The sequence below is a fragment of the Aulonocara stuartgranti genome (genome assembly GCF_965226115.1).
Source record: "Aulonocara stuartgranti genome assembly, chromosome: 17".
Taxonomy (NCBI): domain Eukaryota; kingdom Metazoa; phylum Chordata; class Actinopteri; order Cichliformes; family Cichlidae; genus Aulonocara; species Aulonocara stuartgranti.
Genome location: NC_138953.1, coordinates 5,341,357 through 5,395,768, shown reverse-complemented (window position 1 = coordinate 5,395,768; position 54,412 = coordinate 5,341,357). Strand labels below are relative to the sequence as shown.

The following is a 54,412-nucleotide window of genomic DNA, read 5'->3' as shown; positions in this document are numbered from 1 at the left end:
ACTTGTGCTTTCACTTACCTGCTTCTCTCCTCCTACTCTTGGAATAGCATACACATCTACATACCTGCCTGACCCACTATCATCCCAGACTAGGAGTCAACCATGTATCATCGATAGAGGACAGAAAGGAAAGACACTTCTGATTCAGTGACGAGTTACTTACCTGAATAAAACATTCAGGTGACTGCAGAAACTTGTCTGATTTTCTAACAAGAAGCCTACCTGAGTGGCTTATTCACGTTTCTGAGACATCCCAGGAGTATCACCTGTTTCTTTGTCGTAAAATTCTCACCTAAGTTGAACACCCAGCTTTTAAGAAGCTCCATGGTTAACTTCTATTGCTTTTGTAAAACCATCTTGGCTTTTTTCATTAAACGTTATGAATCTGTGATCAGCGATCTGCGTGTGTGTCCTCTGTGCGAATAGTGACACTAAAAGTTATCTGCATGTGTTTTACCTGCACTTTAACAGCGTGGAGAACCCAGCAATGTTCTGTGCCTGAAAAGGAACTCGGAAAAAGTAGGTCATCTGGCTTCATGTTCATACACGTGTTGCACTGTTGGGATGTGCAGTTTATAATATCTGCCTGCAAATCCTCTGGTCTCAGATATAGCTGCTCCATGGACCAGCTATCGTGTGACAATAGTTCACATGAACTTGTTACCTGACAGAAAAAGCCAAAGTGATGTAGAAGCGGACGAAGATGCCAACTTTTGGATGGTTAACTCGTTGAGGTATTAGAGACTTCTTCAGGGGACTTACTTCCTGCTGACAGATGCTCCGTCTAATTACTGCCAGTGTGGTTCAAGTATTCATAATCGCTGTCAGCTGAAATGAGCCGACTCTCATGAGATGATTTATAGCATTTCTGTGCTGTTATTCAAAACATGAGACAACACATGACACGTAGCACCAAAAAGGGGGAAAAGCATGTCGAGCTGGCCTGTAACACCACACACAACTATTTCTGACCTCAGTGGGCACGTTGGCTAATAATAAGAAGGCATAATAAGAATAAGAATAATAAGAAGCTTATTTTTTAATGCAATCAATCACCCATGCTATTCCAAAATATTGTTCTGCCCACTGTTATCAGCTGTACTGCGCATATAATAAAGAAAACTATCACTTGTTGCCTGCTTGTTGCCACATGAATGCCTGCTGAGAGGTGAAACCTGAAGGCGGATAAAGTCGAACCAACATCAGCTTCCTCTTTCCATCCTGTAAATACGGAGCAAGGATGTAGCAGAGAACAGCAGGTCAACAAAGCACACTTGGAATGTTTTCATAAACAGACGTGTTCAGTGTGTCGTTTCGGTGATGTTTGACGATAATGAGCTTTCAAATGTAAAACCAAAACATGCACAAAGGTGCACAGCAACAAACTTGAAGTGACAGCTGATGAAAGTCAGTTAAATGAAGAAAATGGCCTATCTATATAAAAATCCCCACTCACCACTGTAAGCAGTCTTCCTTCATGCTCGGGTCCTCTACCATAAGCCCGGGAGGTTGAGGGTGCTGCACAGTATCTTTACACTTCTTAGGACTGTGCGCTTCTGGACGGAGAGCTCAAATGTCATTCCTAGTATCTGCTGGAGCCACTCGCCTAGTTTGGGTGTCGAACAAGCTATAGGTTCATGTAACCCCTTCTGCTGGGATTACTTGTGTAGTAGCATTCCAACAGCTCCCTATTCCCATCCCTTGTCTACGTTCTTGTTCCAGTAGCCCACTTCTCATCAATGTGCCCTGATTCTGTAACACCTGATGTGGTACTTGTTAATCTAGGAGATGTTCGAGCCAGCATGGCATCCTGTATGGTTTAGGTAGCATGGGGGGCCTAGCCAGATGGACATCATGGTCGAGATTGGTATCCCCACCCTGTTCTGCTATATATAGAGAGAGAGAGAGAGAGAGAGTGAGAGAGAGAGATAGAGAGAGAGATATTGTACATATATAGCTAAGTTATCTGGCAGATAATTGTTTGTAATGAAAGACAGACAGAGAGTACCGCAAACACTGGAAGAAATATTGAAAGTCTACAAAATGTAAGAAAAACTGTTGAGTCCATTTCATATTGTTTTAAAATGTTTGCATTAAGTTCGATGTATTACATACAAACACACCATATTGTGAAGACACCCAGTCTCAATAGGCTTATCCAGTAATATCTCCTTTAAATCGGTCAAACAGTGTTTGGCCCAGTGATGAGGAAAAGATAGCAAAGAAGGTTTTCAGCAACAGACCCGTCGCATCAAGAAATTCTTTGACAAGTGGTTCCTATTTTATTTTCATGGAAGAAAAGGTGCTCAAACTGAGCACCAAAATGGGGAAGAAAGGTGATTTAAGTGACTTTGAATGTGCCATGATTGTTTATGCCAGATAGGCTGATCTGAGTCTTTCAAAAACTGCTGATCTGCTGGGAGTTTTCCACACAACCATCTGTGGTTTTTCTAGAGAATGGTCTGAAAAACAGAAATGAGTGGCGGTCAGTGTTGGTCAAGTTACTTGAAAAAAGTAATCGGTAACTAATTACCGATTAGTTCCCTTAAAAAGTAATCCCGTTACTTACTGATTACTTATTTTCAAAAGTAATTAATTACTTAGTTACTTAGTTACTTTTTAAAAACACGATTTACAACCTGAATAGGTGATAAAGCAATAGATCTTTCAGCCCAATTCTACTTTTTCTACATAATCCATCATACAAAATGTAATCAAATGGAAAAGTCTCTTTTTAAAACTTGTTTTATTAGTTTTAACCTTTTAACTTTATGCATCAAACAAAAATTTAATTATATGCAACATTCTCTGACTGGAAGAAATTTGTTAAACTTATTTTCTGCACATTCCAGCACATAAAATATTTTTGTGTGTGTGTGTGTGTGTTTACACTCACTCTTTCAAATAGATGCAAGTAAAACACAGCAGAAAATAAATAAAGTCAAAGACTAGCGGTCCTGTTGCTCTATTTTCACCTGTAAAGCAGGAGTGGCGTAGGCGGAGGTTTACCCTGGTGCAGGTGTGCCAGAGTTTCTCTGTGAGTTTCCCATTACGTCATAGCGCACTCGGTGCTTGCTTGGAAGTTTAGGGGTGGGGGGGGGGTTCGCTTTAAAAAGAAGTTTTCATCCCACGCACAACGGACACTAATGTTTTTGTCACTTTTTATGGAATCTAACTCAAAGTAAGGTCAGTACTTCCACGCTTTGAATGCTGCACGCTCATACTCTCTCCCGCACCCATATAATCCATTGTTGATCTGCACACAGCTGTTGTCAGGAACGTCGCACTCGCTTACGTCACTGTTATGAGACATTCTCGCAAAAAAATCACGTTTTAGTAACGCAGTAACGCAGCGTTCCTACGGGAAAGTAACGGTAATCTAATTACCGTTTTTGCAATAGTAATCCCTTACTTTACTCGTTACCTGAAAAAAGTAATCAGATTACAGCAGATTACTGCCCATCTCTGGTGGCGGTGAGCGGCAGTGAGCGGCAGTTGGACAATAAAAGACCGGAAAAAACGCTGCCTGATGGGCTGAGTCTTAATTTCTGCTGTGACATTCAGAGTTTGCCATAAACAACATGAAAGCATGGATCTGTCTCCTGCTGCTGTAATGTGTAACGTGTGGGAGATACTTTGTTGGCACACTTTGCCAACTGAAGTTTTGTTCTAACGCAGCGGTCCCCAACCCCGGGCCTCGGACCGGTACCGGTCCGTGAGTCGTTTGGTACCGGGCCGCGAGAGTTGACGCTCAGGTGAGAAATGTATGGTTTTCAGGGTTTTTATCGGTTTTCAGCGTCATTTTGTTATCGTTTTTATCGTTAACTCGGTTTTCCTGGGTCTTTTCACGTGTGTTATGAATAAATCTTCTTTTTTTCGGTACCGGTACTAGTTTTATTTTGTTGTATTTATCAGCGACACCTTAAAGGCCGGTCCGTGAAAATATTGTCGGGCATAAACCGGTCCGTGGCGCAAAAAAGGTTGGGGACCACTGTTCTAACGTGCACTAACCAGTGTCACAGTCACCAGATCCCAATTTAATAGAGCACTTTTGGGATGTTACACGGGAGAGTCGCACCATGAACGTGTAACTGATAGATCTGCAGCAACTCTGTAATGCTGTCACACCAAAATCTGCCAGCAATATTTCCAACACCTTGCTGAATCCATCCCACAAAGGCTTAGATTTCTATGCCTGCTGTTAAAACTCACGACACTAAGATTTAATGTGTATTTGTGTAATATTTATTCCTTTTGGGGGGAAAGTAGTTAATGCAAGGCAGTAAAATAATACAATGGATAATAAATGCATGGCAAATAAAGGCGACAGTAAACTGCAGCTTCCTCAAACTTGGCCACCACCACAGGAACGCCCAAATGATAAGTCCGTTCCAGGTCCTGCTCGCTTTAAAAGCAGTGAATTGCACTGAACTGGCAGCGTGAAGCTGTTTTTCTCCAACAATGTGGTCAGCCAGAATGTAAACAACGACTCCCTGTCATTAAACCTGTATTTATCCTAAACACTGCCCAAACATAAAATTGGACACTCATTATAAATGGCTAAGACTACAACGCCTGTTTCAGGTGGAAAAACTGGTAAAAGACTGACTGAGCGACTCCACTCAGACCGTCACTTTCTGAGCTCTGGGCTGTTTAAGTGTATCCTCAAATCAAATGAGGTAATTGGGAGAAGAAGGAGCCCCCAGCAGCGGTGGGTGTAACACGACGCTTAAAGAGTTGCTATCATCACATGGCAGATGGAAATTTCCATTCAGTGTCCTTGCTTGTTAAATGGGAAGGGTCTGAAGCGCTCGTTTCCAGTAGTCCGCTTCCTCCTGCGCCGCTCTTACACAGTAGGTAAGACCCCGACATTTCCATTAACATCTGCTCTTTACTTTAAGTTTTTTTTTTTTTTCCATCCTTCTTGTGATTAGCTGCCTAATCATTACCCTCCCTTTCTGATACTCTGGAAGCGGGCAGTTTGACTCGGAGGGCTTCCCCCCGCCTGGTAAGCAGTGTGGTGAGGTTTAATGACTAAAATTAGAACATGTAAGTCAAATCATAAATAATAATAATGACAGAGAGCTCACTTGTGCGCGGGTTTATTTGGGTTTGCATGCATGCTTATTCGTTTGTTTGTTTTTTGTTTGTTTTTATCGGGTTTCTTTCTACAGTAAAGCGTGTCTTTAGATAAGGAGCGTCTGTGTGCGGAGGCTTCCTGCAGGGTGGTGCCTGAAGTCAATAAACAGCGCCAAACGTGTCTTTATTTATAAGAGAAAATTGCGCTTTTTTCTTTCTTTCTTTTTTTTTGGTGTGAGCATTTATTGTCTTAACAAAAGGGTTTCTCGAGCCACCAGTTGATCGCATGCAGCAAACGTGGATTTTGCGTGGAGCTTGTGTGTGTTTTGCATGCTTTTCCGCGTTCACTGAAACCGCAGGAAAAAAGCTACACAAAGGCGGCTAATAACGTTTCCAATTTTCATCTCGCTTTTTATTTAACATTTCCCTGCTTTTTTTCACTTTCCATAGTTTCTGTGACTCATAAAGTCTCTCTGTATATAATACAATTCCAGTAATGATTTTTGAAGCGGTGAGCAGCTGGAGAAGATGCTTAAAGAAAGAAAGGATCGTGGTTTATGTAACAGCGGAGCGAGGCACGCGGAGCGTGGCTTGAGGAAGCCCTCTGAGGACTAATAGATATGTTACGACTGCAATCACAAGCTCATACTGTCCCCATGCTTTGATGGAGATGCTTATATGGTTAATCTCAGTTTATTTTGACGAGATTTCATGTCCACGCTTTTTGTTTTTTTTTCTTTTTCTTTGTCTGTCATGGTGTGCCCCTCAGTTACCACCTGGAAGATCATTTTTTTTGACTGTGGGCATCATAATAGATTACAGATTGTAAAGAGTGAGGTTTTTATAATGGGATGCTTTTCACTTTCCACTTTACTCTCTTGAGCGTCTTTTGGTTTGAAATTGGAGAACACTGGTCTTAGTGGCAGACAGCCAGGTGACAGCACAGGACTGAAAACAAAGACTTAGATTGAGCCTGGAGAATCTGCAGGCTTGGGCGTATTCAAGTGGTGACTTAAGGTTCTGTCACTGCCATTCTGGAAGCTAAAAATACCCAGTTGCTACTCAGTGACCGTACACTTTCAAACCAAGGCCTAGATTTTTCTTTTCAACCTACTTGCATAATAGAGGTCTGAGTATGACTCCACCTACATGGATATTTAAGTTTCTAGATGTGGGCGTGTTTTCTTTGAGGAATGTGGTGGTGGCAGTGGTACACACTCGTGTCATAAAGACTGTGTGGAGACATAATGGCTATCAGTTATTGAAGAGAAGTTATTACCTTGCTGCAGCTTTAATAATTACTACAGAGTAAATGTGTAACCTAAGTTTATAAGAAATTTGAAATGACCCATTGCCTCAATGGCAGTGGGTCATTCCAGCTCTTGAGCAGAAGTGCACTTTAATGAAGTTTGACAACTTCCTAAACTGTAACTTTTTTTAAAGAGTATGGTCAGAGTCAAAGGATTGTAGAAGCATAACATAAGCGTGTTTCCAGCTTGGAAAAGGTTTTGTGGATCACGTACCAACTGAGCAGTTTCCAACTATTTCACCAGCTGCACGCTGGTTAAACTAACCTCCATGTTTAATATCCGTGCAGTGCCTTTCAGTCTTACACCAGCTGACTGTAAAGGTCTCTGTGAAAGCAGCCATTACAGTTATTTTAACTGCTTTTCCAAGATAAAGGTGGGAAGGAAATTCCTGCACATGTTAGAGCTTGGAGCTCGTGAAGCCTTACTCCTCACTGACCCCATGGATACCTGAATGACACATGTAGGTCAGATCCTGCTGCGCAGCTGGGAGCTGAAATATTGCCTGCACTGGCTGATCTAACTTGGAGTATGAGCAAATGATCCACAAGCCAGATGCCGTGTCAGTTTCAAAGGAATGGATATCATACAAAGATGCATTGAGCCAGTGCCACAAAGCACAGAAGCAACTGGCAGTTTTCCAGAATGCTGTCGGCACATTCAATGCGAATGTGAAAAGGTAAATACACTGTATAATGTGTGAACTGAATGATTGCATAATTCACAAACCTGGGCTGTTCACTGAGGTAACCACCTGCCTGTATGCAGTAATCCAGCTTTTTTCTAATGTAAAACTTAGCAGAACCTTGGAAGGAATTTACCCCTTTTCTTTTTCTCGCCAACAGGGTGGTCAGGGGTCAGCTGCAGGGGTTCAGTGTCCTCTAAGCACTGTGGGATGTTTGCCAACACAACTGCTTGAGCACTTTAAAAACTCCTGTGGAGGGAATAAGGTGTGATTCCTGATTAGGTTTTTTTGTTTTGTTTTTTTGTAGTTTTAGGGGGCATTCCTCAGTTGACTGATTGTGGTACACCTGGGGTAAATGTCAAGGAGAAAACCACAAAAGGAAAAGAAGGCAAAGAGAGGGAGTGATAGAAACTCGTAAACTATTTTTTTCAGCTAGCAAGCATATCAGGTGTCAGTCACATAGCCCTGGAGACCTGTCGACCCATGTATTTCCCGACCGTTTGACAAGTGATTGCTGGAGTTTGCTAGCTTTCACCAGGTGAAACAGGTCATAAAAAGAGTACTGCTTCAAAAACCTCCTTAATTGTTATCCATAGTTGCACACGTCTTTGCAACGCAATTTCATGGTAGTGACAGTGCAACCACTTGCTAAGCATTCGCAGAATACACAGCAGGACAGGTGACTGCCAGCTCTCAAGGCCTGTGTGAATGGGGCAAGTGATATCACATTGACTGCTCTCAACCACTCGCAACTTGTTGGGGAATGTACATTTTCCCCTCATGATCAGTGGTTTCCTTGCAGTTAACAACCTGGCTATAGGCCTGTGTGACTGGGGGCTTAGCTAGGCTATCTGTCTCCCCATGCTTACTCTGCCTTCATATTTGTCCTGCAGACTTGAGAGTTTTAGAATATTCTCATCTAAAACCTCTGAAGAAAGGACAATATACAGACTTCCCAAGATACTTCTGCCTTTCCTAAAAATGTAGCATTTATAATTTACCCAGAGTAACTCTGAGTTTACCTAATGTTAGCAAGTCCCTGCAAAGGTAAACACGAGTTTCATGTAGGCAACACTGTGCATGAGAGAGGTAATATATTTAAATATTTTCTTCTTTTATCTGTCTGCCAGGAATCAGAACTATGAGTCAGTGCCTTAGCAAGAGATTAGTGCAGAGCACTTGATATGATTGTAGCTCTAAATATCCCACATAGCACCTCTGAATAATCAGAGAACACCGGGTTGATGGTTACTAAAATATTCTCCATTTTTCTTCTACAATTCCTTCCTTAGACCCAGTTAATGTAATTAAAGTGACCTGAATTCATGCTTGTGTAGTGTAAAGACTCTTTTTCTGTTTCTCCTAATTCAATATTGTATGCTTCAATTACACTTTATAAAGCTACTAGGGACAAAGGTGTCAGCTTTACATAAGCAGCCAGAGTAGTTCTGTGTTAAAGTGAACTTAAAATGCAGACTGTTATGTGGAAAGTTCTTACTATGGCGTGATGAAGATATCCAGAGTTCAAAATGGTGCCAACTAGAGAAACATGAAAAGAAGCAGGTTATTTTGTAAATGTGTTCTCCTACTGAGAGAACAGTCTGTCTCCTCTGTGCATCAGGTAGTGACGTCTTTATACAGGTGACCTAACAAAAGTTACTGGCTCCAAGCTCTCAAATTACACCCACGGGTTATTTTTCATGGTGGAAAAGACCACAGATGGAACTGGTTTTAGTCTTTTAGCTTAATTTTAATCAAACTGAAACTGAAGACACCGAGAACTGAGCCTTTGACGTAACAGGAAACAAAAACCCTTCTCTGGCCCATTAGCCCCTTCTGAAGTCATCATCCACACCTCCAGCTAGAGTCAAGGGTGAAACCTTGAGCTTGTGAAGAATTACACATTGTTACAAAACAAAATGCTGTCGTCACTATTAGCAGACATGAGCTGGCAAATCAATATTAACTGATAAGATGGACAGAGAGAGAAAGTCTCCAGGGTTCACAAACAGGTTTGGACACACCAGGTTTATTCCAAAAGGTCAATATGGTGTTTACTTTAGGTCTAAGGTCAAAGTTTTTTGTCAATATGGGCTTTTTTTTGGGTTGTTTTTTGTGTGTTACTTGTTTGATATTCGTCATAGAAATCTCCATCTTTATGTAACAGTTTCTTTTGAATAAATGAAACGATTCATTCCTTCACTTCCGACACTGCTGTCGCCTAACAGTGGACGCAAACTGGTATCTTAAATGTCACAGGCAATAAGGGCCGTTCCATATTATGTTAGAAATAGGTCACACCATGTGCGGTTTGGCTACGTCAAAAAGTGTTTGCAGTTGTTTTCAGTGGCCACATACGTCACAGTGATCGCATGAAATGACAGAGGTGCGTTCAAACCCCGTCTTCTTCTTTACCTTCACACATCTAGCCCGTCGCTGTGAAACGATAACGGGAAATGAACAGAAAATGTTGGAAAACAGTTGAGAGGAATTATCTAACCAGCTAACCTAGCACTTTGGATGTAGTATAAAGTTGCCCTTATTCAGGAGAGTCGTTGTATGTGATTATTTGTTCCAGACTAGAGGGAATACCTCAGGACTGAGGTTGAAAAAATAGTTACCAGCCACCACACCTTTTCTGGGAACACTCAGTCCTCTGTGCTTACTTTACCCTACAGAAGCAGAACATTAAAAATCAAACTTCTCTATGGAACATCAAAATCAAGAAATGGATTCCTAACCCTTCCATATGGTAGCAGTTTCAAACTAGATATGAATAGCATGAACGCAGCCTTCCAGGATAGTCTGTTCATATGCTCTCAACATGTGAAAACGTGATATTCGATTCCAGCGCAACAGCAAGGGAAATTTACAGAAGGGAGGAGGGAGTTGTCGTCCACATGTCACACATGATGATTCGTCTCAAGTGCAAACAATGACAAACTGGATGATCTGAAGGAGCATGCGTGCCTCTGTCACACTCTCTCATATGTGGTTATAGTTCTTGCTGCAGGGACACAAGTGAATGTTAAGCCATCCACAGATGACACGCCTCACCAGTAGCTATGGTTAGGCTGTCATAATTCTTTGCAGATTCAGAACGCTTTGATTTCTGTCACTGTTCTTAGGCAGCAGAGGCAGATGGACTTCACTGGTTTAATGGACAGTTTGGTATTTTTTGCGCTCATGAAAAAGAACTTTTAGCTCCGTGAGCTTCAGCTGTCCTTATCTGTTATCAGTACATATTCAGACTGTTTACAAAACGAGTTGCAATCATAGCAAGATCTCTCGTTGGGGATTCCAGTCTTGGCTGTATGGCTCTTCACAGATAAGACTTTAGAGATAACACTTTATTGTTCATCCATCTATCATAGGATTTCATGTTTTGGCAATTGTGAAATGACTGGAAAGTGTAAGCAAACCTAAGGTTAGCAAAACTGTTTTGTGCTTTAAAAGTTTCACGAGTTTTAGAAAGCAGGGATTGTCCGAGGTAGTAACACTGTTCTTCTAGGTCTTGGTGATATTTCTGGTTGGAATGTGGCGTTTGTTCATCGGGTGTCATCGTGTTACTTAGCAACCTCCGACCAATAGGTTAAAATGGCTAGTTTCTAGCATTTATGAATAGTAACACCTTATAAAAGTGTCATATGATACTGATTTTATAACAGTAACATCTAATTTAACAAATATTGAGTATACTCATTTTTGACATCTCCAAAGTGTGCCATATTAGTCCAGTGTTAGTATTAGTATTACATCATTTCACAGGGTAACTTAGTAAGTCAAGTTAACTGTACTTAGGAACCATATCAAAAGGTTGTCAGATAACTGTATGCATGTATTTTAGGCTACGTGATCTAATCCAGCTTTCAAAGTCACCTTTGTTTCAGCATTTTATGCATTTTTGTCTGGTGCATGTTGCTGATGTGCAGGTAAACCATAATTAAACGATAACTTAATGAAAATTAAGGTATGAAAATCTCCTTTCCTACATGGATGTTTATTTGATTGAGCAAAATCTTGCATTCTAATTTTTTATTATGCACTCAATGGAGGTGGTCAGTGTCTGACTGAGTGTAGTAGTTGAGCATTGATGCATGCATGCAGGTAAATAGAGTTTGCTGCATGTAAACATACAATGAGGCCCATATTTATGTCGATTTCTATAAACTATGTCTACCACCCTGTGGCCCTGTGACAGACTGGCGATCTGTCCAGGGTGTACCCTGCCTCACGCCTCTCTATGACACCATACAGTTTGTTATTTAATCTGTTACCCAGAATATTGCTTTACCTTCACCTAGTGGCAGGGTACCCAATTGCTTCTTAACAGGAAGTTTTGTGGCCGGTTGTAGCACAATTTTTAAAGCAAAGTGCATCATAAGAAGAACAGTTTGATTCTTAGTGACTCATTCTGTTGACCTGCAAACAACTAGCGGCCATTTCTGCTGACTGATAACTTTTTGTTCATTTTAATTGTTTAAAGCCCAAGAGAGGCTGGCAGGCTACTGGTGTCAGGTATGAACCAGCTGGTTCAACTTCTCCTTAACAGCTACCGTTGTACATCCAAACTGCCTCATTAAATTGAATTTGTGGTTTCAGGTGGAGGAATGTGGTTGCAATTTGCAGCTACTGTGACGTGTGTGACTTCTTTTTGACGTAAGCACGCCAGAACAACTTTGCACTAACTTTTAGAATGTTTACAAAAAAATGTTGAAAGTAACTTTAGTCATTTGAATTAAGCTTATATTTTTAATGTATGTGTTATTGAATATTTTTGAGATTATCTTGAAGGGATCTCCACAAATATAATTGCTAAGTATCATATGATGTACATAGCACTTACTTAGAAACACGTGCTGACAGAGGACAACTAATGATTTACTTGCAAGTTGTTTGGTATTTGCACCCAGTCACATCGAGTTGAGAGGTTTGGGCTTCACTAACAATAAAGATATACAGAGAAGTTAAAGTTGATGGTGCCAACGATGTTTTGGTCAAAATGGGAGGTTAATAAACCCTCGATCCATGATGGAAACGTCCCTCGTGGCCTCTTGTCAGCCACCTGATTTCAACATACTTTGTTATTCTCCCGCTACAGACATGCAGTTAAAGCGGGAGAGTAACAACGTGTACTCTCTAATCTGGAAGAACCACATGATTACCTCAGCTCTTATTTAGGCAATCGCTTTAGCAAACTTTAAGAATAGCCAGAGTGTGGTGGCAAACACCAGCAGTAGGTGGGCTCTGCCAGTTAAATGACAAAGTGTTCCCAAAACATTGACTGGGGACATGCTAATGGCTCAAAATGTGGGTAGAGATATCAGCGTGAGCAATGATCAACCTTTACTGAACCCAGTGAGAAGAGAACTGAGAACATGAACTCTTACACCCTGTTCTGTACAAACCTATCAGTAAATAAGTGAAGTTTCAATTCCAGGATTGAAACTTATTATTATTACTCAAAAAAACACCTAAAAGAAAGAAGAATCGGAAGATTCAAAAAAGGATAAATATCTGTATTTGTAGATGCTTGTAGCAACTTTGCAATATTTTCAGCCACATATTTCTTACTAAAAACCTTCATTTTAAATGAGCAAAGTTGGTGGACTGGTCCTTTGGGTTTATGTTTTTTTAGTTGTAGGCTGGAACTGAGGCAGATACAGATCATTGAATGGATTGGCTGAAGCCAGCACGTGTCTTTGCCTCCGACGGATACTTCAAGTCTTTGTTTTGTTTGCAGTGCTAATCATGTGACCTCAAACTCTGACCTCAGACACTTTGGTTGGTAGTTGCTTTTCAGCTCGGCTCAGAAGTTTCTTTCCCAACCCCCGAATCTGTGTCTTCGGGGGTTGATGCTTAGTCACAGGTGATTAGCCGAGCATGTGTGTGAAGACCCCCCCCCACACACACACACACACACAGTTTAGCTTTCACAGAAATTGTCTCTCCTGTGCATTTTTCTGCTTCATCATTTTTCTTCTTTGTGTCAAACTTTTGGGATGAATTTGATTTTACTTGCATTTAAAGTGAAATTATTATTACTGCTTTCTTGCTCTGGTACATTTTGAAGTTTCTCACATGATCTCACACACACATTGCTCAAGATTTGTCAGGTTGTGCTCGCCTTGCTAACTACTAGACGAGTGGTAGTGAAACGTGAAAAAGTGCAACAGAGATGGTAAAAAGTTGAGACGATAAGAGATAAAGTTGTGCAGAGCTGCAGGTGACATATTTCAAAAGCAAACTGTCCCCGTTTCCCATTTTAGGTTAAACTTTTCACAGTTTCACTACAAACTGGACAGCAGCTAGTCCTTATTTGCAGCCAAGTATGCGGACTAATAATGGCTCGTGTGGGCTCAAGTAAATTTTCTGATTTTATTTAAACATTAAAACACAGTAAAGTATCGTATAAACGAAGACTTTGTAGCAGTTCAGCATTTGGAGTCTATATTTAAAACATATCTTTTCATGTTCAGCATTTACAAGCTCAGTGCCCGATGTTCTGAGGAAGAAAATAGTGTCTTTTTACCTTAAGTGATCTGTACATGTGTGTGTTTTCTTCTATTTGAACTGCATTACAAAGTAAAAAAAAACCCATCTCTGACACAAACATGACCTTGGGCACGCCGACATCCAGACAGTGAGCCATCTGATTGGTCAGCCTGTGGCACGGCCTACTACTGAAAACACTGACAGTCGCCTACAGTATGTCTGTGTCTGGGCATCTGTGTGCCTGCTGCATGTGCAAGCAATTTTGTGTGTGTGTGTGTGTGTGTGTGTGTGTGTGTGTGTGTGTGTGTGTGTGTGTGTGTGTGTGTGTGTGTGTGTGTGTGTGTCAGAGACCAGTCCAGACAGCAGTTTTCTGTGACCTAAATCATACAGACCACCTGTGTTTGATCTGTATGATTTAGGTCCATTTATAAGTGGTCATGTGTCCTGTCATGTGGTCGTGTCTTGAAGCTGCTGAGGGTATTTAAGAGTTGGTGCACGCTGGTATCTTCAGTCCGATGCCGATGATCAAACTGGCCACGTTACAGTGTAGCTCTATCCGTCCTTCAGTGAGTGTATATAGTTTATTCTCCGTGTGCTCTCCTCGATTATATTTGTTGAGTCAGATGTGTATATACATGTATGCATACCAAGTGGGTGGTGTTGGTGGAGATTGGGAGTGAGCTATCAGGGTTACGACCCCGCTTATGACTGATCAAAAAAGGAGGAGTCTGAGCAAACTGCGCATCCTGATTGGCTGACAGAGGCCCTCCTTCCTCTCTTTTAAAAGCTTCCTGTCTTACCTGAGTCACAAAAGGGCCAGAGCACCTCACCCATCCACTCGTCTCTCTTCTGTCTGTTTTTCTTCAAATCTATTCATTCAAAAAGGGAGGACAAACAAGGAACCTTCCTAGAACCGCTTTAAGAAACCTTTCAGTAAGTGAGCTTGTTTGTTTAGGGAGATTTTTTTTCTTGAAAAAGTGAGCCATGCCATGCACAGCAGGTAGGACCTCTGTTGTGCAAATGTTGAGTGGGGGGTAAAACAGAAACACGTGTAATGTTTGCTTTCAAGGAATTTTCTGTGTAACACGTAGCAGTTTAAAGCATTGACTTCACTCACTTAGCTATAAAGGGGTGTGTTTGCTCGTGCCAAGACTTGTAGACCGTGGCTGATGCAACAGCTTGTGTGTACACTGAAGGCGAATGGTTTCAGACTAAATAGGTAAAGGGCTCTCATTCTAAATTTACAAATTACTGTATTTTTTTAAGCCTGGCTTCTTTTCCTTTTTTGCCAAACACTTTAGATAAGACCAATATCTTATCTTAACATGACTGCATACAGTCTATATCACTATAGCAGACATTCTATATATGAGAAGAAACTTAAAATGACTGCTGCTGTGTGATTTGCCTTGAAACATGTTGAAAGAACCAAGTCAAAATCTTTAAATGCATATTGTATGAACTGTGTGTTGTCTCTGGAGTCTTTAAAAATGTTTTGGCCTCAGGAGTGAGATAGATGGGTCGGGTTTAGAAAAGAAATGAACAAATTCCAGCAACCTATAAAGATTAATTTTACCGATGGTGGGAAGTACTTAATGTGGGTTTCTATAAGTAATGGTTGTATCAACACATCATTTTAACCCAGCTTGACAGGTTAATCCTCTTGGCTGCAGAGAGCAAACCCCAGTCTCCATTTCCCTCTAACAGCACGGCAGACAAGGACTTTGAGAGATTAGGTGTAGCGGCGTGTGTGATGTGGCTTTTAACGATGACACAGCCACCTAATCTCTGTTGGCTCAAAACTATTATGGCTTTACTTCACAGAAAGTACAACAACCTGTCAGTAACAATAAGTTTTTGTGAAAGAAGGTCTCAACTGCATCGGCCAGGACATTGAACACCCCTGGTAGTGTATCTAAAAGAGCTCAAGTTTTGACTGCAAACGCTTGTTTACACTTTGAAGTGGCTCAACCGCTTCCCTCTTTAAAAGCTGTTGCTTAAGTTGCAGGTCTTTGTATTTCTATCAGCTTTCCTTAAGACTGACCACTTGCGGATGGATGGTAGCTCAACTATGTTTTTACTGCTCCACTTGATCATCACCAGGTGGTTGTGGGAAGGTTTTTGTTCATCGTTGATGTTACAGTTGTTGTCGTATTGTGGCATTATCAGAAATTTGCATGAAAAACCCAATGATTGGTTTAAAACATAAGACCTTTTTAAACAGAGAGAAACACTGTTTGATTCAGTGCAAAGAAGCAAAGCTATCATTATGCATAAAGGTAATCAAGGTAGAATAAAGACCTGTCCATATCTAGTTAGTCATTACAGGAAGTGTTTGTGAACTAAAAATCACGAATGTGGGATACTGTTTGTCCGTGATTTAAACAGCCCAGTGCTGCTCCCAACAAAGGGAAAACCAATTCTGCAGGGGAGACCTACCTCGGCACTTGTGCAGGTGAAGCCAAAGGGAAGATATGCTTCACCATATTTTCTAGTCTTTGGCTTAGAATGAAGTTGGTTTGGAAACACATTCAGCGATGCTTCATCTCCTGCTTTGCGTTTCTGTAGGCGCCCGTGCTAGCAGTGTCCAAGCGTTTTGTTTTTTTCCCCCCTTTTCATCCCGTGCCCCCCCTGCCATGGCTCTGCGCCCCCCCTAGGGGGCGGGCCCCATACTTTGGGAAGGTCTGCATTAGTGTATGTTAAGTTCATGGCAGAAGAAAGAGCTGTGTGAATAGGTAAATGTGGTTTGCCGAGCTGTTCCTTTAACTTTACATTAACATATTTGTTCTTCTCAATGCATTACACCACATCATTACTGCTGCGAGTGCCGTGAAACAAAAGAGGATGTCAGAAGTGTCCTTTCTCATGGGTTCATCGGTGTCACGGCTCTGGCTGGTCCTGTACACGTTGCATTAGTTTTTCATTAGTGAGTCGCCCTTAGGCTCTTTTCTTCCAACTCAGTCAAAGAGCTCTTTGTGTGAGGGGGGAAACAGCACTGTAAATCACGTTGCTGCTATTTTCGTTTATAATCACGTTGTCTTCTTTCAGTGTGTTGAGCTCCTTCTTACATAACTTAAACACTACAGAAATTGAAGGCGGTGCCCCTAAGTGGAGTGTCATTTCTTTTCTTTGATGTTAAGGGTTAAGTTGTGTAAACCAGCTCATGCATTATCAAGGGCACAGCTGATGGTGGTCCGACGACCCCACGGACATGCTATATCCATGACCTAGTTTCACGTCACTGGAGCTGACTCGACTCCGCTCAGCAGTCATTATGTACGTCAGCACTTGGTTGTGATATCTTCCTAAAGAGACAAGAGATACAAATAACTTTAGTCATTAACACAACTAATTGAGCCTGTGTGAAATGTAAAAGGCAATAAAATTAACACAAAGTCACCCTTCCTGGTACAGGTGAAGCTGCGTAACAAGTGCCAAGGCACATATAATCTCTTAGGAAGCCCCTCAGTTCCAGGAAATGGTTTCCAGAGTAGAGGGCTCCATTTTTACCTTAAAGGATTTTTTTATTCTTGTGGGAGTGGTCTTCCCCCGGGGCTTTCTACAAGAAACCCTTTCTGCCATAAAGTACTTGGATAGTTAAAGGTTAAACATCATGGTTAACCATGTTTAAGTTGAAGTTTGCCTTCAGGGCTTTCTGCCAAAAAGGCTTTCTGTGTGCCTTCCTCATCATGGCCAAAAACCTGATATGGGCAGATAATAAAACCACTGACAGCCCCTGTAATCAGTTATTCCAGTTCTTGGAACAGTTTAAGACCAGCAAAAAAAGGAAAGCAACATATAAACAGACAAAAAGCCAATTCTGTTACTGAAACTTTGTCTTGTTTTTCCTTTATTGTTTCAGGACTTTTCTCAACGGTAACAAGATATAGCTGAGGTGATTGACAAGGTTCTTGTATCCTGTGCCAGTGAAGTCTAAACCCTGAAAATCCTAGAAAGGTACATTTCTCTGCCTCTGGTCCTCCTCTCTGTACCACTATGCCGGGAATTGTGGAACGCATGGAACTGAGGAAAGTCTCCACAGTGGCTGACGACGACAGCCTTGATGAACAACTCACAGAGCCCACCGACTGTGAGAAGGCCACCATGAGCAGGTCAGTGACTGTGATGTCTTTCTTAATATCAGTAGACTAGAGAAGGCTGGATTTTTGTGGGCAAGCCTCTGGTTATGGCAATCTAATCACAAGCGGATCTTTGAACTCCTGCTTTACCATGATTGGGTATAAATTGGTGTGCATTGGTGCGTCAGAATAAATGACAGAAGTTGTAAATTGGTGTCAAATAATCAGCGTAGACAGCTTCTTCTCTGCTCGTTGCACAGAAAGGTGATTAAATCATAAATCGTAACACGGTAATGTTTTCAATGAATGACTCTCTGTGTTTGCATCACTTCAGGACACCTGCTGAGTAATAAATTGGGATGTTTGATCTGTTTCTAAGAATAAATTGCATATGTTTTAGTCTGAAGCAGCACAGTGAATCTTTTTACACATAGCTTCCATATATAGTTGAGACGTGGACACACAAATGACCTCAGACAAGTGGCATAACCAGTTCAGCTTCTTTTCTGTTGCTTGTACTGGCACTTGCATATAGACATAAAGATTACATCTGTTAGCAGTTTGCTAAAAAAAAAAAGAAAAGCTAAACATAGCACAGAAAGTTGATATACATTTGAACTGAACCACTGTGTTTGTGTCCTAATGCATATCTTTTTCAATCCTATCAGTCAGTATAATGTGGATGATAATGACGATGGAGAAAGCAATGTGTTCCTGACAAATGGGATACCAAAGAGGCAGAAGTATGATAATAAATACTCTATATTACTAACACATGTCTATGGGAAGCTGGATTTTCAATCTCTCTGACAAATCTTTCACCAACAGCACCAAAGCCTTTGGTTTGCTGCACATTGACAGTGTAAACTTAAAGCTAACACTAATGAAATAAATAAAAGTCTTTGTCTGGTGAAGGTTGGTGTGTTTGAGGACAACCGCTTGACAAAAGCTATAGACTCTACTTTATTTTCTTTTGCTTGCACTTAAGACTTGCAGTTAAACATAAACACTACAACAGCTATTGGCAGCTGGTTACAAAAAAGATGTGCCACAGTTGACGTATATTTGAACTGAACCATTAGCTACATTTGCATGTCCCAACGTATAACTTTCAATTCAATTCAATTTTATAGAAGACCCTACAATAATACATACAAACATTCTGTTGCTTTCTCTATTCTGCCAGTGAATATAACATGGATGATATGTTCCTTCCAAATGAGATACGAAGGAGGAAAAAGTATGATAATAAATAGTTTTTCCTTCTACTGGTGAATCTTTCACCACCAGCAGTACCAGGCTTTGGTTTGCTTGCACATAGCATCCACTAAGACTAGCAGACTTGGCAAACACTAATGAGTCATAGAATAAATATAAACATATTTTATTACTCATTTTAGGTTGGTTTATACAGATTATTACAGATTCTTGTCCATTCTTTTCTTTCTGGGCATAGGTTGGTGTCCAACTTCTTTTCTGTTGCTTCCACTGACACTTGCATTTTAACATAAAGACTACAGCTGATGGCAAGTGGTTAAAAGCAAATTGTGGGGCAGAAAGTTGATTCATATGTGACATTAACCATTAGCTGTGTTTGCATGTGCTAATATATATCTTTCTCAATCCTCACAGTCAATTTATGGATGATAATGAAGACGGAGAAGGACAAAGGTGATAATAAGAACTTTATAAAACTAGCACAGGACTATGTGTCTGACAAATCTTTTACAGAAGGTTCAGATTCATGACAAATAACCAACATAGATAGTCCAGTACCTTTTCTGCTCCCTGCACTTGTGCTTGCACTTGCGAAGTTACTCCTCATTTGGCATGTCTATCTTTTGGCTTTAAAGCGGCAGATTAATTGCATGTAAATAATGTGTTTATCAGGGTGAGGCACACTGGTGGTTATTGAATTGGGAAGGTGTTTCAGTCCAGCTAGCTACTTTCTGCTGCTCCCTTGCCACAGCGGGTAGCTAGTTTTTAAAAAAAAAACTGAGTTGTTAGAGTTGATGCGTTTTTAAGAACAAATGAAGAAAGGCATAGGTGTAAAGAGGTGCAGTTACAATTTTTACGTTTACATTTAAAACCCTGACACACACAAATGTCGTCAGATAACCAGCATAACCAGTCCAGCTTCTTTTCTGTTGCTTGCATTTACACTCGCACTTAAACGTAAAGACTACGGCTACAGATTTAGGTAGTTAACAGTAAATTGTAGCACATAAAGTTGATACAGAGACTGCATGTGCTAATGTATATCTTTTTCACAGTCAGTTTATGGATGACCATAGTCCTGGATGGAGGACTATGTGTTGGTAGATTGTTTTTCTTGTGTCTAACAAATCTTTTATAAGTGGCACCAATGTCTTTTTGTTTCCTGCACATTGTCAAGTCAAGGTACACTGAATGCTAACACTAATAATTTGCAAAAGAAAATCTACATATTTCATCACTCATTTGAACTTGGTTCTACTTCAGAGGAAGTCTCTGGGTTGAGAGCAGTGTAGATCGGTATAACCATATAAACAGTTGAGCATCTTATTGCTTGCACTCACGCTTGCACTTACGCACAAAGACTGCATTTGATGACAGGCGGTTACATCATAAAATATAGCACTGAAAGTTGATACACATTTGAAGTGAACCTCTCACTGTGTTTGTCCTAACGTGTATCTTTCTCAATGTTGACAGCCAATTTAATGGGGATGATAATGACGATGGAGAGAGCCACAGGTTTCTGTCAAACGGTATACCAAAGAAGAAGACATATGAAGAAGAATATGTAAGGATTTAGTCACATCAACTATGTATCTCCTTTTGACTCCCAATATAATCTGTTATATTATTTTTATATTTGGTTTTACTCACCATATAATGCATATGCACATGTCAACAATTCATCATCCTGTCTTCATAATTCAAGTAAATGAAAAGTATTAATTATACACACAGACGCACTTACTGTTCTACATCAATTTTTCATGTGTTCAGTTCACTGCTCATTATTTTAAATTAGACCACATGGCAGACCACAGTCTCTAAGTTGTTAGCAGTTATGAGATGCTGTAGGAGAGTGAGGTCAAAACCATAAGAATAGTGCAGAAGAACTGCAGCTTGTCTCCTAAAGCTTCTATCTGTCTGTAGGTGGCTTACTATGCCAAATGTTTAGCTCTTTCTTTTTCTAAAACAGGGCGCATATGATGCTAACATTAATGATTCATGTAGTAAATATCAATAGTTCATCACTCAACTGAAGGTAGTTTTACCTTAAAAAGCTCTTGTCTTTTCTTTTGACTTTGGGCAGCATCCTGGCCACGCCTCATTCGGCATGTCCGTCTTCAACTTGAGCAACGCCATTATGGGCAGCGGCATCCTGGGCCTGTCCTTTGCCATGGCAAACACTGGCATCATTCTCTTTACGTAAGTATGTTTGGACTAGCGGATATATAGTGCATTGTGTTACATGTTTGATAGAGATTAGGTGTTAATTTGGTTATAAATGCCAAAAACAATGATTGCTCCACAGGATATACTTTGAAAGATTATTCAATTTCAGTTCAACTTACTTATCAAATTACAAAATGACAACAACAATAACCTCAATGCACTTTATATTGTAAGGTAAAGACCCTAAAATAAAGCAGAGAAACCCCCAACAATCAGACCACCTCCTATGTGCAAGACCCTGGCAACAGTGGAAAGTAAAAACTCCCTTTTAACAGAAAGAAACCTTCGGCAGAACCAGTCTCAGAGAGGGGCAACCATGTGCCACGACCAGTTTAGTTCGAGGGGAGGGAGACAGCACAAAATACATGGATTAATAATAACTAATGCAATTATAAGCTGAAGCTTGTTAGAGCTCCCTGTCAGTGTCACCCCTCCTTACAGTCCTGAAAAGAGACCTAAAATAAACACCGGTTAGCATTGCATTGTTCTCCACAGATTAATTCATGTCTTCTTAGAATTTATTGTAGTGGAGTTTAAGATGACAGAATTATGGGTTGGGCAGGAAAGACAAAGATTTTCTGCTGCGTCACTAGGTGGAGTGTTTAGTGTGTGTACTAACTAACTTATACCAAATGATGGCAGAAAGTTCTTTTCACTTTTTGTTAGAAAAGGTGACAATCGCGTGTTACCACAACAACCATGACAATTCAGCATTTTGGAATCTTTTGTATGGTATAATAGTGTGATAATTATGGTACAGCTAAGGCTGAAGGGAATGTCACTAATTTGTTTGGAAATCAGAGTGTCTGATTATTAATTGTTGCACTGACAAAGTAAAAATGATTTTTATGACTCTTTTAGATATAGACTGTGGTCACGTACCACTCGGATTAGGGGGCACCTGTTCCCCACGGGGACATCTGAGCTTCAGTGGTCAGTTCCCTCACCAATCTGGTCCCATGCATATGCATTATTGGACTGTGGATGACTTCCATTATCCAACACCCCCTAAATGCCCCCGGTGTACCCACCGCAACTCCCTCTGTCATCCACTGTCCACGCACATGGCTGCAGTCCAGAGCCTAAAAATGAGAACTAGCTGGGGGTGTGAAATAACTACAGGAAGCTGTACAACTTTGTCCCTCTTCCGTCATAATCTCACTGCTGACACACAGTATGGTATTTGAAGAATGCAGCAATGGATGTATTTGTAGCATTTACGTGACACAGACATTAGTCATGCTACAACCATGCCAAAGTCATTTTGAAAGGACAGAATCCCCCCCCACCGAACACAAACATGAGCCAGAGCAGCTTCAAATGTCATTACGTTTTTTTTAACAGCAAGGGGTAGATACTCAGTTACACAGTACCAGTTTTTCATACTTCTACACCTCTCTCTCTCTCTCTCTGCGCAGAGTCCTCCTCATCGCTATAGCCATTCTCTCCTTATACTCTGTACACCTGCTCCTTGTGACTGCTAAGGAAGGAGGTTGGTATTTGCTCTTCAGACCTTTAAACATTTTTAAATGTTACGACGTTAAATGTTATGACTGCTGATTAAGGGATTACAAGTGTATGTTTCCACAGATGATAACATTTTATATACAGTATTTAATTGGGAGGTTACTGTAGGTCACAGGGAGGAGTATGACGCATGAGAAAATGCTCGGACAAGTGATTGTAACAGCACAAAAAAGTAATTGCTGTTATGCCAACTTTCGTTGGAAATCTCCACACCCTTACCTAAAGGCATTTGAAGAAATGAGAATGAAGTAGTTATTGCAAAGATAACTTTTTTTTTTTACAAAGAAGGGGCTAAGTAAGAATTGCAAAAGAGACTGTGTAACATACACCTGATTGTCTAGTTAAGGCTGGTATCCTTAGTCACTCTCTCTGTTCTGGCAGGATCCCTCATCTATGAGAAGCTTGGAGAGAGGGCATTTGGCTGGCCCGGAAAAATGGCTGCATTTGGATCAATAATCATGCAGAACATTGGAGGTAGGCCCTAAATCAGTGTATTTCAATGAAACATATGTGTCTTTAATTGCATTACTGGAGCTACAATAATATCTGTAATGTGCACCTCTAAAGAAGTATTTGTAGTTTGCATGAAACCTGAAGTTGCCCTTGTTGTCCTCTTGCAGCGATGTCCAGCTACCTCTTTATAGTGAAGTATGAGTTGCCAGAAGTGATCCGCGCATTCCTGCACTTAGAAGAAAACTCTGGGTGAGAATGGGCTCCTCTAAAGATGAAGCAAACTAATGTTCGTGTGCCATCTCTTGTGGTCTAACCTTGTGTTGTGTTTGCAGTGAATGGTACCTAAATGGAAATTACCTGGTGCTGTTTGTGTCCGTCGGAATCATTCTGCCTTTATCCCTCCTCAAAAATCTGGGTAGGAACACAAGTGAAAACCGTCATATTTTCTCCTTCACATGTTTTGTAAACTTTATCCACTTGCTCCCACCACAGACTGACTTCCAGTTTCACTAAAGTTTCTAAAGTTCGCTTCCTGCTATGTCTCGCCAAATTCCTCAGTGCCTCCATGTTCTTGCAGCTGTCTGTAAAACATACAGACAGCTGTATAAAGCAGCAGACGGGATAAATTCTTTATGTTAGAACTGAATTTGTTGATGATGATGATGGTGGGGTTTTTTGCATCTGTCACTATTTAAATTTGTTTCTGCTCAGATCACACTTGGTTGGTGCGTTTCTTTAATAGGGCTGACAAGCAAGAGTGACACATATAATAGAAAAGGCATCAAAATGCATTAAAAACAGCTATCTAGGTTCAGAGTAAGAAAGGAACTCACTTTTTGTTTTCTCGTTTCTTTTTTAGGCTACCTGGGCTACACCAGTGGTTTTTCCCTCTCTTGCATGGTTTTCTTCCTAGGTGTGGTAAGTTGAGTGTGAGCAATCGTAATATGTGCTAATAATAATGTGATTAAGAATTGTATGTCAAGAGATCAGTATGAACATAAACCATCTGTACGTAGGTGTTTGTCACTTGGGGTATGTTAGCATCTTTCAGCTAATAGTTTCTGTGTTACGGCCTGTTGCCAGTTACTCAGATTTCCGATTTGCCAGTGTCAGGACTACTAACGGAGGAAGTAGATTTTTCTTTCTTTTCATATTTACTTTCCCAGGTCAACACTCAACTTGTTGCCTAAAAGAACAAAAGTGGTAGGGAAAAGGGTCAAATAATTTTTTTGTTACCACGTTTTAATAAATTTTAGTTGCAACTTCTTATTCTTGAAGAAGGTGCAACTAAAACCTAAGATACAGCCTCACACCTCAACTAAGCAGTAAAACAACCGTCCTTAAATTATTTGTTTTAACCCTTCAGTATGGTTGACGCTATAATGGTATCTTTTGGCATTTTCTTGCTAGGTAGTATGACAAAATTACACTAAATGCAAATTACAAAGATGACATTTTTTAACAATATTAAACTCTTGATTCACTGTCACTCCTCACGTGCACCTTCTTTGGTAAAGGAGCCTGCTTCAGTGAACAGTCTTGATAAACCCAGCATGTGCTACCTCCGCAGCATCAAAAAACAGATAATTTTAGCTGCTAACTGGAGAACTCAGTCAATTATTTAGCAACTAAGTTGCCAGTTTATTTTTCTATGGAGTTGAAGGAAACTAGAAAAGAGCTAAAAGGAGTTTGAAATCACTAAGTTGCTGAGATGCTAATGTTGCTCCGTATCTTTTGGATGTCGTAATAAAAACTGTTAGCTAGTACGTTAGCATACAATATGTGACAATTCTACTTTGAAGAGCACAGTCAGACTTCATGTCAATCTTTTTCAGATAATATACAAAAAAACCCAGCTACCCTGCCCTCTGCCTTTCCTCCATGGCCACTCATCCAATCTCAGCATAAATGGCTCGGACATGCCAGGGCTCTACGCCTTGCAAAACAAGTCTATACAGATGGATTTCTCCCACGCTGACATTTCCCCAGCAATCATTGGCAGCCACGATACCCAGCACTCCACGGGAATACACTCTGAACCTCACCCAGACGTTGAGGAGATGTGCACGCCGAAATACTTTGTCTTCAACTCACAGGTTAGTTCGTTGTACTGGTGCAGAACCTTTGATTGCCTTCACAGTCCATTGCTTATTTGTTATTTTAAGAGGTTTTAGCTTCTGAAATGGAGAACTGTTGGGTTTGTCATTGTACATGTGCAAATATTCACCATTGATCAGTTCCCAATTAATTAGACACTCCAAGACTTTAGTAAAGTTGAAGATAATCTTGTTGCTGGGGTAAAGTCTTGAAAACATGTACACAATGTATCATGGGGCTGTAGGGGTGGAATAGACAAGACACCAGTATGCCAAGCCAAGACATGTTTGACATCTTTGGTGCTGTGTTTTCGGCCTTTGAGTGACAAATGTTTTGTTTAATCTGTGGGCAAATATAATCATAAATCAGGGTACACATTTTAAATGTGGCATTATACTTCATAAAAGCGAGTTAATCCAAATCCAAACTTTGTGTAATAACAGCTCTTACAAATAAAATTTCACGATGATACCTTTCACATAATTTAAGTAGAAAAATGAGACCGTTCAAAAGTAGCAGCTGGTAGAAGTAAAGGTCATTGTATTGTCTGCATGTCATGCTTTGATTGGAGACAAAGAAAGGAAACATACCAGTTTTTATGACCTGAGCAGACAGCAGTGCAGCACTGCTGTGTTCAACTGTCCAGTGCATCAGAAGTCTTAAATGCTGAGGAAAAGGTTTTTTAGTGCTCTCCCTCCTCTCTTTTCTCCTGAGGCTATATCAGCAGGCATTTCTGTTTTACAGCTACTTTACCCAGTAGAAGAATACTTCTCATATATATTACATCATGTTAATGGCTCGTTTCCGTACTTTTTTCATCCTTCCTTAGACTGCGTACACTGTTCCCATCCTGGCCTTTGCTTTCGTCTGCCATCCTGAGGTGCTGCCTATCTATAGCGAGCTTAAAGAGTAAGTATGTTACTTACATTTACATCATCACATCCTGAAAAACCATCAAACATCTTATACATACATTTAAATCATCATATGCTGACCCGTTGCAATGATGTCTTCCAAGAGAGAGGAAGCGAAGAAACAGTTAGTTCTCGATATTCTTGATGTGTTCAAAGCAAAAAAAAAAAGTTGATTAGTAATTCTGACATGGCAAAAATTGTGGTGTCTATGTGGGGTACTCCTAATGTGGATTAGTGGATGCCTCCTAGTAGTGGACCTCTGCCAGAGCTGGTATTGTTTACATTCATCTGGTTTCAGATACCTCCTCGTGCACTGCTGTCAGGGACTTTAACATGGATTTCTAATTAGCATTTTTCAGTAATACTGTCATTTGGGAAGTGCTAGTTGTGAGCTAGCTCCCAGCTACCGCCTCCACCTTATTCGAGGAAACACCAGGGCATTCTGAGGCCAGTCAAGAGATATAATCTCCCGAGGACACACTAGAGAGAAATAGGGGCCTCCTTCCAATAGGAAATGCCTGGAACTCCTCACATATGAGGTGTCCGGGAGGTGTACTCGTCACTTTCCCGAACAACCTCAACTGGCACCCAATCGCTAAGGGGGAGGCAAGTCCTTTGGAGAAAAGTCATTTCTGCCACTTGTGTCTACAATCTTGTTCTGTCGGTCACTACCTAATTTTAACAGACCACCTCCTGCAGAAGTGGCGTGATAATGGTGTTACTTCTGCAGGAAGTGGTTTGTTTTCGACACTTCCTTTTGTGTTCACCCTTTTGTCCAATCCTTATATTTCGATCGTGAAGTCACCTCTCTAAAAGTCTGTGTGTTTGCCATCTACAGTCGGAGCCGGAAGAAAATGCAGAATGTCTCTAACCTGTCCATCCTGGCGATGCTCATCATGTACATGCTGTCGGCACTTTTTGGCTACCTCACCTTTTATGGTATAAGCAACAGTTTAACCAACAGAAAAAAACGATTGGTTTTTGTTTGTTTTGTTCTGCCATTCCGTTCTTTTGTCTTGCTAGAATTCCTATTTTTCCATTTCTTCAGTCTCAGTATTTCTCACGGACTGCTCTTTTATCCCTCTGCATCACAGACAACGTGGAGGCAGAGTTGCTGCACACTTTCACTAAAGTGTACAAGTTTGACACGATGCTGCTGCTGGTGCGTTTGGCTGTCCTCACTGCCGTCACTCTTACTGTCCCCATCGTGCTTTTCCCTGTAAGTACAACCTGCATAAACACACAGTCTGTCTCTGTCTTGTCTTCTGGAAGCCGAAAAAGTTGCCTTTATGGTAAAATATCATGCCTAGAGCTTATTTCTAACCTCTTTCATCACTCGCCTTCATCATTTGGAGCCTCGTTTAGGCAGCAGTTTAATTTGATTTACGTCAGAGCACACGAGCACAAACACCACGCCTGTAAATGTTGAACATTGCTGCCACTCTCTGTCAGTCTGCTTACAGACTGTGTTTTGTATTCACTGCAGTCATTCAGAATGTTTTTGTTTTTTTTTTTGTCATTTTCTGGACACAGCTGCTTTTTCCCAGCGTTGGTAAAAAAGAACACACTGTTCAGTTTGGAGCTCCATCTTGTGCCGTCACCTCAAAGCTCAAATGCACAGACGAAGGCTCTTTAAAAAAACAAAACTTTTTATCACATTAACGCAAACAGGCATACACACTGTAAGATTTCAGCAGTGAGGCCCGACTCTTTTTTACACCCGTTTATGTTGCTCTTTCTCTCAGCATGAAGTCAAAAGTCTGCATGTGTGTGATTTCCAGTCACCACAACTTCACAAGCCACATTCATTCACACGTACGCTTCCCCTCTTACTTGCCTGTCCATACATGGTCAAGGACTAATTTTAGCTTGACCTTTATCTGACTTGAGGAGAACAAGAATGGCTGCTAGACAGAGGAAGTTTCCTGACCCGTTTTGGCTTCCAGGCACTCACGCACACACACACACACACACACACACATCTAAACTGGGTTTAATATAGAGAAGAGCAGCTGGGGCATGAATTCTTCTCGGAAATACCTGAAGTTACAGCAGACTGCCACCAGGGGGCAGGAGCATTCAATCAGAGGAAAGTGCTGATGGAGAATGATGCAGCAAGTGATGGCATGTTATGGAAACACACTGCGACACCGCACTCACACACACGCACACACATTTATACAGACACATTTCTGTACATCGGTGCTCTCTTACATACAGCCTACACATTTTGTTATATTTTAGACGCATGGATGGAGCTTATGCCCGCACAGTGCCACTTCCGCCTCAGTTCCTTTGTTGTGTTTTGTTATGTTAGAGGGGAATCCCTTCAGCCCCCTCAGTCTCTGCAGTGGAAGTTTACAGACTCGGAGTGGACAGTGGAAAAACCCCGACTCTAACTGCTGCCTTCCGGGCGATAGAGAGGTGGAGCCAGTGAGACGAGCTAGAGAAGAGAAACAGACACAAACCTCTGCCAGGACCGCACAGTCCTCCAATTGTGTAGTTTTGTTGATAAGAAATATGCATCTGTACCCACTCTGTCAATGAGGAAGACAGTGTAATGGACTTACTTTGTTAGCATTATTGTGTTATCGTATTGTATTATTGTAGGGTCTTCACCTTACAATATAAAGTGCCTGAGGCAACTATTGTTGAAATCTGGCACTATATAAAATACATTGCATTGAATTGAATTGAATATTGCGGCCATATGTGAAATTATGTTCAAATCATATCAAAAAACGTAATCCTGGGTATTTATGATCCATGTCTAGTCACTGTGTGAAACATATCCAGCTGAGTCCTTCAAGAGAAATAGAGAGAGTTTGACAGAGGACATAGAAAACTGATAGCAGCAGAGAAACACGAGACTGAAACGGGATGCTGTGATGAATTAGGAAAAAGGCAGCTATGCAGCCTTGGCTTGGAGTTAAAAAACTAATGTGCACGTGGCCGTTTTATCAGCGTTGAAGCTGTTACAAGGAGATTTCTTTTAGTTATCCTGCTTTGCAAACTGATTTTAGATTGAATATGCCTGCATGTAAAGACATGACACATAACATTAGTCAGTCTTGGGTGTACTTTTAACTGGTGACAGTGTGAATGAAGTGACTGGGAAAGTTGATTAACAGCGTTCTGATTAAAATACACAAAGTTGGGGAGGTTTTAATTAACTGACCATAACTATTCCTACAATCACCGTTGCCATAACACTGCCGGAAGACTGGCTAGATCTAGATCCGTGCACGGCGTCGGATCAAAAGAACTGCTCAGTCACAGCAACGCTTATGCCAAGTTTCCGTGTGGCATTTGAGAATCTTGTCTTGAATGCTCCTGACCTTCATTTTGTAGGAAAATGTGGCCAACCTTCAGCTAGAGACTAACTTTAGCTTTATCTGCAGCTGTCTTTGACTCCTGTAGAGGACTATAAGAGACGAGACAAGACTGTATGTGTGGGAGATAAATGTCCAGATAAACGTTCAAGCCTGAAAGTGTGTGTGTGTGTGTGTGTGTGTGTGTGTGTGTGTGTGTGTGTGCATGCAGAGGGCGGTGCAGTCACGTGAAGGATAGATGCTTACAGAGGCCACATCACATAAGGCTTTGCCAGGATTCAGGATATAATGAAAGGGTTTTATGTGGAGTCAGACGTGCTCCAGTTCTCAGGCTCCAGCAGGAGATGGAAACCACAAAAGACGGCTGTAAGAGAGCTGATTAACACTTACAGCCAGTAATAACTTACTATCATCAACATAAAAATGTTCCTTTTGTAGCTCTGGCTTAAATACATGTATGTAAAGTCTTGTATGCTACAGCTGGTTTCTCTTTACTTCCTCTGCTCCTGCTTTAGTAATGTACATGTGACTGTGAATATTTGCAGATAGCCACTCAAGCTAAATATATTTAATGTGTCATGAGTGGTCATTTCTGGTGATTAATCCAGGCGTGTGAATGTCTTACTTTTTAATAGGTGTGCTCCTCCTAAGTGTGCTTCTGTAAACAGTTGTGTTATTTCAGTCCAGATGTGCTGAAACGCTTCCAAAAGAGCCGAGGGCAAACAAGCCTGAGGGGTCTTCTATTGAATTTAGGTTAAAAGGATGACACTGGTGTCATGCTGGAGGGGACAAACACCACCCAGACAGAAATTACACAACCTCAACACCCGAATGTTGTTCTTGCTGAAGTACAAAGCGTGTTCTGTATGTAAACCTCTGGGAAGGCAGGGCAGTCTGTGCCTCACACAGTGCAGTTGTTGTCCATCAGGATCGGTGTCACCGCTAGAGAGCACGGTTCACAAATATTCTTCTTAGGTTTGCTTGGCTGCATTAAAGCCTTTTGCCTAGAGAAGAAGTCATGGTTTGTAAAGCTTCAGTGGTTCTACAGCGAGGCAACACTTTTTTTTTACATATATATATATATATATGTATATCCGAGAAGGGGCTTTCCTTACTGTGCTGCTTGTAGTTTCAGTTCACACTTGGTTTTGTCAGTCACACATTTAACTTTGCTCAGAAAAAGTCACATATGCTTGCCTATTTATTACCTTAGATCTTCATCTGTGGTTTGTTTTGGACTGACCGAAGCCTGGCCATACTGATAGGTTAGGAGTGCGCAGATATCAAAGGGTGCACTCCCAAGAGTCATAGTGCCAGATGACAGTCAGATGCTGAATAACTTGAAGCTTTGGAGTGAAATGCTGCGTCCAGGCTCTAGTTTTCCAAGCAGTCCTAATTACGCTGGTGGGAGTAAAGTGAAGGTATGGGTTGGGGCAGTGAGGAGGGGCTGTTTTAAAACGGCTAAGAGAGAAACTTGGGTTTGAATCGTTCATTTTATCTGTGCTGTGAGCCACTAGTTTGTCACAGAGAAGAAAGCACATGCTGGCAGCAACAAAAAAAGAGAAAAGGCGTAAAGACACGCCTCCTCCTCTTCCTCCCCTCCCCCCCCCCCCGGGGCTGAGCCCGCCCTCCTCTCTGCACTGGCTGATGCAATCCCATAGTTCCATTGCGCTGCGGGTGATAATCCCAAACAGTTTTGAATGGGCGCTGTAAGCAGGGCTCTTTGTGACCTCTCTCCCAGAGGCTTACGGGCTAAAGGGGCCTCAGGTTTTACCTGATACCTGCGACCTTTCACCCAGTTCAGGCTTTAACAGGTTGCCTGTAGCTCAAGGATCTCCTGGTTTTCTCTGACTCACACACACACACAAGTTCATAACTCTTGACACACTTCAATCACTGGCCAAATGTGAGGAATCGGCTTCAGTCGCAGGCTGGCAGCCGTGCATATTTGTTAATGATTCGGTTCTTTGACTGAGACAAGAAGAGAGCAACTGACTTTAGTGTTGGAATAAATTGTTTTTATCAAACAAACGTTTATTTCTCTATTTACAAGAAAGCTGAAAACACTGTTTCACCACATTCATCACCACTATGTCACTGTTTCTCCTAGATCCGTTCGTCCATCACCACGTTACTGTTCAGCGGGCGAGAGTTCAGCTGGACTCGCCACTTGCTGATTGCCGCCTTCATCCTGGCCTTTAACAACGTCCTGGTCATCTGTGTCCCCACCATCCGGGACATCTTTGGCTTCATCGGTGAGTCCTGACACTGAGTGTGAACAGAGAGCAACATTTCTGCCCTTTCAAAAAGACACATGAACCCAGAGTGAGTCAGTGAGGTTTGCCGGTTCACGCCTGATTGGCACCTTCAGATGAGGGATTGTTTAATTGGATAAAGCCGCTGGAAGTACAGAGAAGCTTAAAATGTCAGGTTAAATCCTTACCTGGTGAGGATTCTCAGGTTTAAGATTGTCAGGAAGAACACTTTCCTACTCACCCCCTTTTTAATAAAGAGTTGCCAGCAGATGCCTGTGCACATGTTCTGTTGGAGCAAAGACGATCACTTCGAGCAAAGTTTAAAAAAAAGAAAAAAGAAAAATCAGCTCTGCAAAACTAATCCCTAAATCAAACCGAAGAGTACTACTTTGTAACTGAGTACCAGCACCTCAAATCAATACTTAATGGCATGCCTATAATATATGAGGCTTGATGCTTTATTAAAGGTATTTTAAAAGCTTATGTTATGCACCTTAATTATTAAAAAGTCTAAAAAACACAGCTGTCACTCAACGTGTCACTTAAAGAATTCCTCATAGTGATTGGTCTGGCTGTTTGTTTCAGTTGTTGTCACCTGATGGCAGATTCAGTTTTCCTCTCGGTTTAATTGCAGGCGCCTCTGCAGCAACAATGCTCATCTTCATCCTACCCGCTGCCTTTTACCTGCGCCTGGTAAAGTCGCTGCCGTTGCGCTCCCCACAGAAGATTGGGGTAAGTGTACAGAAACACACTCGCAGTCACACACAATGCTTTCTGCTGCTGTCTCACTGTATTGGCTTTCTCCATGTATCCACTGAGGGCCAGATGAATGTGATCTGCCAGAAATTTCCACAGACCCCTTCTTTCTTCTGTGTATCTCATCAAGCTGAATCCCTTCTTGTTCTGTCTCTCTCTCTCTCTCTCTCTTCAGGCAGCCATCTTCCTGGTCATGGGAGTCATCTTCATGATTGGCAGCTTGACGCTTATCGTTCTTGACTGGATCCACAACCCCCCAGGCTCTGGGGGACACCATTAAAACACTTTTCTACCGTCTTCAGTTTCCCATTTAGAAGTGCAGCCACTTCCTTGACTGCCCCACAGCAAATCACTTGTTTTCCGTACCCACTGGTTTCCTTCATTTCATCAAATCGTTATAGAACCTCAGGCTATAGACATGAGTGCAGCACTGGGTTAAGACATCTTCAGTATCCTCCCAGAAAGTCCCACTGGAGGGGATCCTTTTAGCTTAGTTTGTATTTTTTTTTCTTTTTTCTTTTTTTGGATGTGAAACGACACAAATGAAAGAATCACAACAAGGGGTACCGGTCTCTGGTTTAAAATGCCAACATGCCACCGAGACAGCTTTAGATCGTCACCATCATCTTGATGATCATTCTTTTCCAGCTAAGAAGAAACAACAATGAACAGATACTCTGCAGCCTGTACTTGAAGCTGGAAGGGCTGGAACGATCATGTAGGTCCATCAGTCCTCTGTGAACTTTAAGGAGTCTTTTGGAGTGTGCCATCATCCATGGAAAAAGGAGCACATCTAGCATTGTGTTCAGTAGTAGCTGTGTAAGAAGCCATTACTATAATTATTACTACTATTTCCTAAAATTCCTGCGGTCGATTAAGCATTCATCTCTTCTCAAAATGACGGTTGATGAGCAATTTAATTCCATTTTTTATTTGGGAAATTCAACATCGATTTGCTGCTGTGTTACGTATTAACAACCAGAAGCTTTGCCAAAGTTGGCACGCACAAACAATTTTCTTTAGTAGAGTTATGCTAGATATTTTCAGCTCCAAAAAGACAAGGATCTTCCTTCCTGGTCTTTTTTCATTTCGGCTGTGCACACAAGATTAAGTGGGTGCTTTCAGTATTACTGTTCACAGATGGATCTAAATATGCAAGATACGAATGTACATAATTAAGTGTATCTACTGACAAAATGGTTGTTGTATATAATATCTTACTTGGCCTCTTAAGGCTGTTTCCCATTCAGCTGGATGATCATTTCCAACTAGCAGTATACATATACCTGCTGGAATCATTATTAAGGCACATACAGTAGAACTCATGAGATAAACATTGAATTGTTTTTTTTTTTAAATAAGTAATTATATGGGGAAAAAATAAGTATGCATTTTAGACAATTTTTAAAAAAGATCAGCTAAAAAAGATACATATGAATAGGTTGACCTAAATATTACAATTATTTTAACTCGTGCCATATTATGCTCAAGAAGAACTTTATTCGAATGTACGTCCTTTGTTTTTGTTTTTTTGCATAATTATATGCTATTTAGTTTGAAGTAATTGTTTGACACTTTGTAAAAGTTTATGAGTTAGATGCGAAGATTGATAACAATCTCATGTAGGCACGTTAAGTAGGAAGTTAACCTTTTACTGTCAGGCCTGTAGGGATTGAAACGCTCCATTAAAGTGTGATGCAATGCTTAAACATTTACGGATATATAGAAATTAATTTAAGGAAATATAATATTTCAGTTATTAAGCTTTAGAGGCTGTGGTAGGCAAATTTTAACTTTACGCCAAACCATGCTAGCTAGTCAGTCAATATGCTAGCGAGGGCTAACAAGTCTCCAGGTTCCTTTGTTTTTACTTGGCATATAAACGAGATTGTTATCAATCTTCACGTGTAAGTCTTGACAATTAAGTGAAAATGTTCCCTTCACACACAAAATATCAAAGAGCAGTAATTTTTAGAAGTAAGGGTGCGGTAAATAATAACTAACAAAGAATGCTTCAATACCTAGATGACCATGCTAAAGGTGTCAGCCATTTTTAAGTATGTTGTGAAGGGTGTCTACCAAGATCCCAAGTTGCAACTCCAGATGTTTTACCTCAACATCTAAAGCTAAACATTTGGATATCCCCTAGCAATATATTTTTTTATATATATATAATTCTTGATGTTTTTTTTAATTTAAAAGAATAATATACAACCGGTAATCGTATTCATTATTTTATTGTGCCTTCTGAATTCTTGGTATTGTAATTGGCTTTTGAAACAGGTGCCTTAAATGTAACAGTGAATGGCGGCATCACAACCTCAGACTTGTTCCGTTTCACCGCTTCTCCCGTGCCATTGCGAGTCACACGCAGCCAAAGTGGACAGCATTTATAGATCCTTTGTGGATCTACGTACATAAAAACAAATAGATATTTCAAATGAAATATATATAATGTGCATGTTTTTGGCCTACAAACATGGTCTTTTTGAACAATTGTATATGCTCTGTAAATAATCTTTATTTTATGGTACACTGACACTCATTGCTTGTGAGCGGGTTGATGGATGAATTCTACTTGACTTCTTCTGCAATCCGTGTTTGTTTTAGTTTCTAATTATGTATTAGACCTTTTTTTTCTCTTGCTGTCAGACAGTAGTTTGTTCTGGGTTTTTTTGGTCCTATATTTGAAGCTTGTATATTTGTAGAAAAGTTGTTCGCTATATATCTGTTTTCATATTTTAACATTAACCTGTCGTCACAATGCATTAACTCAACAGCCTACTTCCCAACACGGTTTTCCCAGGAGTCTCAGAAATAAGGCAACTGGGTTTATGTCACTAGCTGACCGTCACTGGGTTGAATTTTAAAGCCACGATTAAGCCGTGTTGATATTAAACATGTAATTTAACACTCAACAAAATTAGGACGAGACAAGTATTTTATGACCACACTACAGGAAGTTTCTTACAAGACACGTTAGTCATCTGTTACAAGACCAAGTGGTTCTTTTGCTATTGCACTGTGCAATGCAGTGTAGCCATCACTTAAACTAACATGTACTGTAAGCGTATATCTTTATGCATAAGAATCTTCCACGTTCACCAGCTCAAAGCTTTACCAGGACAATCATACACCATTGCTGGATGTATGTCAGTGGCTTGTGACGCATTGGTGTCATAGACATCTTTAAAAAGCCCAGTTTTTGGTCAGGTTTTATTTGCAAGGCATTACTTGAATATTTTTACAGCCTGATAAAGTCACCAAGCTTCTCGACTAAAGGGTCACTTGACCCGTGCAGTACTCACTATCAATATTCAATAATAGGTGTTTGAAAATCTGCCTCACTCTCTCCTCTGGGTCTGTTACTAATGTAAGAGTTTTTCTCAGTTCCTCAGGATGAGTTTTGTCTTTTCAAGCAGCTCATCCAATAAAAAGAAGAGACAGCAGTTTTTTATCAGAAAGCTCTTTCAACCTACTTTAGTATCTCAGGTATTCAGTCTGGCTGAACTTTTCTTCTCACTTTCGGATAGACTCGTATCATATCTCTTTTCCTTTTTTGTGTGATCGAGCCAAGCTGTACAATGCCGTGCTGGTCTAAATGACAAGTCTTCTCATGGATTTGTAAAACAGACAAGTCCCCAGAATGTGTTTCGAAAGAAGGTGTAGAAAAACCACCTGCCTTATTTTTCTATGGAGCCTCAGCCGTGTAGAAGCACTGGCTTAATGTTTCTGCTGTTCACAGTGTTCCTATGGATCAGATTGAACATTCAGATTTGTAATTTTACCTAAACAAAGGGGATTTTTTTTTCCTTTTTTTTTGTATCGGTGATGCTGTTTCATTATGATGAACAATAAAAATGTGAAATAAAAACCATGTTTTTATCATTTTTTAACTTTTAAAATCATAGTTCTTTAAAGAAATCCAAAGCAAACGAACAAGTGGTAATAATAGAAATGCAGTATATTATAAAATGTTTGTAAATGTGGATATGGGAAAAATCCCTTATGTCACTCCAGATTTTATATAACATGCTGGGGTGGGGGTGGGGGGGTTCTAGTTTGTGTCTGAGAAGGTAGTGACCAGAACCATATTTCTGTCATAACAATTAGATGGTATTGGGCCTATAGAAATAAATCTTCAATTTCCTGGATACCTAGCATCTGCTGCTGACATGTAACACCTGCTTGTAATGTCCCAAGAGTCAAAATGAGGAATGTTATAATCTTTCCATTTTTTTCTTTCTCCAAAGAGTTTTTCTCCTGCATTTTGCAAATACAGTAATAAAAATGCATAAATTTCATATATCTGCCACAACACTGTTGAGCTTGAGTAGTACAGTGACCAACAATACTTCATAATGGTTTGGAGTGACTGAATGTACTGATGCTTGTACACTTCTAATGATGTGCAATTCATTTTAAAAGGTTTTGCAGAGTTTTAAAAAAAATCCACTAATACTGCATATTTTCCTGTGCCAATGAATATAAAACTACTTTAAAAAAAAAAAAAACTACTCAACAGTTTATAATTAAACTCATCTCCAGCTGGAGCATTAAAATGGCTATACACATCAACAAATCAATAATCCTAATTTAATATAGCACTCAAAGGCTTTTAGAGTACAAGCACTTTACCATCTATCACACACTGTGTCCAGTTTAGAATCTCTAATTATCCTAACATGCATGCGGCTGAATTGTGGACAAAGGAAACCCACAGAGGCACAGCAGTCTCCACACAGAAAAGCCCCCAGCTAATATTTAAACCAGGAATCTTATTGCTGTGAGGCAAAAGTGCTGACCAGTGCCATATGTTTCTGTATGAATACTCTTGTTGCTGCTTTTCTTTCTATTTTCTACTTGATGCTAAAACTTCCTGTAACTTAAGTGTCATTTTGACTTTCACTGAAACAAAGATTATTCTTAAAATAAAAATTATTTCACTTTGCAAAAGACATAAAGTTATTTTCTGACATTTCTATGCTCAAAGCAAATAACTGTATTGTACTTACCATAGTATTTTTACACCATTATTTTAACAATCATTAAGAACTCATTAACAGGCTTTAATTATGCAAGGACCTGGTGGCCCATGCTTCAGTTTTTCATCAATGCCATTAAAAATGCCTCTATGAAAAATTGTGTTGTCCAACTGAGATTTTATGTGTGAGCACGGCATCTTTACAAGACAATGCAGATTCCACCACATGGAAGTTGTAAATCTGGTTATGCCACACGTGTGAGCTTTGACCTCTGATTGACAATCTGTAGAAACCTCCCTTCACCTCATTGTGCTGCTCCTTTGCCTCATATACCTGTTAAAACATTTTTGTTCTCTTCATACATAAATAATGAACCGTGTGCATTCATAGATTAGCATCCACAAAAATAGTAAGAATGTCTTTCAAATGCTCCCATTTCCCAGAAGTCCAGCTTGCTGCAGTGGCAAAGGGAAAGGATAGGATGCATGAGTAATAAACTGAATAGCACATTTATCTTCCACATTAGATATGTTAAGTAAACACAGGATATACAGCAAATATGACTCACTCTACACACCCAAATCCATTGTTAATGGAGCTTTTTATGAATAACTTAATTTATAATGTTTAGAACTGTGTAACCAGTCAGTAAGCCGTAGCTTGATGTTGCTATTTGTTGTTTCTGAAGAATGTAAAGCTTTAAATGTATTTAGATGGAAGTGTAATTGAAAAAGGGAGCAAATAAAACTGGATCAAGGTGTGCCACTCCAATGTAAATAATCAAAACAGACCTGCTTCTTGTGATTCCTGTTGCTGTTCTCTTCTCTTCTTTTTTCCTCTTTTCTGATTCACCATTCTCCACCAAGACGTTTCTTCTTAACTATATTCTTCTCTCTTCCTCCTCTTAACTCTTTACCTTTGGAACTAATAGTCCCCCCTTTCCAAAACCCTCTTTGCTTCCTGCCCCCCTCCCATACCACCCACTATCTTAATTTTATGAGGATTAGCTGTACCGTTCTGTAAATTCCTGGAATACACTCACCGTTAATAACCTACTATCTGTGTGGGAAAGAGGCTCAGCACAGCACCACTAAACTGCTGAGAACTGAAGTCACATTACCCAGATTTTTTGACCTGAGAAAGTACCTGGCCATAATTAAAAGTTCCCACCATGATCTAATAAGAATTCCAGTTCTGATCATCAAATTCTCCTAATGCAGCTTATAAACCACAAAGTGATTTATCTGGTATGTTGGGTGTGTAAGCAAACTCTTACAAGTGTACTAGACCCGATCGCAAATGTGTTACATGTGAAATATGCTACTTGGCTTCTGTTTTGTGTCCAAATATTTTGTAGAAGTAGCTGCTAAATGAGTCATCTAGTAGGTGATTAGCTATGTCAAGCTAGAAGCTAATTTTCTCAGTGCTTTGTAGGTGTAAAACTACAAATGTGTAACAGCTTTACAATTTCAGTATAAAAACTAGAATTATAACCAATTAAGTTACAATTTACATCTATGTGTGTCCAGATTTACATAATACTTGCTTCATACCAGGGATGGGCACCTCATGCAAAACTACTGTTCCTTATTTGCAACAATAAACCCCAAACCACTCCAGATTTGTGACATGCTAGCTGTATTTGATAGAATTTGTACTGGGCCATCATAACTTTTTGACAGCTTTAAACATTTCTTTTGCATTAGCATCTAATCTCACCACTCCACACACCACACCACTAGTGTTTTTGTTCCATGCGCAATACTGTCACACTCTTGGCAGGAGTAGTGTATTTCCAGTATAAGGAAAAGGGTTTGTTTTTTTGTTTTTTTTAAAGAAGCTGCATAAACTATTGGAATGTTTTATGATTGAATTACTATGCAATTATATAATTCAAAATGCATGATACTTCAAAATGCATGATCATCGTCTTCACAATCTATTTTGTGAGTTCACATTGCCAATTGAGAACCAAAAGATAATCAGTTCATTAAATCAATCGGTTCATGTGAAAGTTTGTGACAAATTTGAGGAAATTCCCTCAGGATGTTCCTGAGATATTTTGTTAACAACTGAACAAAAGGACAGACAACTGAGAACATAATGCCTCCTGGCTATAGCTGTTGCCAATGTGGAGGCATAAAATCCCCACAACAGCTCATCTGAGTCATGTGGCAAAGTTGTCACAGTAGTTTTCTTTCTAGCCACATCCTTCAGATTCTCCTGGGGGAACACAATACTAAGTCTTAGCCCACCTGGGTCTATGGCTAAAAGTTATTTGCAAACATTTACCAATACCTCCACAACGAATGTGAGAAGCATTTCATTTGGGAGCTTCCATTTGGCTCTGTTTACATTAAGATTCTTCCAGATATTTGACCCCCCCAACATGCCATAAGGGTGAACCCAGAAACTAATTCTGGACATTTGTGTCTGTAGTATAATCCTTGCAGAGGCCAAATCCAGGTCTAGAAGTCTGGAGACTCCTCATCCTGTGTATGAAAGCTCCTTGTAATAAAACTGCTAACATTTAAACTAAAGAAACAGTAATAATACTATCTCCTATCATAACCAAGGACACCTTATACTATGCTACACAAATATGCAGTATATGGAAGCTACAGTATTCATTTACATACACTGCACAGCATGAAATCAAATTAAAAATAGTGTACAAAACATATGCCATGATTTTCAGGTTTATATGCAGCCCTATAATGATACACTGATCCTATTTCAGGGGGAGCCGATGCCACCTTTCTGGACATGCCCCTGGGTGTGTCTGACTGATGAGTCATTCTAATTACTCATATATTACGGTCAGTGTGTTCAGAAAACTCATTTTAAACTGTAACATGTCTCCACACGTTTTTGATCTCCCACTGGGTTTGCTCACTTACAAAGAAATGAACAGTCTCTTTTTTTGACAGTTTTATGAAGGAATATCAACCAAAAGACCAGAAAAAACATAAACATATAAAAGTTATAATCTAACTTCCATGTCATTGAGTAAAATGAATATTTGTGTCATGTTCGCGTACCGGCAGGCAAGGAGAAAAGGACCCAAAATGCAGGTTTCAGTGAGGCGAAGTAGAACTCAAAATAACCGCTTTATTAGCAGGTTGCCGGTAAACAGAGTCCAAAAACAAACCAAAAACCCAGGTGGTCAAGAAAAACAAATCCAACCAACAGTTCAGGGGGCTGACCCGGAGGCCGACAGTGTAGGAGGCCAAAACAGTTCAGTTCCGGGGGCCGACCGCGCGGACGGCAATGGCGGCGTGGAAACAGTTCTGGGGCCAACCATGCGCACGGCGGCAGCGGCAATGCAAGTCCAGAGGCCGGCCACGCGGAAGGCAGTGGCGGCGTTCAGGAGGTCGTCCACAGTGGCGAAGATGCCCAACAAGCGGCCTGGCAGATGGCCGACGATGTTGAGCCGCCAGTTGTAGACCTGAAGGCTGCGTGGCCCCCGCAGCACCAGGCGAGGTGGAGGCCGGACCAGACGAGGCAGAAGCGGATGCGGAGGCCGGACCAGGCGAAGCTGAAGCGGAGGCCAGACCAGGCGAAGCGGGCGAAGCTGAAGCGGAGGCCGGACCAGGCGAAGCCGAAGCGGATGAGGAGGCCGGACCAGGCGACGCCGAAACTGATGAGGAGGCCGGACCAGGCGACGCCGATGATGCTGAAGCTGATGAGGAGGCCGGACCAGGCGACGCCAATGATGCTGAAGCTGGACCAGGTGACGCCGATGCTGGAGCTGGACAAGGCGACGCCGATGCTGGAGCTGGACCAGGCGACTTCGATGCTGGAGCTGGACCAGGCGAGGGTGAAGCCGGAGTTGGACCAGGCAAGGATGAAGCCGGAGCTGGACCAGGCGAGGATGAAGACTCGGAGGCTGCAGCTGGTGAGGATGAAGACTGGGAGGCTGCAGCTGGCGAGGATGACGAGGCTGCAGCAGGCGACGGCGAGGAAGCCGGAGCCGGAGGCGCTGCAGGCGGTGGCATGGAAGCCGGAGACGGTGGCGCTGCAGGCGGTGGCGTGGAAGCCGGAGACGGTGGCGCTGCAGGCGGCGGCGTGGAAGAAGCCGCTGCTGCTGCCGGCGGCGTGGATGAAGCTGCTGCTGCTGCTGCAGGCGGCGCTGAAGCAGATGAGGAGGCTGCTGCAGGTGGCATGGATGAAGCTGCAGCTGGCGAGGATGATGAGGCTGCAGCTGGCGGCTGGACGGGCTCCTCGGGCCCTCCAGCTGACGAGGCAGGAAACTGGCTAGGTTCTCCTGAACCTCCAGCTGACGAGTCTTGGGGCTGGACGGGCTCCTCGGGCCCTCCAGCTGACGAGGCAGGAAGCTGGCTAGGTTCTCCTGAACCTCCAGCTGACGAGTCTTGGGGCTGTACGGGCTCCTCGGGCCCTCCAGCTGACGAGGCAGGAAGCTGGACGGGCTCCTCTGGCCCCCCAGCGAAAACAGTCTCAGAACCAGTGGGCACCGGAGCCCCTGGCACACACAGGACAGAACCAGCAGGTGCGGAGACCCCTGGCATAGACAGAACAGAACCAGCAGGTGCGGGGACCTCTGGCAGAGACAAAGCAGGACCAGCAGGTGCGGGGACCTCTGGCAGGGACAGAGCAGGACCAGCAGGTGCGGGGACCTCTGGCAGGGACAGAACGGAACCAGCAGGTGCGGAGACCTCTGGCAGGGACAGAACGGAACCAGCAGGTGCGGAGACCTCTGGCAGGGACAGAACGGAACCAGCAGGTGCGGGGACCTCTGGCAGGGACAGAACGGAACCAGCAGGTGCGGAGACCTCTGGCAGGGACAGAACAGAACCAGCAGGTGCGGGGACCTCTGGCAGGGACAGAACAGGACCAGCAGGCGCACGGGCCTCTGGCAGCGTTGATGCTGACTGGGGCTGAGCAACACATAGGTTTGGCTCAGGAGGCAACAGTTGGGTGCAGTCCTCGGCTGACTCCTTAGCCTCCAGGGGTCCAGAGTCGACTGCGGGTTGAAACTCGGACTCTGGGGAGGCCCTGGAGGTAGTAAATGTCTCTAATCGGGCCAGCTTTTGAGGAACGAAAACAGTCCTGTTGGGAATGTTTTTCTGCTTAACACGAGTGAGAAAAGATGGCTGCTCAGCAGGAGACTGGGTTGAAAAAGGCTGAAGTGACAGTTGTGGTGAGAACGAAACTAGTGAAGGAGCAGATGATTGAGCTATAGGTAATGGAGGAGCTAACTGGGCAGCTGACTGAGCTGAGGGCAGCTGAACAGCTAGCTGGGCTGCTGAATGAGCTAACAGTTGAAGAGGTGTTTGTAGTGAGCGTGATGCAGGGGGTGGTATAGGCTCCCCTGAGCCTCTAGGGCTCGGTTTTAACTAGCTGAACGAGTTCAGAAGAAACAGTTCTGCTTAGGCTTCTCTGCTCTAAGAGAACAGGGCAGAAACAGCCCGTTAAGTCTCCCTCCCCATTCTTGGATAGCGAACCCACAGCGTCATTCATAGATTCAGCAGTACATGTCAAAACTGAATTCAAACTGTCCGGGGTTAACTCTGTATCGACAGAAAAATTCTTAGTTGGCTCCAACAGAGGGTGCACAATCAGAGTTTTGCCCATACATTCTGATACTTCAGCGGAAAAAGCATCAACATAATTAGTCAGGGAGTCTTTTCTTTCTACAGGGCCGGGATGAATGTCCATGGAACAAACCGCCTTCACCTCACTACTCTTAGCCGTGAGAAGAAAACAGTTCCCATTACTATTCGCAGGTGAAGCAATAGGGGTACAGTCAACATCACTCACCATTACCTGCTGTTCTGACGAGTGATTGGGCTCCGGTTGTAGTGAGGAATGACGGCGGTGGCGCTGCTTCCTCCTGGCGGCAGGGGCTGAGGCGACAGGAGAAACTGGTGACGATGGAGAAAAGACGTCCTCGTCCTGCGACCACATCGCCGCCAAGCAGGAGGCAAGTGAATTAAGCCCTGAGCGGCAAGTAGTGGAGCTCTGTGGCCGCGGTGCGGAAACCCCTCTCCCCCGTGGCAATTGCTGCTGTGCGGCGGGCGACTCCGCGGAGAGCTCCTTATGTTGCGGCCGCTGCCGATGCGATGGCTTCGGCGAAGAATACTGGGCGCGGGCAAAGGCTGCAAGCTCCCGAGCCTGTAGCACCTCCTGGGCTTCATGCAGCTGGTCCATGAAGCCCATAAATCCCTTTAGTGTGCGCAAATGAGGATTCCCCTCCAGGATCGCTTCGATTGCATTAATCCCAACTGCCATAGTCTTAGTGTCCTTAGTGTGGGAAACCCACTCGATCAGGCGGTGGATGCGGGAGAGGTCATGCTCCCGGGATGAAACCGCTGGGTCCAGGAAATGGTCGCATCATTCTGTCATGTTCGCGTACCAGCAGGCAAGGAGAGAAGGACCCAAAATGCAGGTTTCAGTGAGGCAAAGTAGAACTCAAAATAACCGCTTTATTAGCAGGTTGCCGGTAAACAGCGGACCAACTAAACTGGGAAAATACAAGATACAGGTCCATCTTAATTTTGCCAGTGAACATATAATTCATTCAGAAAAGTGCTGTAGTCAGATCAAACTAAAATTAAGCGCTTTGGCATCCACTGCATTGAGGGGCCAATGGACAGGCCTATATGCAATAAAATCTTGGACGAGAACTTCCTTCCCTCAGCCAGAACACTGTAGATGAGTCGTAGATGGGTCTTTCAGCATAACAATGACCCAAAACATACTGCTTAGGCAATAAAGGAGTGGTTATTTAAGGAGCACATTACGGCAATGATGTGGCCTAGCCAGTCTGAAGACGAGAGCTAGGAAACCTAAAGGATTTAGAGATTTGGCCTTTCTCAAAATTCCTTTTTGAGATGTGCGCAAACCTGGAGACCAACTATAAGCCAAAAAAGGACTCTCCACCAAGTACTAATGGATCCTTTGCTTTGGAAAAATTTGTTTCAAATTTCTTTATGGTTTAATTTGTTGAAAATATATATATATACACAGGAAAATGCATTAAGCTCTGTCAAATAAGATCACATGGACTTATTGCTTTCACTATGAGAATCAGAAGTCTAGCCACCAACCAGAAGCCTGTTGAGCCAGGAAACCCTGGTATAGGGTAACTGGAGACTCATAACATGGTTTATTTGTAGGTGTAACATTATATGTGAAATACCTTTCAGAATTTCCATATAAAAATGAGAATTATATAACCATTTAAGTTATAGTTTCTATCTCTGTATGTCCAGATATACATAACATTTGCTTCATACTAGGGATGGGCATCTCATGCAAAAGTGCTACTGCTTCACTATTCTTAAACAATTGGCCCAAGCCTAAACAATGCAAATTCTGTCCTGAGATCTGTGCAAACCTTGTGACCAACTACAAGAAATGCTTACCAACAAGGGTTTTTCCAAGTCATGTTTTGCTTTGGGATCAAATATTTCTTTCACTCAACAACATGCAAATCAGTTCATAACGTATTTAATGTGTTAATGCTTGACATTTGGTTGATATACTATCTTACTTCATTAAAATGAAATTACCCTAAAAAGAGACTGTCCAAGTGTAAGTGAGAAACTTTAACAGGAGCTCAAAGACGTGTGGAGACGTGTAGCAGTTGTATGAGTTCTCGGAACACACTGACCTTATAAAGAGTTCTCATTTCAGTGTCAAGTTTCATGACTGCAGCTTACATAGCTTTGATGTTAATGTCTTGATAAAAATCTTTCCATAGCTAGACAGACATGCAGTACAAACATCTGTTCTATTACAGCTGGTAATTAGTAAAAGCAGAGATTTAATTCAGAGGTCACTTAAATTAATATTGAGTACCACAAGTAAATAACTCAATGAGAAAATGGCAACAATAAGCATATATCTATATCTATATAGATATATATAGATATAGATATATATAGATATAGATATGGCGCCTGTGTCCGGCAGCCTCGCCTCTGTCTGTAGCTGTGGCTACAATGTAGCTTGCTATCGCCAGTGTGTGAATGTCCGTGTGAATGGGTGAATGACTGAATGTAGTGTAAAGCGCTTTGGGGTCCTTAATGACTAGAAAAGCGCTATACAAATGCAGGCCATTTATAATAATAATAATAATAATAATAATAATGGATACTTTATTGATCCCCATGGGGAAATTACTTGTTTTTCTCTGCATTTGACCCATTCACTCAGTGAAGCAGTGGGCAGCCCACTAAGCAGGCGCCCGGGGAGCAGTGTGTAGGGACGGTACCTTGCTCAGGGGTACCTCAGGGTAGCCGTTAAGTGGATTCGAACCGCCGACCTTCCGATCATGGGGCGAGCACTTTACATACTGAGCTATCCCTGCCATATATATATATATATATATATATATATATATATATTTTTTTTTTTTTTTTTTTTTTTTTTTTTTTTTTTTTTTTTTAGGGGTGCAACGATACACAAAATTCACGGTTTGGTTCGGTTTGATACTTTGGTGTCACGGTTTGATATTTTTTCGATACAAAAAAAAAATGTATAAATATATATTTTAACTCAAAAGTGCAGTTTTTAAATTTAATGTTGCTGAAACAACAAAGTAATAAAAAAAAAAAATCTATCTGATCGAGAAATCACTCATCTTTGGAAAAGAGAGTTTATTACAGAGGAATGTCTCTTTCCAAAATAAAAGCTATACTATACGCTTCTTCTGGGCTATATTCTCAGCAGCATATGAAACATATCAGGTCCCCATAAGGAGAATCATGTGCTAACAGCTGTCTAAATGACTCGGGTAAAGTTTGTAGCATGTGTGCTTGTTGTTTTTGTCTGCTTCCACTTGTCTTTGCATTAGGATGATGTCGGCGTAAATGTGCAGTCATATTCATTTTGTTCCCACTAGTGCTGTCAGCGTTAATCTGAAATGACGTTAACGCCACAACACGGCAAATCTCCGTTAACGAGCTACCGCGGATCGCCCCGTGCGTGGGGCTGGACGGCTTCCACACGTTAACGAGCTAACTGCGCTAACGCACTAGTTCCCACCAATGTAATTGAGCACTGCGTGGCACATCCGACATACTGTTTTACTTTTGTCCATGACACGTTTACCTTCAGGGTCATACTTCACATGAAAACCAAAATAGTTCCAAACGCCAGATCTGAATGAGGGTGGGGGAGGTTCAATTTGCCATGTCGCAAGGAGAGCTTAACTCCTTGGAGGAGGTCAGCGCCCTGACCCACTGGTGTCAAGACAACCATCTCACCCTCAACGTCGCAAAGACAAAGGAGTTGATAGTGGACTTCTGGAGGTGCAGAGAAGTACACACCCCCATCACCATCAACAGCGCTGCTGTGGAGAGAGTGAGCAGCTTCCGGTTCCTTGGTGTACATCTGGCTGAGGATCTTACGTGGTCAGTACACACAAACAAAACAGTGAAGAAGGCGCAGCAGCGCCTCTTCTTTCTCAGGAGACTGAAAAGATTCGGCATGACCCCCCGCATCCTCAGGACCTTCTATCACTGTGCCATTGAGAGCATCCTCACTGGATGCATCACCACCTGGTATGGCAACAGCACCGCCTACAACTGCAAAGCTCTCCAGCGAGTAGTGCGGTGCTCTGAACGGATAATTGGAGGTGAGCTTCCCTCCCTCCAAGACATCTACAGGAAGCGGTGCCTGAGGAAAGCGGGGAGGATCATCAAGGACTCCAGTCACCCCAGCCATAAACTGTTCAGACTACTTCCATCAGGAAGGAGGTTCTGCAGCATCCGGTCCCGAACCAGCAGACTGAGAGACAGCTTTTTCCATCAGGCCATCAGACTGCTGAACACTTCATAGACACCTCAGCTTCACTACTGGAACTTTAACATTATGCACTCCATACTGTACAGTAACGCCACTGTTTTGCACATGTCTCACTCTGTATATTTTATTTTATATATTTTATTTATTGTTTACTCTATTTAATTTGTAAAATATGTGTACACACACACACACACGTAGAAAAATATTTAGTATACACATCCAGAAATGCATATACTATTATATATTGTACATATATTTATTAGTTTCAGATGTAGCCATTCTTGTATTTTGCTTGTTTACATTATTGTATTTTGCACAACTCTGTTGCTTGTGAAGCTTGCACACAAGAATTTCACTCACATGTGCTGTACCAATGTACCTGCACATGTGATGTGACAATAAAAGTTATTTGATTTGATTTGATTTTTTTGCTTTCACTTTGCAATCTTGCGAACTGTGTATAGAGAGCGACAGCACTGATCTGTGAGTGATGATAATTTGTGCACCAATTCCTCTGACATCGTCTTATTAATCGTTAGCTTACTATGCAAACATGACAAGTGAAATCTCCCGCAGCAAGCTTAAACATGTGAGAGGTTGATCGCGCAGAGAATCGCTGAGCTTATGTGAGTGCCTGTGTAAAAGCAGCAGGATTTATATTTCAGTTCTGCTGAGCCAAATAAGACAGGTCAGGGTGAAGAAGTGACAGCCAAAGAAAAGCTTACCACAAAACGGAGAAGTTATGACAAATCAGACTATAAGGCAAAAAGAAAGTGCAGCTTTATGGTTTCATGGACAAAATAATTTCTGTGGCTGCAATATGACGAGCTAAATAACCAGGGCTGCACATAAGTGGTCCGCAGGTGCGCATTCGCTGTCAAAATAAAAAACGCGCACAAGGGTTAGGGTTAGGGTTAAATTTAAAAACTGTACTTTTGAGTTAAAATATATATTTATAATTTAAAAAGGCATGAACATTTTTTTGTATCGAAAAAATATCGAACCGTGACACCAAAGTATCGAACCGAACCGTGAATTTTGTGTATCATTGCACCCCTAATATATACATATCGTTAGCTTCATAGCATAAGTGCCTAAGTCATTGACTTAGTCAAATGACTTAGGCAATTATGCTATGAAGCTAACGATATGTGTGTGTGTGTGTGTGTGTGAGACCAAGGATGCTCTCGGTGGCCTCAGAGTGGATGCCAGTACCCACTCTGAACAAGCATCTGTCTAGATGTGGTTAACAGACTTTTATGAAATACAATTCAATTTTAGAACAGCTGAGCAGAGTCAGAAAAAGGCCCCGCTCTCATTGATTGAGTGCATCAGGGAAATGTCAGTGTCATCACCACTGATCGACTTTACTAAATGACCTTAAATGAATTAAAACTAGAATTAGAGGACGTAATTAAGCTCGGGGTCCTCACCATATGCTGATGACTCATCTGAAAGCAGCATCAGCACAACACACACAGGATACACACATTTTCCATAGCCACAACAACATGGAAAACCACACACACACAAACACTATCTCTTTTTAATCACTTAAAGGATGTGCTCAGGAGAGCAGGGCTCGGTCTCTGAGATCAGAGATGGATGATTTTATGTGTCTGACTGTAAGGTGCTGTATGACACGCCTACAGTGGCAAAGATGGCAACCCTGTGACATAAACTACATTTAGGTGTGAGAAATAACCACCTCCAACCACAGACATGCAGTACACTACGCATGCAAAAAGGGGGGGTATTGATCGTGACCTCTTGGGGACCGTGTAGGCGTGGTGGAGCAAAACCTAGGTGTGTTAAATCTGCCTGGGAGGTTATGCTAGCCCCGCATGTCTGAAAAGAAATGAAAGTCTTTATTCCTGAGAAACGAAAGAGATAGAAATTGCTTACAAGCACAGTTAGACATTTCTGAAAATCAAACTATGAAAACTGAATAAAGTGTGTACTTAACCTAAACACACAATGAGGTAAAATACTGCTACAGACTCAGCGGCCTGGGAACCAGTCCAGCCGACGGCCTTCACTCATGTGTTTCATTAGCTCTGTGCTCTTCACCTGCTGTGATGGAAAATAAATCTGCTTTACTAACAGCCAGGACAGTGAGAGTACATCACACCCTTTCTAAGAAAATGAACGTTTGCTACGTGTGCAAACAACTGAGCTCGATTTCTGCAGTTTCATATGTCTGTGCGAATCAACCTCAGTCAATATGTTGGTTCAGTTCAGTTCTGGGTACATTCTGTTCCTCAGTGTGTTCACACGGAGCACAGTGCCATCCACTCCATGTTTGTCACTCAATGTCTGTCATTAAGATCGATAATGTTTAACTGGCATATTATATACATGAAGTGTTCAGTTTAATTCAGTTTTATTTAAAATTATAAATTAAAAAAAACACCTAAACAACAGTCATTTCTTGAAACAGAACAATCTTCTCTACACCAGGGATGTGACATCACTCATGCAGCCTACGTTGATCTCAAGTGGGCTGGACCAGAGAAAGTACCTATGCTAGGCATTTCATCGTAAAGATATTTTAAGTTCAGTAACTTCATCTGGAAGAATTGAGAAGAACTGATGACTTGGAAGAATTAAACATGATTTATCAAGATATAGAAATTAACACATTTTCCCATTAGACTCCAGTGACCCCTCAGGGCAGAACAGAATCCCAGCCATGATAGGACTCCCCCGAGTCTAGATGCTGGTGGCGGTAAAGCTGGAGACCGATGGATGGAGCCCTGACTGAGGTGCGTGAGGTGGAGATGAGGAGGAGGTGGGCTGCGCGAATGAGAGTCTGAAAGGGAGAATGATGGAGCACACAGATTTAAATCATGCAAAGCAAAGGCTGATTGGCTCAAAGGTGGACGAAAAGATGATTGGACTGGAATAATGATGTCAGTATTGAAACTGATAGCGTGGGAAAGTGGTAGTTATGTAAAGAACAGAAAGCAGCCTAACACCCAGGAAAGCAGGCAGAAAAGTGAATACAGATCTTCCTTTGAACTTACTCATAAGCTTCAGTTGTTTGCTTTTTTCACTGTGAAAAACTAAAATTTCTACATTAGATGGTCAAAACAGGAGCTTTCTGTCATGTAATTGTTTATTTATTAGTTAATGACTTTATCATAGTATGAATGTTCATGGGGAAGGTGGAAAGCAGGAAAAGCAGGAAAAGCTACAAAACCTCTGAAAATACAGTTCAAAAGTCCAAAACATATGCTCTCTTTCACTTGGTCCAAAGCAATCCGGTGCACCGGATTGGAGTCTTTCCCAGTCCTTTTGTTTGAAAGCTCTACTCTACACCATTACACCACCACCAGCAGCCTGGACTGCCAATACAAGGCATGAGGGATCCATTATTTCAGGTTGTTTATGTGAAATTCTGAATGTTGCAGCAAAATCGTGACTTATCAGACAACATTTTTCTAAACTTCTGTTGTCCAGTGTTGGTCTTCTCTGCTGCTGTAGTCCATCAGCATCAGCCTTTTTTGGCAAAAAAAGTAAGTATATCCTTTTTGTTGAAGTTCTTGCTGTCTGCAATTATAACTGGCAAAAGCGTCAAACGGGACAGGCAAAAAAAAAAGAAAAAAAAAAAAGAAAGAAGATAATGCTATAAATCTAGGAAAGTGTACCACTGCCAAATATTCATGACTCAAACTGATAAAGAATACCTCCTGTATAAACAGTGAGCTCAGCACACACACTCAACTTAATAATTTAATAGTAATGAGGGTGAACTATTGTTTAAAGTTTGATACAAATAAATTATATTATTACCATATCAATATATTGCTCATACTCCTTATATATACTTATATATGCTTATTAACACTTTGATAATAATATCTTCAGACAGGTCTTGTGATCCTAAAATAGGTCAATTAAATTAAGTATTTAAGAAAATTAAATGATCTGCTACTTGAAAAAAAAAAGAAAAAAAAAAGAAAAGCACTTGGGAGCGGTGACGAGGGGAGTAGGTACAAGGTCTTGGATCAGGTAAAGCAAACAGGAGGCTCTGAACACTAGAATGAGAGGAGACAAGATTTAGTGGCTCAGTCTGTGAAGTCCTGGTGGATAGGAATCATAACAGGCAGGTGGAGAAATGGCAAGGGAGGGCCAAGTGGTCCAGGTGAGGCAGCATGGTTTCCAGGTGAGGGTGATTCTAAGAGTACTGTGACAGGAGGGCAGGCAGGTGAGTTAAGCCGATGTGAGCTGCCGAGTACAGACCAACGTCTGGATGCAGGTGAGTATAGTCAGAGGATCTAAGGGGAAGTTGACCGGATGGCTGAAGGTAGAAAGCACAAGGTGAGTAAATGCTACTGTGAAATAATCTTCTCCTTTGAAGAGCTGTGACTTTCCAGTCACCTTTCTTACTCAACATGTGTTAATAGACCTCTCTGCATTGAATCATATCTGTTATTAACCTCTGTCTCTCTTCCACAGCATGTCTTTATCCTGTTTTCCTTCTCTCACCCCAACCGGTCGCAGCAGATGGCCCCGCCCCTCCCTGAGCCTGGTTCTGCCGGAGGTTTCTTCCTGTTAAAAGGGAGTTTTTCCTTCCCACTGTCGCCAAGGTGCTTGCTCATACGGTGTCATATGATTGTTGGGTTTTTCTCTGTATCTACTGTACAATATAAAGCGCCTTGAGGCAACTGCTGTTGTGATTTCCTGTAATTGGACAGATTGAAATGAAATTGAAGTTAAAATAGATTTAATTGGCCATCAGCGAGGTGTAAAATGTATGAAAATACAGTTTAAAGTCTAAAACATATGCTTCTTTCACATACTCTAGCAACATCCAGTATGGGAGTCTTTTCCTGGCTGATTAAGGCCCCCTGGGCCTTATGTTGGACACCCCTGGTCTAGATGGAAATCTCTATAGCAATATTCTTTTCTGTGAAAATTGATACAAACTTACAGCCAAGCTTTATGTTTTAATTCGTCAATTTCTTTTATTTTTACCGTCTTCTTACAGCCTATGTTTTGTTGAACTCTATGCGAAATATGAAATCAACCATTGCTAAATTTACTAGTAATGCAGCATTTCATAACTCTATTAAATAGAAATGACAAACAAATAAAGTATCCATGATCAGCATGTAGTGGTTGCAACACAGCCTTGTGATGATGATGATTCAAAGCTGAACTATCCAAACAACCTACACTGATTACTCTTCATCTATATGAGTTTATCTTAATGGCCACATCATAAAACAGACTTCAAACGCTGGCTGTTATCCTAATGTTGTGAATGATATCAATCCTGTAAGTATTTCCTGTGGATATAATAGATATTCCTGACTGTAAAAATATTTGTGACTCACTGTGTTTGATACAAACTTTGCATTTCACATTAACAGCCAAACAATGACAAAGTTTGCTGTGCTGGTAATCATCTCTCTATGAACACATCGTACAGTTCAAAGGTCAGGTTTGTTTAGTATTTCTCCAACTCCAAAACTATTTTAGGAAATGACATGGTTCTTAACATTAGCCTGTGAATGTTTTTATTATATTAATTCCCAGATGAAATAGGTCAGTATTTTTTAATATTGGGAAACGGAATTTGAGTTTTGGACAGAGCTACACGTTCCCTAATTTCACACAAAAGGTCACGTTTAAACAGATGATAATACTGATAATCATAGGTACGGTTTAGCTCATCACTCTGGTTCACAAAGAGACAGGTGCTTTCTTCTTATAATGTGGCAACATTCATTCATTTTGGGCAAAGTTACAGCAAGCACACACGAGGAAATAGCATCTGAGCCTGAGTCAGTGTCAACACTTGTCTGTGCTATCGGCACACAGAAGGCAGCAGTGTTTCATTAATGTTTTAACCCGTGGCCAGTGGTCCAGTAAAGCTTCAGCTGCCAAGCGTATTACTACGGACTCATGAAGCTCTTGCAGGCATATATGAATGTAATATTAAACCCTTTTGATGTGAAAACAATCTTTTTGAAGTTGTCATGTAAAAAAAGGCGTAGTTGTGTTATTTTCATGTCACAGCCAGAAGGAAATAAGCTGGTTCAAGATAAGCAGGTTCAAGAGGCTTAGACAGGGTCAGTATGGAATTCACAATGTAAATACACAATGGGACTGACCCTCTGATGGTACCTCATGAAGAGGAAGAGGGGAGGATAAATCATACACAGACAATCATACAGTGTTCTGGAGTTGTGTTTGTTCAGCTGCATGGAGCTGTTTATTTTATTCTCAAGCTCCATGTGATTTTGGATGTTCCTGGTAAGGTGCTGTATTTCCTTCAGGCAATTAAACCCACGTACTGCACAGCATGACTTGGCACAATTTTCACGTGATAACGGCTGTGATAGAGGGAAAGGATAAGTGAGTACTGGGACTGAAACATGTCAAAGTGAAATCTTTGTGCTAGCGTTTATTTGCCAGTCAAATTTGTCATTTTGATGTCTGATGATGAACTCACCAGCAACATGAGAGACTTTTGCAGCTAATTAGCCAGTTAGCATGCTAAATTCAGTTGCCTGTTTTTGGTGTCTATGCAACACAACATACAGACATCTCCTTATAACTTTAGTTTTTACTAGTTGAAGACTCTCAAAAACTACGAATCCCACAAACTGCCTTTATTCTACATTTATATGTATCCATATAAATGGCCCACCCTATATTAGTCTGCTGTGCATTTTACCTAAGGTGGATTTTTGCTATGTCATCATGCCTCATCACCTGCAAAGTGCATGTGCTAAGGTGTGTGCTTATATAATTGATCACAAGCTACTACATCTTTTAACTAACAATGCTTATGTCATTGTGACTACTTAGATTAAAAATTGGAGCTTGCATGCTTCTTAGTTCTTAACATTAGCCTGTGAATGTTTTTATTATATTTATTCCCAGATGGCTCAGATGCTAGGTCAGTATTTTTTAATATTGGGAAATGGAATTTGAGTTTTGGACAGAGCTACACGTTCCCTAATTTCACACAAAAGGTCGCATTTCTGATGCAGTTAAACCCCTGTTTGCAGTAATGTGCAAAAAGAAGAAGTACTGAGCCAGTACTTTTTGTTGAGTAACTAATTTCTTTATTTATATAGCAAAATGGTAAATGGCTGCAACAATGTATTGGAACATGTGCATTCCTCTTCTTGTTGTATGTTGCTTGCCTTTTGTTCTATTCTCTATCAGGTTCAGTGCTTTATTGTTTTAAATTAAATAAATCCCAGG

The 54,412-nt window shown here is 41.4% G+C and overlaps 1 protein-coding gene across 2 annotated transcripts; it reads left to right on the top strand.

Annotated features, from left to right (window-relative positions):
• Positions 1 to 4,750: 4,750 nt before the first annotated feature.
• On the top strand, positions 4,751 to 36,303 carry slc38a4 (solute carrier family 38 member 4). Of its 2 annotated transcripts, XM_082510947.1 has the most exons (18): positions 4,751 to 4,857; positions 17,429 to 17,678; positions 18,314 to 18,388; positions 19,278 to 19,316; positions 20,340 to 20,430; positions 20,953 to 21,068; positions 22,514 to 22,587; positions 23,004 to 23,096; positions 23,243 to 23,324; positions 23,408 to 23,490; positions 23,935 to 23,993; positions 24,911 to 25,171; positions 26,002 to 26,081; positions 26,925 to 27,025; positions 27,181 to 27,305; positions 31,529 to 31,673; positions 32,308 to 32,405; positions 32,605 to 36,303. In XM_082510947.1, the coding sequence occupies exons 2-18, from the start codon at positions 17,563 to 17,565 to the stop codon at positions 32,707 to 32,709; spliced, it is 1,743 nt and encodes a 580-aa protein (XP_082367073.1). In that variant the 5' UTR covers positions 4,751 to 4,857; positions 17,429 to 17,562; the 3' UTR covers positions 32,710 to 36,303. The 2 variants fall into 2 exon arrangements, with proteins under 2 accessions (XP_082367073.1, XP_082367074.1); XM_082510948.1 differs by lacking the exons at positions 18,314 to 18,388; positions 19,278 to 19,316.
• The last annotated feature ends 18,109 nt before the right edge of the window (positions 36,304 to 54,412 follow it).

Bases quoted from the DNA above. Each gene is read 5' to 3' on its own strand.
- slc38a4 (XM_082510947.1), top strand. From the start codon at position 17,563: ATGCCGGGAATTGTGGAACGCATGGAACTGAGGAAAGTCTCCACAGTG. The intron at 17,679-18,313 runs GTCAGTGACTGT...CAATCCTATCAG, and splicing joins GAGAAGGCCACCATGAGCAG to TCAGTATAATGTGGATGATA. The intron at 22,588-23,003 runs GTTGGTATTTGC...CTGTTCTGGCAG, and splicing joins TGTGACTGCTAAGGAAGGAG to GATCCCTCATCTATGAGAAG.